The sequence below is a fragment of the Lonchura striata genome, chromosome 13, assembly GCF_050655825.1.
Source record: "Lonchura striata isolate lonStrDom1 chromosome 13, ASM5065582v1, whole genome shotgun sequence".
NCBI lineage: Eukaryota > Metazoa > Chordata > Aves > Passeriformes > Estrildidae > Lonchura > Lonchura striata.
The window spans coordinates 9562253-9615511 of NC_140715.1; the positions used below are offsets into that span (position 1 = coordinate 9562253).

The window sequence follows — 53259 nt, forward strand, 5'->3', positions numbered from 1 at the left end:
TTGTGACTGCACAGCTTTCCAGCCCTGCTGCTTCCTCCCAGGGCAGGAGAGAGCCTTGTCAGAGCTGCAAAGCCACACTCACACTCACTGGGAAGTGCCATTTCTCTCAGCTGTGCAGACACCAGGATTGCTGAACCCAACAAAAACTCAGCGTTTTCCTGGAAGGAAAAAGAGATGTTAGCCAAAAAGTTGAGCCGCGGTCTGCAAGAGCTGCCTTGTCCTGGAGATCCAAAGAGCAGGTGCAGAGGCATGTCCAGAGCAGTGTGCAGGGCACAGCCACTGCTTGGAGAGCCTGAGAGCATCTGAGAGCCTCCCCCCAGCCTCCTGAGCCTCCCCAGCACCCACCGGGCCAGGGAGAACTGCAGAGGCTGAAGGAGAGGATGATGGCTGGGAGGCAGCAAAAGGGAACAGTGCTCAATGCCACAAGGCACCTTCTCCCCTTACCTGCAAAGTGAAACACAGCAGCACCTGCAGACCAGGGGCTGCTGCAGCTCCTCGCTCTGTGCTGCTTTGCTGCTCCCATTTTGCTTTTGAAGCAGTTCATCAGCCCCTCCAGCACAGGAGGTTTGCTTTTTTCATCACAATCAACCATTATCTTGAAGCAAGGAGAAGAGAATCTTGGGGGATGAGCTAAAAAAAACTGAAGTAAAAATTTTTTAAAAGAGGGAGAGAGATAATACACAACATACAGAGGAGAAAAGTAAAAAAAAAAAAAAGAAAAAACCAACTACAGGAGATATGTCCTGAGAGAGGCAGGGATGGATCAAGGACCAAGAAGTGGGGACAGAATATCAGTCAAGGGAGAGGAAGGCAGCAAACCACACAAGCAGTGTGGTGACACTGAGATACGCTCCTACAAGAAGAAAAAGAAGTATGTAGGTGTTTGTCCTCATTTGTTTGTTGTGAATAGTAAACATAAAACCACAAGTCAAAAGCAAAAAGCATGCAAGAGAATTCAGGGCTTCCCCATCTAAAGTGTTAAGTCTCTCAGTTTGCTCATCTGCAAAATGTAGATGCCCTACTGGTCTGCCAGAGCTGTGCCAGGGAGATTGAGCCCATTGATTTATTCAGAACAGAATAAAGAGAGTGAGATCTGTGAATAAGCACCAGAAGGTGCCATAGATCAGTTTAGGAGAGACATAGAGAGAGTATATGTTTCTAGGAAAACCTTTACTTGTGCCAAAAAGTAGGTTTTAACCTATATCAGCACTAAAAAATTCAGGTGAAGTCACCTGAATTCTTCTGTACTGAAAAATAAAGTGAAAAATCCAAATTTCACTTTGGAATTAAACATTTGGAGCAACAGAGAAAATCCGCAGAAGAGATGCAGTCATCAGAGTTGCAGTGCTTCAACTTCTGGTGGTTGTGCATGGAGCTGGTAGATTCAGTAAAGATTTAGACCCATTAATATACCCTGAGGTGTTGTACATCTGACAGAACCCCAGGGCAGGAGCCACAGAGTCATCTTACCTTCAGCATTGTGAGCCTGCAGCCCTTCATGGGAGGCTGGGGGTGTGAGATGCAGGCTGGGCATCACTCACCTGCTGGAGTGAGGCAGAATAAACAGGTATATTGTGAGGCAGCAGAATGAGACAGAAGTTACACTGCTTTGAAACTGCACACTAAAAATACTTTTTGTTCTGCTGGAAAGGCACAGAAGTGCCAGTAGGACAGCCTGGGGCTTGAAATCCTATCTGGTTTAAATATATCAAGAATAACCCAAAAGAAGATGTTTTGTCATGAAGGGCAAGCAAGCCTCAAAGGTAGCCTGGGCCTGAGCAGGAGCAGGCTGAATGGCTGGGCACTGCAGGGCTGAGAGGCAGCCTTGCATCTGCTTTCAAAACACCTCTGTACCTATTCACTTTATTCTGTTCTCTCACTGAGCAGCAACTGTAGAGCACAGAAATATCCAGGCAGATGTTAGAGGAAAAAGGCTTGAGAATAATGAACTCTGGGACCAGCTTTTTCCTTCACCATTTTCCACATGAAGGCGATGATCAGAACATATCCTTGCTCAGGACACAAATACCATCAATTTTTTCATTACACATGGGCAATGAGGCAGTTTTCCTATGTGAAAGGCCATCATTCATGGACAGCTGCAGCCCAAAGCTGGACAGAAGTTTCCTGACTCTCCCCTGGGCACAGCCAGCTCCATGCACTTGGGAAGGCTCAGCACCACGCAGACGTGGCCACCAGATTTTTGTTAGTGACATCCCATTTGCAGTTTGCCAAAGGCATGGACCTGTGAGTTTTTAGGGGGTGAAGAACCTCTCCCTGGGGGTACACACACCCCTCTGGCCCACCAAGTGAGTAGGATCACAAGCAGCAGCCATCACCAGAGTAACACCAGCCCTGCGTGTGCTCCCTGCCTACATGACAGTGACTCCTTCACCCCCCTGATTTTAACTACTCAAGCTTAGTTTGAGACAACATCAACAGTGCTGTTATTAGTTCAGGACTTACTGTAGGCTTTTGAGAAAAAAAGAGCATTACTTACACCACATTCTTGTTTTGTCACATAGATGGGACTCCAAAGACTTCTGTACTCCTTGATTTCACCCATGGCCTTGCTACCACCATGCACACATCACCTCTGTGCTGCATCACTGCCCAGAGGCTGGGCTGCACAGTGGAGGAGGATGAAGCTCTGCAGCATCTAATATCCACCACACTGCCTGCATCAGACATCCTGTAAATTGTTCCATTGATCTCTCTTCTTTTGAAGATTTTGCCAACTCTGACCTCAAATTTCATTTCCTCTTTCTGACAGGGATGATAAAAGAAAATAAAAAGTAAAAATTTCAATATTGTCCTTTGCTCAGTTTCTCCATCCTGTTTAATGGATATTCCCACAGCAGGAGCTGGTAGAACCAGTGAGCTCTTTCAAGAACTGTAATTTCTAAACTGGTGAGCACAATACATCTCAGCTGCAATTGAAACTCTTCAACCCCTAGGATAAAAATTTATATGAAAAATATATCAGTATGAAGGTACATCTGTGTCCAAAGGCAACAGTGATTAATATCTGGTCTTTTTTTTTTTTGTGTGTGTAAATACATAATCAGAATGAAAGGCACACAGCAGTTTTAAGCTACTTAAGCTACTTTAGCTGAACACGCTCTTCCTACACCTGTGGGATTTCAGCATTTCTATGCTTTTAAGAGCTTTGTAATAGAGGGATAAGATCAGTTATGATCCACTTTACTGAGCTGGAAAAAATGTAATTTAGGTGTTATTATTGCAGGAAAGAGGTGGAAAGCTCGTTGCTAATTGTAACTCTTTACATCCTTAAAGATGACAATTACTTTTCCTGATCCCTGAACGAAAAATTTTAACACAAGTCCTCCAAGAAAAAACATCAACCTGTGACTTGAATGAATTCCCTTATAGAGGGATGTTTGTGCTACCAAGCCTTCAATCAGCACTTACATTGCCACCAGTAATTACACTGGAAACTCCCTAAACCAAGCACTTTGGGAGCACATCACTAACCTCAGGAAGCAAATCTGTGTTTATATAAGTGGACTGGCTGGCTGGTGCAAAAGAATAATCTTTATGGTCACAGCTTCTGTCAAAACTGGGTATTTGGCACAAGACAAACCAAATGAGGCAGTAAGTGCACAGCAGTGGTACCAGGAGAGCAGGGAACAGTGGATTATCAGCTGGCAAATTTAGTGCTCAGCCCAAGGGAGGTCCAGCTTTCCACGGTCTACAGGAGCTCACCACAGCTGTCCTCAGAGAACTGCACCACTCAGCAGGGCTTGGGGACCACCATCCAACCAGCAACATCTCAGGGACTCAGATGTCAGCTTGATAACAACGAGAGGAAAGAATCAAGCTAATCAAACAGTGAGCAGCAACACAGAGCCTATGAGATCAGAAGAGATTCAATCACTGCACAGCAATTTATCCTGAGAGAGCCAGGCCCGTGCAGTGACCCCTCCCTGCTGAAATGATTCACATCAGTTATGCTTCCTCTCCTGCTTGCTGCTATCACCAGAAGAGGCAGAGGATGATCAAGTGCTTCTTTGATCTCCTGTGTATGTGAAGACAGAAATATCCAAGCTGAAGAACTGAGCCCCATGGGTCTGACAGCAGATTCAATTACAACCCATGGAATTCAGTTCTCAAAGCTGAGAATAAATGACATTCATTTTCAGGCTGTCCTGACACACGGCAGTATCTCATGCTCCTGCTGGCTCTCTCCAGGGCCTGGCCTTCTTCCAGGAGCTGTAAAACAAGAGTGAAAACTTCACTGCAGCCAAATCAGCTGTACCCAGACTGTAGGTCAGAAGCAGAGTAATGGCTCCAGGACATATATTTTGAAAAATGAACTATTTTATATATTCCTTTGACACCAGAAGTGGCCACACACACACAGGCACAATGTGCTCTAACATGTTGCAGAATTCCTAGTAACCAAAAAAAAAAAAAAAAAGTACAGCCAAGGAATATAACACTAAAAGATTTTGTACTTTTCTGGAAGCCTTTGAGAATTTCAAAGAGGTGAGCTATCAATTTCTTTTTTTTTTTTTTTCTGCTTTTTTAAAATACAAGAACACAGACACAGAGGTAAAATCTTCCAGAGTCACTCAACAATCTTGTTAACAAAATAATCCAACCAGAAGCTGAAAAGAAGGAAATCTGGTACTGGTGCAGCCCTGCAGAGTCATCAGAGTCTGTGTGGCAAAAAGGGCAAGTAGAAGCTTTCACAAGTAGAAGCCTTCAGCATAACAGCTGCATGGCTGTGTGCTGACACAATTTTTCAAATTGCCAGCCTCATCCCAGGGTGACAATCCCACCCAAAGGTGCTCTGGATCACAGAAAAACACTGCTCAAACATGCTGGAGGTCACAGCTGACATCTCTCACAAGGAAACACAAGAGAGGTCACAAATTTCATTAAACTACATACCCTAAACAGGTAATTTTTGAAGAAAAATATATGTTAGATGCACATAGGACTATATACAAACAGAGGTAAGTTATATAAAAAACTTCAGATTTGGTTCTAACATTTTAAAGATACTTCTTTTTGTTCCAGTGAGATGAGGTCTCAGAAAAAAATCTCTTTCTTTTCAATTAAAATAATATTTGGTCTGAAATAAAATATTTGGATGTCAACAGGATTTTAGATTGGGTCTTTTAGATTCAAAAACTAAATTTAAGGAAATTTACTTAACAGAATGTTCAAATAGAATTATTTTGGTTTAGCATTGATTTTATGAAGTTATAAATAAGTATTTTTTTCAGTGAACAATCCTTGCTAAAACCTCAAGCCACTTTCCCAGTACATCAGCCTCACATGCAGCCCCAGCAGTGCTGGCAGGAAAGGCAGCAGTGTGCCCATGTCTTTACAGCTCTAATTGTCTTCTCAGGCTGCTGAACCAGTCAACCAAACAACAGAAATTAAAAATATACTTCTTTAACTGTTTCTCTTGCTGGGAGGGAAACGTCTGAACAAGCATATTTGCTAAGTAACTGCTGTGTGGTACCCACAGCCCAGCTCGGTCCTACCCATCTGTCACTTGACTCTGTGAGACAGGAAAGAAAAATCAAATTAACAAAAGTAACATCTTGCTAGGGCCCTCAAATAGGACAAAACTTCATCTGCAACTTTAAAATAAGGTACTGTAGCAACAAATTTTGCTTGTCTGATATTTCTAATTTGTCACTGGAATACTGCTTGCTAAGATCACTACTGAGTTAATTAAGCACGACCTTCACTAGCAGTGTAGCCCTTCTGGGGCAATCCCTCATCCAGTCCCAAGCAGGGAAAACATCTCATGATCATCAATAAAACATCCTATCTTAATGCAGAGAAAAGGTCAATAAGAAAGGGTGGAAGTGCCTATCCCTTAGGACAATCTCCCCATCCTATGGAAGGTGCACGGCATTTCCATAGAGGCACAAGGTGTGCTCAGCACCCAGCTGGGCACAGACAGCTTGGGCACTCACCATGGCACAGTCAGGCACACAGTGAAAGGGAGAACATGAGTGCCCCTCCATGAAAGCCAGGAAAAGAGCTGCAGTGGCTATGAGCTCCCCAGGCCAGAGGAGCAGCTGAGCACTGGGTGCTCCCACGGACCCTGAGCTCCCCTGTCCCCTGCCCGGGGGAGATCCTGCCCAGCTGCCCCTCCCCGGGGAGATGGGCTTGGAGAGACAGCCCCAAGGCAGGGAGGCAGGGGAACATGCTCTGAGACTGCTCCCCTCACTCTCAGAGCCCTGGAATGAATCTGTCTGTGAACGTGATCTATGGATCTGTCTGTGAACGTGTTCTATGGATCTGTCTGTGAACGTGTTCTATGGATCTGTCTGTGAACGTGTTCTATGGATCTGTCTGTGAACGTGCTCTGAGATTGCTCCCCTCACTCTCAGAACCCTGGGCTGGATCTGTCTGTGAACGTGTTCTATGGATCTGTCTGTGAACGTGTTCTATGGATCTGTCTGTGAACGTGCTCTGAGATTGCTCCCCTCACTCTCAGAACCCTGGGCTGGATCTGTCTGTGAACGTGTTCTATGGATCTGTCTGTGAACATGTTCTATGGGTCTGTCTGTGAACGTGCTCTGAGACTGCTCCCCTCACTCTCAGAACCCTGGGCTGGATCTGTCCCCCAGGTGTCCCTAGGGAGGACAGAACAGCCCAGCTCTCCAGCAGCACACCTGGTGGTTTAGTGAAATCCCTAAGGAAAGGCATGGAAGGGCACATCCTCATAATTCCACTGCCATTTTCCAAGTAAGTTAGCTTTACAGGGTTTTTTAATTAAGTGGCACGAAAGGTCACATTCTCTCTTTCAATTTGCCTGCAGAGTTTAGTATCATTGCAGTGTATTAGTTATCTCTCATCTAAAAAAACATGATGCCAGTTTCAGCCACGTTCTCCTTTGACCCTTTATGAACTTCATATGTGAAATTCTCTATCCTTTCACTGTCATTCTAGGAATAACTCCCTCCCTCTGAGAACCCCTTTACCCAAGGATTAAATTAATGCATTTGCAAACAAGAAGACAGCCCATAAAATTATATTGTTCTTCCTTTGCAAGAGCAGTGAGGAGGTGAGTCTTTCCAACAGGCCATAAATCTGCTTCTTAGAAAAACACTATTTTGTTCTATTCCAGCAAGGTCCCTTAGTACCTCACAGCTTGGAGATCTTACTACACCAGATTTAACAATTCCTACAGGACAGACACTTAATAGACAATCATCCTATAAAGTTTTACTGCTACACCAAAAGGCAAACTGTTTTAGAGTGATTGAATCATATTAACTGCCTGAAGACTATTCTTCCATAAGCTTTCTTTTTAATTAAATATATTTTAACAGGAAAAGAACATAAAGATCCTAAAGCCATCAAGTTACTGCAATGTGTAAATTCTCTGCATTTTCCTTACCATTCCTCACTTTTATTCTCTATGCTGCCATTACAACCTTTCTTTTTAGTAAAACATCTACATTTGTCCAAATATAACCAAAGAGTGAGATTTTAATGCTTTTTAACCAGTCAATTATCTACTGCAGCTTCACATGAAATCCAGATACTACCCAAATGAGCTCATCGTGGGTGGTAATTAATTAACACAGATAGGGAACTCAAAATAAAATATTAATATGGTCCCATTTCATTAGGAGCATAAAGCATCTTTTTCACCCTTATTTTGTTAAATATATTTTCCCCACAGCTACAAGAAAAATACATATCTCACAGCTACACTGACAGCTGGGTAGTTGAAACAAGAGGGTGAAATTGAAGATGAAGTTCTTCTAGAAATTTTGCATTTTTTAAAAAAAGAGGAAAACTCACAGCCAGAAAGGAGCACGGTGGCACCAGAGGCAGGCAAACACTGGAGCCCAGCAGAATCTCTCAGGTTCAGCCGTGCTGGCAGGGAGATTTCAGTGCAGACCATGGCCGTGTGCTCTGCAAAGCCAGAGTGTTCTGCAGGGGAGTTCTGCTTGCTGGGCAGACCTCGAGCATCCCCTGCAGCAGCTCCAGATCAGCCTCACGCTGTGAAAACTCTGCCTGGTGTCACAAACCCAGAGTTCAACCTTTAAAACCCAAACGCTTGGTCCTCTCCATTTCAAAATTACCCATTTCTTTGATTTCAGCCTTTCCCACTCAGGCAGGACAGCCTCATTTGCTCTCCACAGCAATTCCAGTTCCCGTAGGAGCTGCCTGGGGTGCTGGGCTGTGGGGAGCTCTCACCTAGGGTTACCTCACACCAAAAACCATCCCACCTTCTGCACTGAGCACATCTCCTTCCATCATTCCCATTCTCAGCAGAGAAGCTCTGCCACAGATTAGGGATCCAGAAGAAAGTTTTTACTCTGGTGCTTAGGTACCAGGCAAACACTGCCCATTATCCTAACTTTAAATATTGTTAATCCCTCCCAGTACAGCTCATGTGCAAATTTACAGGCAGAGTGCTCACACACAGATGATCTTTCTCTGCTCTATAAAGATCATGTTCACCCAAGAAAAACCCAAGGCCAAAGTTTCCGCTCAGGCTTAAAGAAAAGTCCCAGCTAAGCTTTGCTCTGGAGCTCTGCCAGCATCAAGCAGCTCCCATCAGCACAAATATGCTGGTGTCAGGCTCCCCCCACATCAGTGAAGACCACAGGCAATGCCAGATGAGGAACTGTAGATATTCTTTCCCCTGAATCCTTCAGGATGAAAAATTGAACAAGTCCATAACACCTTTGGCCCAGCAACTACACGGACACTTTCATTATTCCCACTCCTCAGATAAAAAAAGTAATAATAATCTGGACTGGTTAATTCTTATATGAAAAAAATTTCCCATCTCATGATGCATCAGATTAGCCCAAACACTTATTTTGGGTTGTTCAGAAACAAATGCATTTGTTCCCAAAATGATTTCTGGAACTTCCAGTTATTTTCTGGCTGCATTTTTAATTTTAAGAGATAGTTACATTTCTATTGCCAACATTTATTCCACAAATAACAAACATTCAATTTCTTCTGCTGTAGAATTATCTCACTCTGCTTATCTTGAGGTTCAATTCTGTTGTTTCCATTTTAATAATATTTTCCAACACAGTACGTTGTGCAACAAACCATTTTCCTTCATGGAAGATAAAAACGATTGCATATTCCTTTTCATTTTTAAAATTAAATTAATGTCATTTTTTGACCTAGAACTTACTGATTTTTTCTACATTTTTCCACTAAATTGGAGAAAGAATACATGGCAAAATACACACTAGGTATAAACCACTAAGAAAAACAACATTTATACTATCAGCCATCTATGTACATTACAGCTAGTAAAACACTCGTATCAAAAGTGCATAATGAAAAGTTATTTCCTATTTTTAAAAAGTTATGGCTAACAGCAATAACAACGACTTCTAATACTAAGTATTATTTTTAGTAATCACTAGTCCACTTACTTACAGTGTAGTTACAGTATAGTTTCATTTATACTCAGCCACAATAAGTCACGGACGGCCCTGGAGACAATTTCAGCAAGCTTTATGTATTGAAAAATAGAAACTTTTGTGGGCTCCATGTTCTGGCTTTTTTATATATGCTTTCAGATGACAGGGTGAAACTTAGTGTGGAAGAATGAAGCAGTCTAAAGCTCGTACTCTGCACGTTGACACAACTGCAGTAACAGCTGTACTAACAGTGCCCAGATGGAGGAGATTGGAAAGACAATTTTCAGTGTGCTGACAAGGGCAATGAGAACTGAGATGTTAAAAGCCCTTGCAACTGCTCAACCTCTGGCTATTCTAATTTCAGCAATAAAATGTTATTGTAAATAAACAAGAAGTTTCACATCAGCTGACAGAGGACAAAGGAAAAGTCCTAACTCTTTGAATACAGAGCTGTCCCAAAGCCAGTGACTCTTCTTTCCTTGGTCAGGATATCTGATAACAGTGCCCAGGGCAGATGCTGGAGGTGACAGATGTGCTGTCTCCAGCAGGGTGTAACTGCTCAGCTGAACTAATTCCTGATAAATGGAGTGGAACAGAGTGAGCTCGATATCACTGGACAATCAGTATGTTTCAGAAATAATCTAAACACTCAAAACAGGAAGATATAAAAAACAACATACAGGAGAGAGCAGATGACCATTTCTTATTTCTTCTCAATTTACACATTTTTAATAATTCAAGAGTACTGGCAATGTTTCTTCTGCTGAAAGTACACAGGTACTTACAGTATTTGTCACTACATAACTACTAGACTATATTACTAATAGAGAAATTGTTACATTCTGTATAAACAGTTAAAAAACAAACAGGTAAACATCAATTAATCACGTTTTTGTAACCCTCCCATTATTTAAAAAAAATAATGTCATCATCACCTAGCAAGGTATTTACTTGGAGAAGCACTGTGTCTTAAACAACTGTAAAGTTGGTAATCCATTAGAAGCCAGAGATTTCTTTTTTTTTTATATATAAACACTTAAAATACAATAAGTTGCTGTATTTATATGGTAACTATACTGTAGTTATTGAAAATAAAGTATTCCACAAAGAGCAAACAAACTTCCAATACATGCATGGTTTGTTTCAATTCTGATTGACTGAAATAAATCAGTGTAATACCATTATTCTGATATTGTTCTGTGAGCAGAGCTCACAGCCCTGCTGCCAGACCCCAAAACCAGGCCATGTCCATCATGTTTAGAAGATGAAAAACTGGGAGTCAGTTTCTGGAAGCTTCCAGGGACTGACTGCAGGTGCAGATGGCTGCTTTTGGGGCATTTGAAATGGCCCAGGATTTTTCTTTCATTTGCATCCATTAGCAAAGGCTGAGGAATGCTCCCCTACAGTCAGCCTGTGGGCACCTGGTGTCTTCCTCTGGGACACGCTCACCTCCTATTCAAAATTTTACATCTTGCCCTCCTTAAACTCATTGGATCTCATTTTAAAGAAAATAATTTAGATATTATTTAGATTCAACATGATCATATCCAGAACATTTAGGCAAGTATGTTGTCTACAACTAATGATTCCATGAATAACTTAAGATCACTAGAGTTGCCAGTAAGGACTTGGATACCCAGCATATATTAGAGGTTTAAATCAATATTTTCAGGCTTCTCCTTGATGAATCCCCCAAGACCATCCCAGATAGTCACTGATATATTTGAAACCTCTGTCTTGCAAAAGTCCCCCCTGGAACCCTGGGTCCTTGTCCTGCTGTGCTGGCAATCCTCAAACTCCCTCTCCCAAAGAACTCCAGGCCCTGCTTGCCCAGCAACTATTTTAAAAATTTTGAAACTGTCCCCAAAACACATTTAGATGGAGTCCAGGAATTTCAAAAACTGTAGAAGAGAGAGCTGCTGGATTTGCTCATGCAATTAGCGAAAAGATTCAACAATGATAAAGAAAATCTATTTCAAGCATGAAAACTGACGTTCATCCTCTCTTTTCGGAAAAGATGGGTAATGTGTTCATTCTGACTGATAAAAAGACATTTTAAAAAGACAAGAAATTTTTATCATCAAAATAATTCACATTTTCATCAACATTTTCCACAGAAAAATATTCATTTCAACATTCTCCCAGGTGAAGATGAAATGCAAACAAAGCTACAGCAATTAGTATTTTTTTAATCCACTAGCTAAAAGAAAGAAAAAGAAATCACAAGAAAAATGTCATTTGGCTAAATCTGGATTAATTTTTTTAAATTATTTTCTGAAAATAAAATACATACATTTCAAGTACATTACATAATATATTTCGGCCTAAAAAAAAAAAAAGCTACTTTTTGTCATTATTATTTTTGTATTTTTGCAAAATTATTTATTTTTGTCATTATTATTTGAGCAATTAAAAAATCCAAACAGGTGTTTTTTTAAAGAAAAAATGAAAGTTTAATTGTCAAAATGTTAACATAGATTTACTTTTTGATTATTTCCCCAAGACTATTTGCTGCACTCAGGTGAGTTTTGTAAATAATTTCAGTTCAGTCAAAACTGCATTTTTCAGTAAGCAAAGTAATGAGAAAAATGAAAGAGCAACTGCCTGTCTTTAATCATGCTAGTGAAGGGAGGGGAGCTGCCTTATCCTGCAAACTCCAGAAACCCTTTCCTGCACCAACCCAACAGGGAATTTGTTGGAAATTCCAGCACAGAACAGCAGAGATTTCTCTATCCCTTTTCTCTATGCTGCAAAGCAAATTTGGATGCTTAGATAAGCTAGAAGCACATACAAGAAATAAAAATAATTTCAAAAAAGTAAAGAATTGATCATGGAAAACAGGAGACAGCCAGTCAAACTCATCTGTTAAAATCAAACGTAATTTCTAAATTCGTAGCATTTAATGAAAAGAAAAAAAATACATACATCAATTAACTCACTCCCTCTCCCTGTTTAAATAGTTATTTAAGTGGGTTAAGACATAGATCTAAAACAAAAAGGTTAACATATATGAATCATAACTCAAGGAAAATATTAATGCACATAATAATTCCACCACCCCTTATTTCTAAATTCCATTTGATTTGGAATAAAGGCACAACAGCATAAGAAGGACAAGAGGAAAAAATTCCTGCATGGTGAAGAGAAGCGCTAGAAAATGTGCAGATTCCCTGACACAACAGTATTTAAAAGTCATTTGAAATTTCTCATTGCTTTAGCATAAATATAACTCAAAATTACTTCAAAGACCTGATATTCATTATGTTGCATTTACAGAATGTAAGCCCATCAAAGCTGACAGAACTATCCTGGTTCAAAACTGGAGGAACTGAGGAAGAAGTTGACATTTTGATTCAATCTTTAATGTGCAAATTACCTTTCACGTATACAAAGTGTACTGGCACAGGTAGAAGACAAACATGTAATAAATCAGCTTACATTTTTTTTCGGCTCTTACTCACAGTGGAATCCCCAAAATTCATTTTATTTTTATCTTTTTCCCCACTCTTCAGCTTTTTCTCTTCCATTTTCCTTCCTCCTCTTCAATCAGCACAGGTTAGCATTTCTTGTTTTCTATTCTACATCACTCCACTCTTGTCTGCAATGGAAAGGCAGCAGGGACAGAGACACTGCTGGCCCAAGGCAACCTCCTCAGACTCCCACACTCTGCAGGGTCTGATTCTCTCTCAAAACCATTTTAACTTTATAAAGGGAAAGGAATCAAAACTCATTTGCATATGGGCTCATTCCATCTCTTCAGCTCACATGTTTATAGCTCTGGAAAGTCCCTCTCTGATTCCCTGGCTGATAAGGAGTCAGGAAGGTAACACAGCACAGGAGAGGGGGGATCTGTTTTGCTGACCTTGCAAGAGGGGTACACTGAAGGCTCCATTCACCTGGCTCAGAGGGCTCACCTGGGAGGTTTGGGTGCTGCTTATCCTTTAGCTTTCAAGGCTCAGACCATGCATGCAGAGTGAAAAACTCAAGGCAGAGAAACCCCCACTCTTGCGCAGGAGGAAGCTCTGGTCAGGCGCTCGAAACTTCAGCTTCCTGTCTGTACACTACGCGGTCTCATCTGGGAAAATCCTGAAAACATTATCTGATGCCTGATAAGCTCTTTAGCTTTCAAGTACCTAGTGATTCAGTTTCGGTCAAAACCTCATTTGAATACAGTTTAAAAGTCTAAATAAAAAGCGAGACCCTAAAGGAGAAGACATACATTTGCAGCCTAACATCTGTGCATGCAAAACAATGTGGCTGAAGTTTGATATCAGCATAAACAAATCTACTTCTCCATATCTGCACCAAGATGGTCAGAGCATGTGTTCAGCTTATTAAAAAGGAGGGGAATTAGACGTCTGGTTAATTAACACTTTTATTTATCCACAAACACAGCAGAAGCAGCAGCACGGATTGCTTATTCCATTCCAACGTTGTTCACCATTGACATGAAACAGATTGTTTCTGAGAGAAAAAGGCTGCTTAAAACTCCAATGCCCACTCCTCCCATGGGCTTTTCTGGCAAAGCTGGCAAGTGACAAGACTTGTTGTGTTCCATGTAGACTCCTATTTACCAGGCATTAGACAGATTTTTCCAAACCGCATTCACAGACTCAGAACAAGTTGACAGTATTTAACCCGGTGGTTTTAGTCCTGGAAGAGTAAACCTCCACCACCTCCAACATTTTCCAGTTCAGATGGGTATTTTCTGAGGATTCACTCACAGGAAATCACAACCTCTTCACTGGTTGTCTTCATCCCAGTCAGGCCAGGGGACTTATCTAGGATGCATTCTAGGAGGTTCTCCTTCACACAGAATTTCTGAAGACAAAGAAATGCACTCCATCTATGAGCCTGGAAGCAACTAGGAGCATTTTCCCATGTATGCATGTCTGCAAGCAGAGAGAGCACACTCCCAGCACAGAAAACCTGTATCAAACACTCTCCATGATATTTGCTGCTGCACTCACCCCAAGGGTTACCACAAAAGCATGCACATGTATGTACCAGCTACCTTGGAGAAAAAGAAAATTTGAAAGATATTAATTGTTAATAACCACCTTCCTCTGAGTGAGTACAGAAGTTCAGGCTGTCCATCCTCAGGGCAGAAATATGTACCATCTTTTGTTTCATCCCAAGATCTGGTTTACAGATCTTCAACTAGGCTAATACACAATTACATGTTACAATTCACTAGAGCAGAGGTTTCAGACACAAAGCTACTCACCATTTTAATACCCACATCAAAATATATAACAACAAAGATCCCAAATGCATGTGAAACTGGGATTTTGCTTTTCAGAAGCATGAGAGATCTGATGGGCTAAAAAAATACCATTGTCTGAGCTCTGAGATGCTGCCCTGGGTCACATCTGTGCACAGAGAAGCCAAGGCTCTAATAAGACTTACCAATAAGGATGCGTAAATGGATTTGATGAGTCATTGCACAGGAAGAGAGCAACAGTGAAATCTCAGGCTGGGATTCATCTGTTTGCAGTGCTCACTTGTACAATTTTCAAAATGCCTCCTCACTCCAGTCTCAGATTTAAAAACTTCTTTGTAAAAGACACTGAACTAAATTAATATATTCCCTACTGAGCAGTACATCCTTGCTGGTTCTTTAAGTACAGACAATTCAGGTTTCCTGTGCTCCAGAAGGTAGGTGTCATTGTGTGCATGTGTCACAGCTGGATAACCTCAAGCAGAGAGCAGCTGATCAGAACCCAAGTCCCTTGGTGAGAGCAGCACTTTCTCAGCCCTTGGCACATCTTCCAAGCAAAAGCAGGAAAGTGAACACTAAAGCCAAAACATTTACAGAGTCCTTTAGAGGGCAAGGATGACACAACAGGTTCTTCACTTTGCTTTTGAAACAAATGCACGGAGCAACACAGGGGCAAAGAAAAGAAAGTTAGTACAGAGTGGAAGAGACTGGCAGCATGTTGTGCACTGCTCCTGACAGCTGACATCAGTCAGGACGTCTATTATTATCTTAGCATCTCATCTGGAAAGTTTTGAAATTAATTTCTTTTTTGACAGGAAGTCTAGATCTCAGCCTCATTGAATGGCTGGAATCTCTTGAGGCAATATTGTGTTAAGTCAAACAAGACAGCACTACAGCCCTGAGTGCAGCACTCTCAGAAGCACACACGTGGTGATGCAGTGCATTTTACAGGCACTAAATCACAGCCCAGGTGCAAGAGATAGTTCCAGTTCCTCTGCTCTCTTTACTGCTGTTCACTGTACTCCTTATCAACAGAAGAAGCAGCCTTCCTTCTTCCCCGAGGGAGAAGGTCCTCCCAGAAGGGAGGATCTCTCCCAAGGTAGCTAAAACTTTACAGAAGAATAAAACATGCAGGCATCAGAGATAAATCATGTCCTGTATATAAAATATCTTCCACAAAAATACAGCCTTCAGAAAGCAGAGTAGACATACAGTCATTTCATGCATGATTTCATAAATCTTTCATCCCTGCTTAAAGTATTTCTTTGTGACAGGCAGTGAGGTATAGGTTATGAATTCCAACAGGAGCTGAAGCTTAGTCCCATTGAAAACTACAGCAAAATCCTCATTACTTTTAAAGAAACTGGAATTTCTTCTTCAATACTCTTAAAAGCAAACTTTCACTTTGTTTCCCATGAAAGGTTAGTTCTGTGGATCTTTTGCTACACAGAGCCTTATACACATACATATATTATTCTTTATTCCTGTGCATCTACTTCTCTGGTTTCTTTAAGCTGAATTGACTTACAAATTTTAGGAGCTCTCCCTCTGATTTCTGTCTCATTGCTTTAATACCCAATACATTGAAGAGAGCTTGAGCTGACAGAGAAACTGAGGAAATGCTTTGTAAATCATGCACCTTTCACAGAGCACTTGGCACATTTACAAAGGCTATGGTCATATCACAAGCCAGGTAGGATTTGATTAGCCATTTCACCACCCACTGGGACAGGCATATAAATAGGACACCGTGCTCCTACCTCTTATGCAAGCACTGATGAGCTGTCAGGCATGCCTGGGTAGCAGAGAGGACAGGGGATGGTAGAAATAACTCTTCTGAGTGCTTCTGATGACCTGTGCAGCCTCCAAAAGCCAGAGCTCTGCTCATGGATAGGGGTCACAAAAGAGGGAGGAACATGCCAAGACAGGAGAGCTGCAGCACCCTCCATGACACGTTTTTCTAAACTGGGAAACATTCCCAGTAGGAAATGCCTGCAGAGATTCATACAGAGACATTAACCTTCCCCCTAGAGCCTGTTTGTGTACATGAGTGCATGTACATGCAGATATTTCTTATCCTAAAAGGAGATTTTTGCTCCACAGTTGCACAGAGGGCTGGGGTGTTGCCAGAACAGCCCCCAGGCCCTGCAGCTTTGCTCTGTGTCCCTCATGACAGCCAGATTGCTTGCCCCAGTCCCTTAAAAATCTGCCAGAGTTTTTCTACTCAGGTTTGTCATTCTCCTTATTATTTTCCTGTGACTGGCTTTAACATCTGTGAAAACAAGTCTGAGAGGCAGTGCAACACAGTCAGACCCCACACAAACCACAGAGCACCAGAGATCTGCTCCCACACCTGCATCCTGGCCCCCATCTCCTCTCATGCTCCCCCTCCTGGGACAAGCCTCTTGAGACAAACAGCGCTGAGATGAATGCAGCATTTCAACAGGTACAAATACCTCCCTGTCAGCCAGCTCGAGCAAAAAGAAAGTGATGCAAAGCAGCACCAGGCAGGCCAGCACAGTTTCTCTCACATGCTTCACAAACGGCTTCACTTTGCAGTCAGAAGTTAGAAAAAAGTTAGAAAAAAGTTAGAAAAAAGGAAGGTTTCAAATGAGTTACTAAGGCAGGAAGTGAGTCAGCCCTGAGCAAGAGGGGCAGCAAACAGCAGCCCCTCCCAGCACAGCCAGCACCCAGAGCCAGCTGAGAGCAGAACACAGCAGCAGGGCAGGAGCAGCGAGGAAGAGACTCCTCCAACCACAGCCCAATGCCAGGAAGATTATATCCATCCAGAGGAGTGTCTGCTAACCAGCCTTCCTTCTCCTTGCAGCCCTAACCACCAAGCTGCCAGCCATCCCCTCCAGCCCTGCCCAGGCACACCGAGTGCTCCTGTGCAGCTCTGCCCAGGAGCAGCTGAAAGGAGTCCTCCAGGACAGCTCAGCTGAGAGGACTGCAAGTCCCCTCGAACATTAGAAATCTGAATCCTGGCCTCTCACACACTCATTTAGGTACTTTCTGTTGGAAATAGAAACACCAGCACTTCCCCCTCAGCTGCCATCCCACTCTGCCCACGTTTCACATGAGACAGAATTGCTCTGGAAAGGGTCCCATCAGCCTCCACAGGATAAGGAGGCCAAGGAGCATCTTAGCTGAGGTGTAGAGAGGACTTTAGCTACTTGCCTAGAATCAGATGTTCATCAGAGAATTCATCTGCAGCAAACAGAAGAGCCATAAACCACCAGTGCCACCCCAGCTCAGCAGCACATTATGGCAGGAGTTCTGAGGATCTGCGTTTTGTGGATAGCTACAAAAGAGGCCCCAGTCCTTTTTTAGGTGTACCTCCAGGCACAAAAATTACATCTAAAAATAGACCCTAGGTAGAGAAGTCACACAGGCAGAGTTAAAAATTAAATTCTGTATACTGGACAGCATTCCCCATCACGTAAAAATGCTGCACTCCTGGATGCAATGCCAAGAACAACATTTGGGCTTTAAGCCTGGACAGTCACACAAGCACTGAAGCCCTACATGGATAACAAATCCCCACCAAGTTTTGCAGATGCCTAAACTGGGTAGAATACTTAAAGAATTAGCTGTTCCACAGGTGATGCATCTGGTTCCTATGTGTCGTCCTCTGTTTCAAACTTGTTGGTGAAGGTATTAGGAGGACAAATGATGTTTTGTTCTCTGTATTAATCAGAAAACTAGGATGTTAATTCCAACTGAAAAAAAAATCTTGAGGACAGAATTGGCTGGGTTCCAGCACTAGAGAATGCCCTTGCCTCCTGAAGATAATAATCTTCTGTAAAGCATCAAATCACTGCAGCAAAAGACTTAAGAATCACAGCATGATCACACACATCATGTGGGGAAACCAAGACACAACTGAAGAATACCGTGATCCTCAAAGCAACTTCCTCAAAGCAACTAGATCTCAATGCAAAGCATTTCCAGATCCTTCCTAGTTTCAGAAGAAACTGAGTCTAAGGCATGGGAAGCTCTGCACAGAAGAAAGCACTTCAGAAGAAAGTTTTTAATGTTTGAAAGAAGCTGTTGAGAACTTGTTATTTGGGGAAAAAAAAAAAAAAAAAAAAGCTGGAGCAACACCAGTAGAAGGTAAAAAGCAAAATCCAGCACCTAGTTGCAACTTGCAAGTTTTGAGTATCTTCCAGTGCAATAAACATTCTTAGAAAAGTGCTGTGCTGTTGGAATAAATTTTTCCACAGGAATGTTCCCATTCTCATTTTCATTTTGGCTTTTTTCTCTCACACATGCTTTGACAGACCAGCACACTCCTGGAACCAGGAAGCATTGCATTTACAAAATGAAGTTTTGTAAACTACTTTACCAAGGGTTTTTTTAAGTCAGCTTTGGAATTAGAAGTCTTTGTTTCATAAGAAGGGGCGTCTTTAACTGACAGTTTTAAATAACCTAAAAAACTGTATAAGCTCCTTCACAAAATCCAGGAGAAGAAACACAGTAAGCTATACTCCCAGCAAAGGAGCACACAGCTGCTAAAAACAGCTCTCAAAGGTTGTGTATTATTTAAGAAGGAATTATTTAAGACAAGGATAATACAACACCTAAGCAGCCTCAGGAAGAAAAGCTAAGGAGAAGTTCAGAGAAAAGAGGTGTTTGCTACTGGTGTGTTTAGGTGAACAGAATTTGATACATTCCCTGAAAATAAGCAGAATCCATCAGAGAGAATCACAACTTATTTCTGCTGCCTGGACTTTTCATAAGGTACAGAAACCCAATTGTGGTTAATTGTATTTTTAAAAGGAGGTTGCTATCATGCTGAACGAAGTGCAAAATCCTCTGAACTAATAAATCCAGCAGCACCTTATATTTGACTAAGAACAAGATGATAGGTTAGTTAAACATGCTAATTTATTGACTCTTGAAGCTGGAATTATATTCGTCACCTGGCTTACAGAAAACTGAAGCCAAATAATAGCTGATTCACGCTTGGTTTTCTCTGGTTTGTGTTCTCATTCCAAACTGAGTCATAGAAGAAGAGCCAGCACTGGAACAGGAGCCAAAGAAAACACCCCTGTTTCAGACCGAGATGTTCCCAGTCAGGAACATTCCAGCACAGAGGGTGCCCGTGCCTGCTGGGACCTGCCCTGTGCACAGCTGTCCTCTCAAACACGGTGGCTCGGCAGCACAGGAGCCAGCCCCGTGTCCCTGCCCAGCACAGGCTCAGCCCCGCCGGCACGTCCCGGCGCTCTGGGAAGGGAGACAGGCCACGGCACCCCTCAGGCTGGAGAGATGCAGCTCTGCAGCTGGGATTTCCCTGAACAGCCCTTGCTGCAGGGCAGCCACACATCTGGGCCGTGTCTCTCTGTGTACCAGAGAGGAAAGAAGGGGAAGATTTGCACTGCAGACCCCCAGCTGCACCGAGGGACGGCTCATCTCCTCTCCACCTTCCCAGCACACATCCACACCGCAGCTGGGGAAAACACTCCGGGCAAAGTGAATATTTCCAGGGATTTTTCCTAAAACCCACTCACATCCAGCAGATGGCTATTTACAGAAGACTAATACAGCATCTCGCTTAGACATCAGAAGAAATCCGAGCAGCAGTGAAAAGTAACAAAGGCGAAAAGACCCCCTCTGTGGCTGGCAGCCATCGCCCTGGCCCCGCTCACAGGGAAAGGCTGCGTTCTGAAGAACGGCTCAGGCTCTGCCCTGCGGGAAGACAAGGCTGTGCATCGAGGTCTCGCTGGGATCCGTGTCACACAGGTTGCTGTGGCCCGCAAAGGGCGACCTGATGCTCGGTACAAGCCGCTCCCTCCTAAGAGTGGGGAAAGGCTCCAGGAAAGCAGCAGCAATACTGCTTAGCTACACTCGCCCTGCAGAGACCTTGTGCATCAATAAACCAGAAATAGTGTGCTCTGGGGCATATTATCCATTTTAAGAGCTGTGAAGTTTTGTGTGGATGAAGCCATGGCTTTGCTAACCCTAGAGAGACCAATTGCCTCCTGGCTTCTCATTTCTGTTCTTTTTAAATAACAGAAGATAAAAAGTGCTTGGCTGACAGACTGCTCCCTGTAGCCATGGGGTAAAGGCACTCTGAATTCCTCAGTGCCCACTCGTGTCCTCCATTTCCCATTAATGAGGCAATGAAGCCATCACAGCCACCTACACCGTGTGCAAGGTACCAAAGGCATGCAGCACCACAGCAGCGATTTCAGGCTGCAGGAGAAGCTCTAACAAGGCTGTTACCATGGTGCCACCCACTGCCAGAACTCTGCACACAGGATGGATTATCTGCACTGAAATAACTTTACTCAGCCTGCTAAGAGATTGTTGTCATGTGCATCTCCAAATTCTTCTTACAAAAGTTCAGAAAAGGGCTCAAAGCGACTCTCACAGACAGAAGAGCTTCTTTGCAGAGTGATAACCCAATGAACAGGTCCCTACTCTGTGCATTTTATTACAATCCTGAGCTCCCAACCATGTACCCATGAGGTCTATTAAAGGCTGCCACCACACAAGCATTCATTTTCATTACAGCCATGCATTTACAATCCCAAATATCTCAGATCTTTGCAGGAAACATAAACTGATCAAGGAAGTAAACCCAAACATTAGAAGCAGTTTTTAGTAAGATCGCTGTTGTGGAGGAAAGTGCTAAAACAGCATTTTGAACTCAAGTTGCTCAAGTCAGTATTCTTTGCAATACCCCAAGAGAAAATAGAACTTAATAAGTATAAAGAGTTGTCTGTGTTATAGCAACATTAAAGCAGCTAAGGATGTTGATTTTTTAGCCACCAGAAGTTAGTGCTAACACCTACCTGAAGCAATACAAAATTCCCAGTGCTCCTTCATGGTCAGCACTTCATGGGCTGACACCCACCAGCTTTGAGGACACAAGTTTACATTTTCCAGAGAGAAGACAGTACCTTGTGAGTGGGAACTCTTGGGAGTCATCAAGAGCAAGAAACTCCACCCACAGATGGAGTCTCACCACAGCTTTGTCCCAGAAAGTCTCAGGAATGTGCATTTCCCTTAAATCTGAGTGAAAAAGTAAATGAGGAAAATAAAAGCCAGCTGAAACAAGTGGAACTTTCTAATGAATGTTTATAAAATTAAGCTTTGTAAAAGCAAAAGCGTTGACCTACATTAGCCAGAAATCCTAATGAGAGCAAAAAGCCTGAGATGAGGCTCACTGTAGCAATTTAATCCTACCACTACCTTCTTGTTTTCTACATCACAGCAGCACTGATCCCTGTGCAGACAGACCACCAATATTCCCAAGCCATACTCACCCCATCTTTCTGCACACCCATTCCACCAGCCCCACAAATAACAAGTACTTAAGCTCCAAGATTAAAGTCTATGAGTACCAAGAGGCCTGTGAATCTGAAATGATTTATCACCTTTCTAAACATTACACACATGTGGACATGGCACAAAAGTCTCATTTGATTGTACAAAGAGATCTAGGTTCTTGATCATAGTGAACATTTCAAAGTAACAAAAAAGAGATCTCATTTCACCCTGGTAAACTTCCATAATACATATGGAGTACTAGTGTCTCTCTCCCAGTGAGGTGTCTGTATGAATAAAAAGCTACTACCTATATTTATGTTGTCATATCCATACTGTGTCTCACACCACTGCTCTGGGGCCTCACATACCAATGTGTTTTTACCTGTGTGGCTGCCCACCAAGAGGCCATGTGATGGCACTGTGTAACCACATGCAGTGCCTCAGTTATAATTTCTGTAGTAAGTACTCTACAACTGCCTAAGGACCCAACATACACCACCTTAGCCACAGTGAAGAGCAAACAAGTTCAAAGGGAAAATGCCAGAAGAATACCAGCTCTAGTGCTTACTTTACACTAGATACACAAACTGGCTCAAACCCTTGCATGTTTAATGGATGAAGTTAGGCAGTGAGGTCAGAAGGATTTCAACCTGTCACACAATCCAACCAGCAGGTACCAACTCCTAGATATGGGTGACAACAGCGCATCATAGCCTTGCTTAAGAGCTTATCCAGGCCCTGCTTTAGCTGCTTCTCAGGTAACCTCCTCCTCAAAGCTGTTTTGCTACCTACATCCTGGGCTTACTGAAAAAGTACAATAGCACATAGGTTAAACTAGCCTTTATTGAAATACAGAATTATATTAAATTGGACCTCAAAAAAAAGCTTCAGCGCACACATTAAACATCATAATTTGGAGGTGGCATGTCAATGATCTCATCCAGGGTAGCAAGGAAGTCAGCAGTTGATTGTAGCAAGTCTGAAAGTTAGAAATAAATCCAATCAGTTCCTCAAACCCAGAATGCACACAAACATAAGCTAGCTCCCAGCAGCTCAGCATAAATCTCTTGAAAAAGCAAGGGAAATATTGCTTAATTGTATAAGCCAATGCCACCTAAGTGATCAGTTTGCAAAGCACCACCAGAGACTGTTCAGTGTATTGTTTTTCACTAGGTAATTTTCTTCACAGTGGCTGGTATGGACTGTGTTTTGCATTGTGCTGGAAGCAGTGTTGGCAACTCAGGGATGGTTTAGCTGTGTGAGCACTGCTCAGCAATAGAGTCAAGGCCTTTTCTGCTCCTCACCCCACCAGTGAGGAGGAGGCTGTGAGTGCTCAAGCATCTGGAAGGGAGCACAGCCAGAACAGCTGACCCCAAGGGGCCCAGGGGATATCCCAGACCATATGGTGTCATGCTCAGCAGACAAAGCTGGGAGGAGAAGAGAGACAATTGGAGTTATAGTACTTGTCTTCCCAAGCTTCATCACATGATAAAGCCCTGCTGTTGTGAGCATGCTGAACTCCTGCTTGCTGATGGGAACTGAATTAATTCCTTGTCTTGCTTTTCTTAAATGCATGGCTTTTACCTCAGTTACCAAAACTACTTTTATTTCAAAGCATGAGTTTTTTCATACTTTCTGTTCCGATTTCTTCCCCATCCCACAGCAGGAGAGCAAGCTGTGTGGTGCTTGGTTGTAGCTGGGTTAAGCCATAAGTCAGTGGCACCACTCTGAGACAATTACCTCAGCTGGCAGCGTGGGCCAGGGACATTGAGCTTGGCCACACAGCAGAAGCTGCTGGATACTGGTGCACTGCTCTGGTTGTTCAGACAGCAGCAGCAATTCACTGCTGTGGCCAACTGGCTTTTTCCCCCCAATCATTGATGAGCATTGTGTGTACTGAAAATTATGCAGAGTTTCCACTTACTGGATTCCCATGAAATATCTTCAATCTTCGCTGGTGAAGAAGCCATGTTCACACATCTGTCATATGTCCTTTCAAACACCATGAGGGGGACACCACACAGGTTGATATTGCTTAGTTTGTGCTCTTCAGGAAGATCAAAACTCTCAAAGTCTGTTTAAGAAAGACTGTTAAGTGTGCTGTAGCCTGGGAACTGCAAACTCTTCTAGACTAAATTAAATAGGAGCCAATCTAAAACAACACAGTCTCCTCTTATGGGATATTTACTTGCAGCTACACCTTTCAGTTGTCCATGAAATCCCATACACCAACCCTGATAAAAACACTAGACTGCCTAATAGACTTGCCACTGTAAAGCAGTAACTTCAGCAAACAAAGCATGTACATTTCATCTTTGGCACAGTGGTTTTCACACACATCCACATTAAGAGGAAAGCTTTAAGGACACTTTGAAGGACTGAGAAATCTGAAATGGGATGACTTAAGAACAGCTTTAGAAGTTTAATCTTCAACTATTATATCCTAGAGCAGTAGGAATCTCTTCAATTACAAATCTTGGTAGACTTTTCTGTATCTTGTCACCACAATAAGAGACTCAGAGTAACACATCTGAGGCACAGCCATTACAGTTAGAAATACCAGCTCATTCCTGTTAAAGCATTTCAGAAGCAACAAGCACCCTCATGTTTCAGAAAGGACTCAGAAGAAATGCAATGCTGGCTTGTGTGCCACAGTAGCTTGGACAAATTCTTACAATGCCACAACTCATTAAAGCCTTCTTGCTAATTTTAATTACATCAATAGTTCTTACCTTGAGGATCCAAAGGAAACATATTTTCTATTTCTGGCCAATCTTCTTCAACCACTGTATGGCAGCTTTCAAATCCAGTCTTTTTGTTTGTCATAAAAAGAGAGGAAGTAACATAATTTGAGCTACTGTAAAATATTTGTAGTGGCTTTCTTATGCTATTCAGGTCTACAGACAATATACCTGCCATACTTTTCTCAGTCAGGCCTAAATTCTAATGCCTTCAACACAAATAAGATGGGCAAACATTTCAGCTGAGTTTATGCAGTGCAGTACTATATATGGTGGCAAGAGATGACTGCCCTAGAACAGCTGACTCTTAAGATGTTGATAAGACATTAGCTCAGACTATTTTCTCTATAAGCCTCTACACAGATGCCCTGCTTCTAAGTCGGAGAGAGTTATTTTTCCTCCTAGCAATTTTTATGAACCATGTTTTGGATTCATGATGAAAACTGCTCTTTCAGCTATTGCCAGGCAGTGTTTGCACAGTCCAGGCCTTCTCTGCTTCTCACAACCCCAGCAGTGAGGAGGCTGGGGGTACACAGCCAGGAGAGCTGACCCCAGCTGCCCAGAGGGATGCCCCATACTGCATAGCATCTCAGCAAGGAAAAGTGGTGGGAGAGCAGGGCTGACACTGCTCTGGGACTGGCAAGGCATTAGTCAGCTGGTGGCAAGGAATTGGTTTTGTTTTTCAAGATTTTTATTTATTAAATTGACTTAACTTTAGCCTATTATTTTTCTCACATTAACCCTTCCAAGTCTCACCCCCTATCCCATCAAAGAGGGACTAAGGGAACATCTGTGTGGTGCTTAATTATGTTAGAGTTAAGCCTCAACAGCAAGTAAATTATGGACTTCCCCTCCTTCCCAGCATAAGTGTGTTGTACTCACTTTGTTCACAGTGCAAGGCTGATTTTTCTGTTTTAACTTATCTGTCTTGCTTGTGACGACTTCAGTTTTATTCACATTTCCAAGAGCCTTTCTGACAGAGCGAGATGTGACTGGAGAAGTACTGATTGCTTTTTTAGGAAGTGGAGTGTTAACTTGTGTTCTTTCAGCTAAGGCTTTTGCTGGAATGGGGGAGAAAGGAAAAAAGCAAACATCATCAACCCTAAAGCTTGGCAAAGTAAGTGCACATGCTGGCAAAGTAGCTGTCATAGAAAGCACTGTTCACCATCTATAACTCATAAGCCACACTTATGACAAAAGCACAGAGTTATCGTCAATTTTATACCAACTGATGACCTCAGAAGAATTGGTCAGGTAAGTGGATTTATGAATAGGAAACTATTACCATTAAAAGCAGTGACTAAAACTGATTTATGCCCTTCACTTGATCCCTACTGGCTCAGGGCAGCAAATACGCACAAGATCCTGAAGGGAGCTTCAGCTGACTCTTGGGAGCATGAAGTTCACTATTCTCCTGGTCAACAAAGATCAGAGTTGCCATCTTCAGATTGATGTGATTACTCTGCAGAGGAAAAAGGGAAAGCACTTTTGTCATTTGTCTCATCGCACCACATTTTTAAGCAAGCCCCATTAAAAATAACAGCTATCACATACTAATCTCTAGACAAGGGGAACAAACCCCTACTTCCCACCGTTATAGAGCAGTTCAGCTAAAGACTCTCAGGTTTGAAGGCACTGTTAGGGCTCATCACTACCATTACCCAGGTGAACAAGCAATTCCTCATTAAAGACATCTGCAAGAAAACTCAGTCACAGTTAGTGAGGCTGGAAAGGATCTCTGAATAATCGAGTCCAACCTAAATACAGCCACGCAACTGGGTGCCACATCCAGCTTTTCCTTAAACACCTCTACAATGACTGCACCACCTCTCCTGGCAGCCCTTTCTAATGTCTAACCACCCTTTCTGTCAGGAATTCTTCCTCATGGCCAGCTCAAATCCCCCACAGACACTTTGATGCCATTTCTTTTTGTCCTGTTGCTGGTTGCCTAAGAGAACACACCGATCTCCATCCACCTGGCTACAACCTGCTTTCAGGTGATTGTAGCGAGCAACAAAGCCTCGCCTAAGCTTCCTCTCCTTCAGCTGAGCACGCTCCCAGCAACTCCAAAATCACACCTGCGCTCCAAACCCTTCCCCAGCTTCCCTGCCTTTTTCTGTGCGGAACTCTTTCCCTTTGTACAGCCTGAAGCGGAAGGCAAGATTCACGGTGCCGAAGCCCGAGCTCACCTCAGCAAGCAGCACCACCGGCAAAGCTCAGTCAGGGCGCTCCTACACCCAACGGCGCCGTCTTTTAAACCGGCCCGCAGCCGCCCATTGGCCGCTTCGACCCACGCGCGGCAGCCGATTGGCTGCGCGCGCCGCTCGCGCGCCGCTGCACGCGAGTTCCGGGAGGTGGGTCCGCCCCGGAAGTGAGCGGGGCCGCGGGGCATTGTGGGACGGCGCAGCGGCCTGGCAGGTAAACAGGGCTGGGGGGACGGACCGGGACCGGGAACCGAGACCGGGAACCGAGATTGGGATCGGGAACCGAGACTGGGAAAGGGACCGGGACCTGGACCCTGAGAGCGCGGCTCGGGGCTCCGAGCGAGCGCTGCCGGCCCGGGCCTGGCGCCGCTGCCCCCGGTCGCTCTCTCGCCTCCCTGCCGGGCTAGGGCAGGTCCGGGTCCGGGTTAGCAGTGAGGTAATTCTGTGTTTCTGCAGTGGGGCTCGTTTTCCAGCACAGAGGTATGTCAGAAATGCATAATTCGGGTTAGCTCATTTCCGTGACACAAAATCGCGTTGAAGAGCTGTGATGTCAGAGGGTATTGATGAGTAACGCTTTTCTTTTGTCTTCTATTTTTATTTTTTCCTAAGGAAAAAAGCCAGAATGGCCTCAGGTGCGGTAGCAAACGCCCCTCCTGCAGGGGGGGCAACTGATGTGAGCCTGGAGGAGCCAAAGAAGATGACAAGGGAAGATTGGAGGAAAAAGAAAGAATTAGAAGAACAGAGAAAACTGGGGAATGCACCTGCTGAAGTGGATGAAGAAGGAAAGTATGTTTTGCTAAAGCTGTGCTTATTGTAAAGTGGCTGAGGAAAAATCTCTTTTCTTGTTGTGGTTAAAGAACAATTGTGAGGGTGACACATGATTTCAGTGTGAGGTCCTGTAGAAGTAAATAGTTGAACTTTGTATTTTAATGTTCCAGTCATACGATTTTTTATAGAAAAATGTAGGTTCAATGTTTATTTTCTGTCAGCTGCTGACAGTTCTACTAAAAAGTCCCATCCATGAAGGTAATAGCACGGGGTATTTCAAAAGTGAGCAAGACATAGCACAGGAGTCTTTTACACTGTAGCTCATCTGTTGCCTCTCCCTTGTTTTTGCAGGGCTTGTTGCTTCTGAGCAGTGTTGCTTTTTTTTTTTGCTCAGTAACACTACACAGAATAAGCCATTTGATTTGGAGTCAGGAGTTTAGGTGAATTCGGTGGCAACAAAGCCTCAAAGTCTGTGTTTATTAAACTGAGAATTTATTTTGTGGTGCTTTGTACCAGCTTCATTATTTATTATCACTTGTGCTTTAACGTGAATGTTGTTCATTAGAATGAGTTATTTTGGGCTTTTTCCCCATGCCGTGTGTTGACTGCGCAACATCTTTTGCAGAGATATCAACCCTCATATTCCTCAGTACATCTCCTCAGTGCCATGGTACATAGATCCTTCCAAGAGACCCACACTAAAGCATCAGAGACCTCAGCCAGAGAAGCAGAAGCAGTATAACTCCTCTGGAGATTGGTACAAACGAGGCGTTCAGGAGGTACATATTGTAAATGTAGCCAAACTTAATGGGAAGAAATGACAATGTTTGACTTAATTTAGAAGGCTGAATTATTTCTGTATTATAACTATGCTAAAATACATTAATATACTGTATAAAGGAGGATATTAAAACTACATACTATTTTTTCTGACTTTATTTATAACTCTTACACACCTTGTGATGAGAGAGAGTTTAGACACAGGTGGATTGGATTGGCCATCAGGCTCAAACAAGCCTCACTAGAATTTAATTAAGCACTCACTCTAGGTAAGTAATTCTCTAAACACATTCTGTATAGGAAAAATAAGAAGCAGAAATAGAAATTATTTTCTCTTTCATTTCTCTCTGTACACCTCTATAAAAAACCCTAAGAGGGAGAGAAATGTACTTACACACGTGTGCAAAGCGCTTCTCTCATGAAATACGGATTTGGGTCTATTACACGAGGAGATTCCTGGTTATGTGTTTCTGAGGGGGGCAGGAGTTTTTATTCAGCAGGCAGAACAGCTGTTTGGGCTTTGGGGAGGGCACTCACTCCTGGAGGTGTTTTTGGGATCCCTTGTGAGCTGTCCCAGGGCTGACGCTGTGCTTGCCCCCAGCACGCCGTGGCCACGAGGTACCGCAAAGGAGCCTGCGAGAACTGCGGCGCCCTGACACACAAGAAGAAGGACTGCATGGAGGTAAAGCCACTCCTAGCCCTGTCTTATGGCTGTGAATGCCACGGGAATTTAATCTTTGTGAAGTCAGCTGGCTGCAGATGAAATACTGGGTTTGGAAAAGCTGTTTTGAAAAATGTTACAAGTAGTGAGAGATGGCCTAGAAATTTCTAAAGAAATTATTAATGAAAAGTAGAATTCTGTCATCCATCAATTCCATTTGTAATAGGATCTGAAATAATAGATGAAAATGTTATTTTCTTGTTAATTGCATTAACTCGTGCTGTTGTGTCTGTCTTCCTGCTTCATCTCCGGTAGAAGCCACTCCCAGAAACTGTTTTAATTACTTCCTTAATTGTAGAAAATAGAAATAAGAATTTATGGAGTTTGAAGTCAGCTGTGCTACATAAACATGCAGAACTACTTGCATTAATTTACAGTCCACAGCCTTACAGTGCTGAATTTAGTTTGCTTTAGAGGATCTTGATTGATAATATTTTTAAAAGGATATGTGAGTGAGTAACCTAACAGACTGATATATCTTTTTTTTTTTCTTTCAGAGGCCCAGGAAAGTTGGAGCAAAATACACAGGCATGAATATTGCCCCAGATGAACACGTGCAGCCTCAGCTGATGTTTGATTACGATGGGAAGCGAGACCGGTGGAATGGTTATAACCCAGAGGAGCACATGAAGATCGTAGAGGAGTACTCCAAGGTTGATCTGGTACGTAGGGGCTGTGATTTACTGGGGAGAGAGTTAGTGTTTGGTGTGGCTGGGCTGGGAGGAGGGACACTTGTAATGTGTTCTGCTGATATTAGAGTGGTGCTAGGGAGAAATATTTAAATAAATGCATTCTTTTGCTGCACAGGCCAAACGCACACTGAAAGCCCAGAAGCTTCAGGAGGAGTTGGCATCAGGGAAGCTGGAGCAAGTGGTAAGTCAACTTAGGTAATATGTTTTTCCTTAGGCTGAATAAATATAAAACAGATTACTGATGCTTTCTGACTCTTTAACTCTCTATACAGGGTCTGTTGTTGGGTGTTATACCCTCCCGTAATTTAAAGGTTTTCCTAACACACCAGCACGTTCTGTGTCACACTCAAAAACTTGAAGCATCTTTTTGAAGTGAGAATTGCTTTGTGTTCCAATTACAGACTGAAATTCTGTGTGATTATTATTGTTGCTGAAATTATTGACATGGAATTTTGGGTCAGAAGAGCTTGTTTTCCATGTAGTAATTTTTTTCATATACCAAAATGCTCTTCTCCTATTTAAAGATAAAGTCTGACTAGTACTGAGGTGATGACTGTGCATTGGTTTAGTAATGTTTAATATAATTTGGAACAGAAGATGTTTCCTTAAGAAGAAGCAAATTAGTTTAAGATAAAATCACTGCTCAGTGACTTACGAAATGGGGAAAAAAACAGAGACTTCTACTGGTCAGAAATAGGTTTTTTAAAGCCTCCTTGCAGAGGCTGTGCTGTCCCCTCGTGGGTTGTCACTAGATGGCACAGCGAGCTCGATCTGCCACCCAGCCCAGACTACAGTGCTTTTTACAGACCTCCCCAGCAGAAGATTCTTCCTCTTTTCTTGCCCATTCTATGAAGCAAACACTGTTGGCTTCTGTATACTTATTGCTTATAAAATGGAACTGAAAGAAGAAAAGTGTGTTTGAAATTTAAGAACTGCCTCTGAGAGAGAGGACTGAGAGATTTGCATAGTCAGTGCTGGCCAGTTGCTGGTCTGTGTTCCAGGGCTCACAGTTATTCCCATCTTTACTGCTGCAAGTATTTTTCAGTTAAAGACTAAGCAGGTTAAAAAAATCTGGCTGTGTTTGTCAAACTTGAATTCTGCCTTTTGTGCTTAGTGTTCCTGTAAATCCTAACTAAATTCCTGAATAAATATCTCCTTAATTCTTTTTTAAGCTTTTAGAGTTGCAACTTGGTTATATTTACATTATATGAGATGTTGCAGTCTAAATCTTCAGTGTTCAAAGGCATGGCAAGCTCTAAATAACAGCAACAGTTTTAGAATTTGCTGTTCTTTCAAAGAATTGGAAATTTTGTTGGGGATACAGTGAGCAGTTCTCCAATGTGTGTCTGTCACAGAGAAAGCTAAGAGCATTCTTCTAGAATATTATGTAGCAGTGTTTCTGCATTTGGGGCCAATGGTAAATTGTGTTTTGTATCCTGCATGAAGCTCTGCTTTGATTGCCCTTTGTGTCCCTGCCATCTTGCTTTTTTTTCCACTATCTTGTCTTCTCTGCTGATGTGCTCTTTGTTTGCTGCAGAACTCCCCAAGACACCAGTGGGGAGAAGAGGAATCAAATTCACAGACAGTAAGATGATTACCCACTGCATCACACCATGGGCAAAGAAAGAACCTGTAGTTAGTGGAACAGTAAAACAAGGGTGGCACAAGGGTTTGAATGTTGTGTCCATGCCACTGCCCACCTCTTGTTTTGGGCAGAGGTTGCTGGATTTCAGAAAGAGACTTTTTAATTTCTTTGTGTTGTCAAGCCTTAGACATGAGTTTTTATGTGTGGTATATTTTGACTAAAATAACTGTTTTCTTAACATCACCATGGTTATGTTTTGATAAGTATTTCCATAGAAGGAAGTGAAAATTCTTTAACAAAAGTGCTTCTGAAGTGTTGAATGTTAGATTAGCCTGAGAGCACACTTAAGCCCAGGTAAACTATGCCACCTTGTAACTACAGGGATTGCAGAATTTTAAGGAAACCACTGAAGTCAGGTTGTTGTATATGTCTCCAGAGAGAAGGAACACTTTTAATTAGAAATTTTCCATTTCTCATCAGGAAAGAGATCATAACAGTGAAGATGAAGATGAAGACAAGTATGCAGATGACATTGATATGCCTGGGCAGAACTTTGACTCAAAAAGACGCATCACAGTCCGAAATTTACGTATTCGGGAAGACATTGCCAAAGTGAGTAAAGAGTTCTGTACAGATCTTCTGTATTCCTGAGAGTTAATTTCAACAAATTACACGTTCAGTTATTAATTACTTTGTTTGTGGGTTTAGAGGTTTGGAAGTTAGTCTGTTTTCAGTTCTGCTCCTGCCCGTGTTACGACTTCATCAAGGTAATCCTTTTGCATAGATAGAACTTCTTAAAAGATCTAAACTGGAGGATGCAAGAGTAACCTCAGTTCTTTCAAAATCATAAATATTAAGTATCTTTTATGTTGTTTTTTTTTTTCTCTAGTACTTGAGGAATCTAGATCCAAACTCTGCTTATTATGATCCCAAAACAAGAGCAATGAGGGAGAACCCTTATGCCAACACAGGCAAGAATCCAGATGAGTAAGTTAAAATGAGGTCATGCTTGTATATCCAACAAAACTCTTAAAAATGTTGTTAATAATTTTATATTTTCTTTTGCCTGTATGTCCTTTAGCTAATGATTTTCTAGTCAGTTACATATATACATATTACTAAGCCTAAAAAGAAACTCTTTTATTTAGGAACACATTTTGGTTTAGTGTATAAAAGTGGTATTTTTGTAATACCAACTGATCCTTAATCTTCAGAGACATGTGGACCATGGTTTAGTGTAATTTTCTGTACAAGGGCTAGGGCACTGCTGCATGTAGAGGTGATGCTTGTAAACAATAATTATATTTATGTGAAATATTTCAGTAACCAAATCTTAAACTTTATCCTTTGTTTCTTGGTTCTGGAGACTAGCATGATGTGTTTGTGGTACCTAACAAAATATTTTAATTAGGAATAAGATCTCCTCTTGTATTACTGGATTCTCTATAGAAAAGGTGTGAAAGCTTTCCATTGTCTAGATAGCTTAATGAAAGCTGCCATAGGCTGGCTTTTGGCTGCACACTTGGCTGTCTCCTGTAAACCCCAGGTCAGACACTTGACCTGTGTTGTGCTGGGAACATACAGAGCAAACAGACTGTGAGTAAAACATGTTCAGAGAGCAGTAATTGGATTAGCTGGCTGCCTAAAATAGAACGGCAGTTCCTAAATGATAGCAAATATTGCTCTTTCCATCTCTCCTTGCTCCCAGCTAAAGTAATGCCAGTCAATTGGGTTTTTTAGAGGTGGATGCTTTTGCTTTTCTATCAAGTCATAATTTGACCTTTGTTGAATCTAAATTTCTGCCACAGCTTTGCAGACTGTAAACTTTTCAGAGTGGCTTTGGGAAGATGAAAGAGTGGGGGATTGGGTTGCTAGCATTTTTGATCCTCAGTGTGTGTTTCACATGCTGACTGTGCATCTCTTCAAGGGCTGTGCACAAGTGTCTCACTTTCCTGAGAGCACTAAAGGATTCCCAGGCTTTCTTTAACTCAGCCAAATATGCTGGGTCTGGACTGAAGAGTCAGAAATCCAGAAGCGAGATCACTGTGCTGGAATATCATAGACAGTTTGTGCATATTTATTAGGTAGCTAGGTCCAAGTTTAACTTTTAGTGCTTGGCATCTCAGAGCTTCAGGGCTGTGTCATGTGTCCCTTGAACACAGACATCACAGTTTTTGAGTGGCTGCCTAATGTTTTCATGTCTTTACAGGGAGCACAGGTTTTTGTTTCATATATAGAGTTGAATGCACCTTCTCCTTCTGTTCTTAACTCCTCGTGCACAAGAGAATTTTTACTTGCCTGTTTCACTTGTATGTATTTGAGAGGAAATGACATTACAAATGCTAAGAATTGTGTTCTTTTCTGCAGAGTTGGTTATGCAGGTGACAACTTCGTTCGCTACACAGGCGATACCATTTCAATGGCACAGACTCAGCGTAAGTGGGGTTTGGCTTTGGGGTTTTTTGAAGGAAATTGACTTAAAATACTTAACAAAGCTGCTTTCTTGCAAAAGAGAAACTAATCAATCTTTGTAGATGGAGGCTTTCTTTCAATTTGCTTCAGAATTAAAGAATGTAATTTGAATGTGTATGCCAGTTCTAGAGTAAGTATTGAATGGAACCTCTTGTGTCCACAGTGTTTGCTTGGGAGGCTTATGACAAAGGCTCTGAAGTTCATCTTCAAGCGGACCCTACAAAATTAGAACTCCTTTATAAATCTTTCAAAGTGAAAAAGGAAGATTTCAAGGCACAGCAGAAAGAAAGCATCCTAGAGAAGGTAACAGCCATTTGGGTTTATTTAATAGGAATTCTGTTGAGTTTGAAGTCTGGGTCTTGGGGAATAAGTAAGATTACTAATTCTATATGAGAGGGCACCAGCTCTTCTCAGCAGCTTAGACTTAAAATGTTCTTATATTTATACACACTATCTTATCAATTGATGTATTTATTTATTTTATTGGTATAGGGACCTTTGCAGGTCTGCTGGTATTTATATTCTTAGGAGCTCTTCCCTAAACTGTTAGAATTTCTCCACTGAAGAAATCTGAATTTCTTACCGACTCAAATTTTGGGTACAGTCTTTTAGATAAATACTTACTTTATATTTTGCAGCTTGTTTCTTAGACAACTGAAAAAGAACTAAATAATTCATTTTGATTCTGTGTCAACATTCAAGTTTGGAAGGGGACAGGAAGTATTGCTGTGATTCTACTCAAGCTGGTCTTTGGCTTGATCTCTAAAGATTTTCTGCTTTGAGTGAGGAGTATCACTGTTGTCATTCTCCAAGCATAAAGCAAAACAAAAACAGACAAAAAACACAACAAAAAAACATATGCACACCAAACCCCCACAAAACTGCACCAAAAGACACCACAGTGGCCATAGGAGATTATGTATTTCTGTCCTAACTGTTCACTAAAGATTAAACTGTCTCTGTAACACTCTGTGACTTCTTGACAAGGTACCAAATGTGTTGGTTTTGAAATTTTGCTTAACTATATGAAAGGTGGTTTTTTTCCAAAACTACTATTTGTCATTTCTATTTGCATTTAGTATGGAGGACAAGAACATTTAGATGCCCCCCCAGCTGAACTGCTGTTAGCTCAAACAGAAGATTATGTGGAGTATTCTAGGCATGGAACAGTCATCAAAGGACAGGAGAAAGCTATTGCTTGTTCTAAGTATGAAGAGGATGTGAAGATCAACAATCATACAGTAAGTCCTAGGTTGAGTTTAAAGTTTTAAAAATTAAATACCATCCCATTGGATGTCTATTAGGATGCAGCACAATATAATTAATACACCAAATACATTCCTCCTGTCTCAATATAACACTCTCCCTTTTCTGTTAAGGAGAAACTTCAGATTTTCATAGTTGTGATGTGAATTTGAGGAGTTGCCATGGCAGTCTTAAACTAAAGGAGAAGTTACTCTGTTTGCCTTCCACTTTAAGTTGACCACATCCTGTTGTGATTCTCTTTTTTGACAGTGTACCTGTAAGGTTCACGTAAAATAGCAAAAATATTTTTTTAGCTTCCTTTTGGAATATTTGAATAATTTACTTACCAGGATTCCAGAAGGAAATTTTAGCCTGCCTCTTACAGGAGTAACTGTATGGTGTGTTCTCTTGCAGTGCATTTGGGGCTCATACTGGAAAGAAGGAAAGTGGGGTTACAAGTGCTGTCACTCCTTTGTCAAGTACTCCTACTGTACAGGAGAAGCTGGGAAAGAAATTGCTGTAAGTATTCTCTTTTTATTCATGTGGAAAGAAATAAAAAGCATTCATATTCTTACTGAAGGTTTAGATTCTTTAGCTTTTTGAGGGAGGTTGGTTTTTTTAGTGATTTGTGGGATTTTTTTTGTGTCCTTCCCCTTTCAGATGTGGTCAGTAACAGGGTACACTTGTTCTTGTCTGTTGTATAGAACACAGAGGCAAGTTTAATGGAGGGACAGCCTGAGGATGAAGAACATATGACAAAACCCAAAACACTGATGGAGGTAGGATGTTTCCCTTTCTCAGGAAGACTGATACTTCTCAACATTTTATCTACAAAATTCTGTAGAGTCTTAATCAGCCTGAAAATTACAAGACTGCACTATTAGAGCATTAACATCTCCATTGTAAACTGAGCTCTCAAATAGCATTAATAGAGGTTTGCATTTAGTGTTTTGGGCACGATTAATGTTGGCTAGTTGAATCTGAAGAGTACCTTGTTTCCCACCTTACAGATCCACCAAGAGAAACAGAAAGAGAAGAAAAAGAAGAAGCACAAGAAAAGCTCAAATTCCGACAGCGAGGGTGAAGAGAAAAAGAAGCAAGAAAAGCTAAAAAAGGTGCACTATAATCTTCAGTGGCTTTGTGGCAAGAGGAGCGTGACAGATTTTACAGCATCAGTTTTATGAAGTTGTAGTTCTTGGTGATACACCATGGGGTGGTTTGATGCTCATTTTGAGCTAACTAAATAGGCTACAAATGCAACTTCTTTTTCAGTAGCAACAGTAGTAGTTTGAGGAATGAGACAGTACATAGCATTTAAAAACTGAAACCCCAAACATGTAACAAAAAATAAAAAACAATTCATTTGCACTTGCTAGGTTACGATCATATTTTAGGTAAATCCTGCGAGTTTCTTACTTGATTTTGATATTTGGAAAGAGATTATAGTGTCTTGTTTGCTAAACAGCATTTTACCATCATTTTATGTTAAACACTAAAAAGTGAGCATTAAGTGAAATGTACTGAGGGTGGGCCAGACAGATGTGCATTGCTTATTCCACCCTTGTGCTTGCTCCTTGTCCATCATACAAGAATCTAAAACAAACCTTCATTGTTGGGAGTTTTTTGTCTAAGTTTCACTGCAGAATTTTTGATTGCCTTTGCTTTCATTTCAGGCTCTAAATGCTGAAGAGGCTCGACTTCTCCACATCAAAGAAATCATGCAGTTAGATGAGAGGAAGAGACCATACAACAGCCAGTATGAAACCAGGGAGCCAACAGAAGAGGAGATGGAGGCCTACAGAATGAAAAGACAGAGGCCTGATGACCCCATGGCCTCTTTCCTTGGGCAGTAGTCACAGGAGGCATCATTCCAGGGCACAGGGCTTTTTCCACAGTTGTTTACAGCTCTCTAGACATTTGATTCTCTTGCACATGTCTAAAATGGCAGATTTTGCATTCTTTGCAAAATGCAAAAATGTGCTTTCAGAATAAATTTGTGAAAGCTTTCAGCAGACATGAGCAGTCTAGTACCTACTGGAGTTTTGTAAATGTGTGTGTATGTATACAAATACAGGAACATATATACACACACATATATGTAATATATGTATAGATAAAATGCATACATCTGCTCTGTAAGTTCTTAAAAGAGATCTGACTGAAATCCTAGGTTTATTTGCCCAACTAGTATGTGTATATATATATATATATATATATATATTTGACCAACTAATGCATAAATTTGTGATGCAGTAAAACTGACTAGTCAGAAGAAATAGTCAGCAGGTGTCAATATAGAACAAAAACTATTGACAAAAAATTGGCACAAGTACTACCAGAGCTTCTTACTTGTAAAGCCTGTAAAAAATCCATAGCTTCCTTATCATTTTGCAGTTAGTACTTTGGAAATGTGTAAGTTAATTGATAAAGATCTTAAGTGCTGTCTAGCCTTTTAAAAGATTAGGAGAAGCTGACTGTAGAGTTTTTAAATTCCAATTGTTTCTTCAGACGTATTTCCACAGAAATTTCAATTGCAAAGATCTGAGTTCTTTGGTTTCATTTTGATAACAGTATCCTGTTACATGGTGTGACACCAAGTGTCAGGCTCTAATCCTGTGTGAGAACGTGAAGCAGCATCTGCTTTAGTTTGGCAATGTTAGTCCTTAAATTGAGAGTTTTCCCCTTTTAACTAATTAAAAGCTGAACTGGGTGAAAAATTGCACAGCATGACTTTAGAGTTGGAAGATTTGGGAATTACTTCTATTGAGACTTAAAACTGTCTTTCCAAGGAAAAACTGCTCTTTTTCACAAATAATTACATACAGAAAACATACTGTGAGTGTCCTGTGTGTGATTTCAGAGACTCTGAGGACTGAACGTTTTCATTTGGCACATGTAGCTAATGATGGCAATTCTGCACTGGTCTGCAATGTAGTTCTGTATTAATATGATATGTGATATTCTGTTTGGTGTTCAAAATTTTAAGTATTTACTGTGTGTCAGGTCCTCTGCCACACAGTAAAAGCAAACTGAGTTGGCTGATTTGAGCTGGGATGCTCTTCTCAGGGCTGTAACACCTGAGGTTGTGCCAGCATGTCCTGCAACTCCTGTTGGCTTGGTCAGTGCCATATTGTCTGAGGGAAGAGGAGCTGACCAGGAGGGTTCCTTGAGCTGTTTACGTACCTTTCTCAAAGCTGCAGTTTAGTCTAAAAAAAAATTAAATCTGAAAGACTTAATTCTTTATAAAGGAGGTAATTCAGAAATCACACAGGAAATAACACAAAGGAAATTTCAAGACTAACTTTGTAAGCTGTGGATTGACTGCCTGCAAACTTAAATACCTCAAGTCTCTACTGAATTTATGTTAAGTGATTGTTCTGGGATTAAAATTCAGTCCTAAATTTAGGATACTTAGATTTAACCAATTAGTCAATCCCAAGCACTTGGGGCAATAGATGATCCTTGATGGACTGTAAAGGAAGTGAGCTCTTTTAAAGGGTTGTCAGGTTATTTCTTTTAACCTTGAAAGGACAGTGTATTATCCTGAGACTTGTTCTTAAACAGCTGCAACACTTACCTGATGATTTAAAAAAAACTCATGCATACATTTCCAGTCAGATGGATAAACATTTGTCAGGATAAATGGCAGGAAATGTGAAGCAATGCTGATACACTCAGAATCTTACAGGAATAAACAGACCTGTCTGGTTTTCATCACAAATATGAAATAGCATTTCTCCTCTTTAAGAGTTTATTCTGGGTGCAGCATTTCATGCATAGAACTGTGTAAGATTATTTCTTACATGAGCTTTTTTGCACTTGCCCCAGGTTTCTCCAAGAACAGGAAAAGAATATAGTCAGAATTTAAAAATACCATTTTGTTCTTCACCTGCCCAGAAGTAATTATCCATTGGGCTGTCCACTGAACCTAATATCAGTCCTGCCTAAAAGCAAATGTTTCATGCTAATAATTTTTATGATAATCAATATAAATCAGCAAGGGGTTTTTATATGGAAAAAAGTTACTAATATAAAACGATAAATACTTACTTTTAGATTGTCAACAACCTTTGCATGGGTTGTGAAATAAATAGTTTAGATAGTAAAATATTTTTTTAAGGTGAGATTTGTGATGATCTGAGAACCTGTAAAACATAAAGACTTCACCCAAGGTTTTGTCAGACTTCTGTGAGTAATCCCCATGAAGTTAATTGCTGGGATCTGCTCTTCTGCCTTTGTAATGGTCACACCAAGCTCTGTATTTATTGCTACAGTTGAATTTTCTGGTGTCTAAAAATATAACAAAGCCATTTTTACAGGCCCATGTGTAGAAGACTCAAGAATTACTTTTCACCATATGTTGCAGTAACCCAAGCATTTCCAATGTTACGTTACTGACACTGTCAAGAGCGTCCTGAGGAATGCCCAGTGTGTTCTGCAAGCTGCCCTGTTGAGCTCTGCAGCCCAGGACAGCCCAGAATCTCAGGATTTCTGATAGGATTCCTTGGCTGTGCCAGGAATGCTCACTCACCCATGCTGGGCTTACTCCCCGTGATGGCACATGGCCAGGGATTCACACACTCAAGGGTCCTTCCAGCCTAGGATCAGACACACAATTCCTATTTCTGTCTAGTCCAGGCACAGTGTGGCTGCTCTTGTGGCAGGTGTGCAGTTTGCTCCTCTCTCTGCCTCCCTCTCCCTGTTCCTTCACCTGTCTCTGCTGATGGAGACCATTTGTAGGTGGTCCAAGACAATTTAATTGTAAGATCAGAGGGGTAAGAGTTCTGTGCTCGTGGTGTTTGCTGCTTTAGCTGCCTCCAGTGCTGCTGGGAGGCCTCAGCAGGAGTTAACCACCTAAAAAAAGTGTCCCACTTTCAGCAGCGTTTAGCAGCCCTTGCCAAGTTACTGCTGTTGGTTACACTGCCCCCATGGACACTCTGGTAATTCTTTGATGGTTTTGAATACCTTGAGGGGGAAGAAGGGGTTAATCTGGGGGGGAATTGGCACAAAAACAAAATCCTATACTTTCAAGGGTTTTTTTTAAATAAGCTGAAACTGATTTCTGATATGAAGCAATTCTTGCTTAACTGATTCATTTGTCAAACCAAAGATGTGTGAAATGCAACAATGCCAAAAAGCAGTTCCAGGCAGATCTTGGCTGGCAGGTTCACGTCTCTCATGCTCCTACTTGTGCAAAATTCTGAGTTTCCAGTTCCAATCTTATGAGAATTCCCTGCAAACCCTTGACTGAAATAAGTTGATTAACTGGAGACTCTGCCTTTCTCTGTAAGCAGCATCTGTTCCTCGGGAAGCTCAGTTAATATTTGCCATGTGGCATTTCCCAGCAAGGGCTGAACAGCCCCACAGATCCAGCAGATGCAGAAACAGAGGCTCAGCAGTGCAGGGATGTGGGTGACTCTGGGATGGCTCAGTCCCTCCCTGCCCTTCCTTTGGCACCAGCTGCTCTCCTTTCCCCAGGCAGATCCCAGCACAGAGGAGACACCTCCATCCCTGCATGGTCTGTGGAACTGCTCTGAAGCATTTCAGAGCTGCCTCAGGGGGGTTGGGGGCTCAGCAGAACCTCTTCTGCCACACCAGTGGGATTTGAGCTTATTCCTGCTCTGCTCAGGTCTCCTGGCCTTAAGAATCTGCAACCATAACCTGAAGTGACCCTGCCAATGCCCACAAAGCTGGCCTGGGGCACAGTTATCTGACACTGGAAATCTGCTCTGGTCAATAGAGCAGGGAACTGGAAATAAACAACTTGCTCCCTTTTGCCCTTAACTTACTGCATGAAAGTGGGTAAACAGCTGTGTAGCCCCAAATATGTCCATTGAGGAGCTTTTCTCAGCTCTGTCTGAGAAGCATTGAGTTCAAAGCACCTTTATATATATATAAATACATATATATTGTGGGTAATTTTGCCTAAATCATATAAAGCAATGGTAAAACAAAAGGAATTTGCACATACTAAATAAAAAGGAAACCTTTTCCAGGTTTGTAAGTCAATTGTCATCATTAGATTAAACTAATAGAATTTCATATGGTTCATCTAGGAAAATTGCTTCTTTTAGTGTATCTAAAATCAAATTTCAAAAGCAGAGATCAATTGTAGCATCTTGTATATCCCCTCACAGGAGTTTCAGAACTGACACCTTGTGTGCTTCCAGTTTTCTGTTAATAACTTCTTGCAACTTTACCACATGAAAAGTCTCTTGAAATTTGTTCCCAAGTTTTTTGCTATAGTGAAAACCCTTTCAGAAGTTGTTTGGAAATTTCCATTGTGCATGGCTTGCAGGATAAGGTTCTTATTAGCAGGAATGTTTCATAGAAAAGAAAATATGTGCTTCCTAAAATAGTAAGTGCAAAATGGCTTTCATAGCATTTTGTCATCCCAATGCCTTCTGAAGTTCAGGGAAACTCCAGAATTTAAATGATTAACTGGCATTTCCAGACTCTTGGCCAAAGTAACTCTTATCACATCTGAATGTTCTGTTATTAATGAGCCAGGTTTGCTTGGAGCCCTCTGAGACCCTTTTTACTGTTTGATTACTAGAATAATATTGCTTTTCCTTGTAAAAATATGTGCTCAAGTTGCACTGGGAGACAGCCTGATTTATTTTTTCAAAAGCTACCTTGATAGAATCACAGGATGGTTTGGGTTGGAAGGGACCTTAAAGATCCTTACTTCAGCCAGCCTGCCTTGAGCAGGGACACCTCCCACTAGACCAGGTTGCTCCAAGCCTGGAACACTTGGAAGGAGGAGTCCCTGCCCAGAGTCCACATTGCAGAGACATCCATCAGATCCTGCTGGGTCTACACATTGAAAAGCTCCACTGCAGAAAACAAAAGCACACGAGAAAGAAATACATGTTGTCAGTTATAATTCCAAATTAGTGTGTCCTCAAAAGCCAGACCTTCATGTTCTGTATCTCTGTTGTCCCCTGGCAATTTTTGCTTTAAGCCCTCCCCCACTGCTGAGCTGCAGCTTCATTGCTGTACCTTGGTTTATCTGGGACCACGGCAGAGCTGCCCTGCTCTGGATCTGGAACTTCACCATGTAATGCTCCTTTTTCTTTCACATCTAATGACCACAGGATTTATTTAGCCTCCTGTAACAAAGCTCCATTGTGCTGGAGTGTTGTGAGGGAAAGCAAAGAATCAGCTGCTGCCTTGCTCTGTAACTGCAGTGCCAGCCTGCCAGGAGTCTTCCTTGGAATTTATTTCTCCAAGTGCAGAGGATGTGGGTGATGACAAAAGCAGGCAGCAGCTGCCATTGCTGCTCTTCAGCTGGACTCTTGTCCCAGGGGAACCATCATGTCCCTCTGTTCTTACTTCTCTGGCATTTTACACTATTTAAAGAAACAAACAGGTCACCCTTCTTGTGGGAGCTGTTTATTTGCACATTGTGCTACTCTTTTAACACCTGTCTGCAAGTGAAGTTCCTGAACACAATTTTTTAAATATAGTGATAAGTGGTGTTTAAATTCTGGTTTTATAAATACCTGGAAAACTAGCCCAGCTTCTGATGAATGACACATTCCCTGAGCAAAATGCCCTGATTATTCTTCAAGGCTCTCTCTTTTACAGAGAAGAGTATTGCCATTAATTTGTGTGGAATCATTATCAGACTGAGTTCACATTTCTGGGAAATCTCTGTTTGATGGTAGAGCTCTGGATACACATCCATGTTCCAGGCACACACCTCTGCAATGAGCTCAGGGATCCCAGGTTGGAGGGACGGGCCCTGATGCTTGTTTCAAGCTCACACTCCTTTTCATACTGAAGGAAGCTCAGCAGCATTCTCCTCTCTCTTCTCTCTCCTTTTACCTGACATCGACTCAAAATTCACCCAATTCTTCTGATAACTCTTCCAGCTCAATAAACCATTAAATAAGTTTTAAAAAGCTCAATAAACCAGGAAATAAATAAAAACCCTGATCAGCTTCTGCCAGATCAGCAAACTGAACCAGCTCAGAGAGCTCAAGTTCTAGAGCTGAGCAGGGCTGGTGTGGAGGAAGGGGAGAGAAGGGGTGAAGGCAATCTCTCTCCTTCCAGCAGCAGCTTGGACTCACTTCCATTTCAATGGCTTGAGCAGATTCTGCTCTGAGGCCCAGAGATCACTGGTGATCTGTGAGCCACACTTAATGAAGTTCAGCTGCTTTGAGAAAAAAATATAAAGCTGTGCAATTAATTAAAACCACTTATCCAGGCTGGTACAGCCCCTTGAATCGGAAAGGGAAAACAGTGCTGTGTGATAGGATGCTCTCTGAAGATATTTCCAGTGGGTTCAAAGAGCCCACATGCTGCTGGTGTAGCACTTAAATGTGCTCACAACATGGTTTCACATGGAAAAACAAAATTTGCTTGGCTAAATATTTGTTTTCTTTTCTAACGAGGCTTCCAGATATGATTTGATGGCTCCCCCCTAAAAACCTACCCTTACATATTTTAACAGGGACAAATCATGTAACCTTACTCAGTCAAAACTCTCAGTGAAGATTTACATGACCAAAAGAAGCCATATCCATTTATGGCAGTTTTTTGCAAGTGTGCTTTCCCCAGCACATAACTGCTTCCTTCTGCTCCACACTGCCAAAACCCTGTCCCTTGCAGCTGCTTATGGTGCTGAGAATTGGGAAACCAGCCTTGGAAGAAGCATGAGGAGAGGAAACTCCCCTAAACTGCTCTGGCTGCAGAACATTTTGTATTAAACCAGGGACTGAAGGAACACGGGGACCTGTCTTTGATCCATGGAACATCAGGATGCCTTAGAACAATAGTAGTGACTTTGTTAACCTTTCTTCTATAAACTATTACAAATTAACTAGATAATAGGCAGTGTTAAAAAAAAAAGAAGTTGATTATGTACTGTTATAAGGTCATGCAAAAGGATTAACTCCTGTAGGAATTATTGGATTCTAGTGAAAAAATAACGAATATGTGTCAGTAATGACACTGCCTTAGTCTTCTGTCCTGGTGTGGTTACTAGGTAGGGCAGCCACATCTGTGAAGAGTGGGGTTGATGAGATCTCTCAGGGATATTACTTTGTCCATTAGGCTGCTGTTACTTGGATAGTTTTGGTGGCTAAACCCCAGGATTGTTATTTTTCCTTGATATCAGTGCTGACCTAGTTCTGCAGCGAGTAACTGCACAGCCATCTGTATCCCAGCTGATGCCAAGGCATGAAAATACCCTGCAAGGGACAGCCCTCGGGCTGGAGGGAGATTTAGGGCAGCACTTGCTATTTGTGTTACTTCCCCTTTGGACTGCACTTTCCCCACCTGGGACAAAAGGCTGGGCAGGCAGAAGTGCTGGAACAGCCCTGCAGGGCTCAGGGGTTTGGCCAACCCTGCCCACAGCTCCTCACTGGGGCTTACTTCATCCTGCCTTGTGGGGTTCAGCCAGCAGTGTTTTTGTGGTTTTGGGACTCTGAGAGAAGTCAGTCACAGCCATGAGAAATTATTTTGATGTTGAGTTTCTCTGCTGTCCCTGCTGCCTGTACATATTCCTGTGGTGTGGCACTGTCCCCTGGCAGTACAGGGGCAGTGGCAGAACGTGGGGTGCCAGTGAAGGGAAGCAGACATCAGCCCTGCTTGTGTTGAGCACTGATGGCTGCAGGTTTTATCCAGAATTGTAAATTCCTGCTTTCAGGAGCTGCACATGAGTGCATCCCAGCACAGTGCAGATTAGGCAGCAAACCTGTAAAGTAGCATTAAGATGCAAACTTTGGCCTATAATCCTAATTATTGCTTTTCTACTCTCAAGCAGTTTTGTGCAGTGACCGTGGCAGCGCTCAGAAATGAAAGTTGTGCTGATGGCAACCCCTGACATGGTTATCAGGGGTGTCATGAGGTTTTATGGATCTCTGAAAGCACCAGCTGTAAAAATTCAAGGTTTTCCTGAAAGTCACAGCTTTCAGTTAAGAAATCCACCATGTATATCAATATTTTGGGGTGTGAAGAAAAGTTTGAAAACACATCGATGTATTCCAAAAGTTTAGGTACCAAAGGACAAAGAAAATAAGTGTCAGTTCTGTTGCTTTTATAAAATCCCTTGTTTATTTTGTTCATTATGGGTACCATAAGTTTGTCAATTGCAAACCTAAGCAAACTGTGATTTATAAATATCCTGAGAATACTTTGGTTATTTCCTAGTGATGATGAATGGATGGTGGAGCACTCGTGGCTGGTGCAGGGCTGAGGTTTTTGCCTTGTTTCTGTCATGTTCTCTGACACTAATGTGTTCTAGTGTTTTTAATTGCCAAGAGCAGCTGTAAATCCTCCCTTTGGGGATGTTCCCATCACATCTCATTCAGTCATTATTAGTCATTAAACATCTTACCCTGTGACTGAATCCAAGGCTAGAGCAAAGGGCAATTATTCAGGCCAAATCAACAGTACTTCATGTGAAGGCAGTGGGAAGGTTTTATTGCTAATACTTGTGACACGTGGATTTACTGTGGCAGGTGGGGCCCTAAAGGAGCTCCCACCTGCTCCCTGTTAGCTCTGCTCAGTGTTCCACGTGTGAGGGTCACTGCTGAGCCCTCCTGGAACCCAGCCTTGGAACCATTTGCCACTGTGAGACTCACCCCACCAGAGCTGCAGACCAGATGAAACATTCAATAACTTCTTTACAAGGCAACCAGTTTATAAGTGAGGAGGAGCATTTGGAACATGTGATTTAGAGTTGGGGATATTTTATAATTGCTGAATGCTATTATCACACTCAAAGTGCTGTGCATTAGTGTGAGTTACTGGTGAAATTTCCCCTGGTTTAGAGCTCAGGTTGGGTGACACTGTGGTGACAGGGCTGTTTTCCCAAGGCTTGGCAGTTTTGCAGAGTTTCAGGTGATCTGCTGACATTCTGCACCTTGCAGAGGCTTTCAGCACCCTCAGGTTATGCAGGGATTGTGTTTGTTTTAAAGAGTGGCACAGTTTTTAATGGATTTATCCTGACAGCAGTGTGGTAAGAAGAGTGTTGTTCATCCCCAATTAACATACAAGAGAACTTCATTAGAGGACCCTTGAACTCAATGTCTGCATATTTGTCTCACAGAGACAGAAATCAGGCACTGTGCTGCATCTGGAAAAGTCTGGGCTGTTCTGATGTGTTGAAATGTCTTTTAAAATCTCCTTATCCGTATAAGGGCTAAACCTTTCAAGGATGTGTGACGAATCCCAGAGCCAAACCAAACTCCCCAGAGTGAGTAACTGCTGCAGGGTCCAACTGCTGGAGTCCTGGAGAGGCAGGAGCTGCTGAATTAACTCTCTGAGGTGCAGGGTGGAATGATGGCTTTGACTTCCCCTATTTTCTCATGTGGCATGCTGGAACCTGGATTATTCCTGTAGGACTGAGGCCAGGCTTGTCTGCAGCACTGTCCCAAACCTGTCTTCCTTCTCTGAAAGACCTGCACAAGTGTTTCACGGGCAAAAGGAATGTACAAAAGGCACCACTGGAGTTGGCAGCTCTGCCCCCAGACCAGAGTTCTGCTCATCACTGGGCAGGAGAGTTGCTCAGGTTTGCCTTTTTCCCCCAGTGCAGGATTTTCTTCCTTCTCATTTGACTGCTGGAAATGTCCCCTTACCTCCTACTGCAGAACACATGATCAGATACCAAGTCCCTGCCGTGTGAAAATATGATTAAGTGCAATGACTAAACACCGAGTTAGTTACTGAGTAACTTCTCAGGAGCCCTTCTCCACACTTGGGGAGTTACTGAATACAGGTTCTGGTGAAAAAGAACTGAGCTGTGGGATGGCCTATTTGTATACTGGGCTTTGAAGGGGAGCCTGGGTGGTTGCTCACAGAAAAACCTGAACTATTAATTAAATGAATAATCAATGAATTGTATTCCAGAGGCTCTTCATGCTCAGGACAAGTGGATTGAGACTACCCACAAAAGGATCCCTGTCCTGCCCAGCTGCTCTGCAGCAAAGCCATTCCAAGCTCTCTATGATGGCACAGCCGTGCTGGAGAGCAGGGTGGGCACAACCCAAAGGCTCAGCCTGTGGCCCACTGGAGAACACTTTTGTCCTTCCCAACACATAAAACACAGCCACAGGTCAGAAGATTATTTTTGTGGGAAGTGTGGAAGTGTTCCCTGGAGAGACAGTTCATAACAAATCATAGAGCTCTAGCCTGCATGGCATTATCCAGCTTAGTTTGAGGGAAAAAATAGTGCCACAAAATCAGCTTATTTTTTAAGCCCATCTGGAAACTAGTGGGAATTCATTTCACTGAATAAGGCCATTATAAATTATATCAGGCTTCATGACATATATTTGGAGGCAGAAAAAACTTATTGCAGAAGCTTGAGTTGATTCAGAGTCACACAATATACATGAAAGCCTACTGTGTGCCTTCTGTGCACTTTTATGAACAAAATATTTAGAATTATTTAAAAAGCCACACAAAAAAACTGTGGCATACAAAACAGAGCTTCAGCTGTTGCCTTGAGCTGCTTTAACTTTTACTGTACACGCCTTTCTCTCTCCCCCTTAAGAAAACAGTACATAATCTTTTAAGAAAATCGAATCTAACTCCTTTGTTGGATTAAAACTAACTACTTTCAGTTGGATTTAATTAGTTGTTGTCTAGCAGTGCTTCTCAAGTGCCCCAGGGCAAGGGCTGGGGACAGCAGGGGATGCTCCTGGAGCGGGGACATCCTGGAGGGATGCTCGGGGCGGCAGGGCAGCGGCCTCGCCCGCTCTCCCGTGCCCTTGGAGCGTGTTGATGGAATTTTTCAGCGGTGCCCACGTGGGAGCGGCGGCAGGCGCGGCGCGGCTGTGAATGATTGACCGGGAGATAACGCGGGGCCCGGCCCACTGCGGCTCGTCGCCTTGTGCCGGAGCTCCGCCGCTGTCCGGAGCGCCCGGCGGAGCCGGCCGGGCTGTGCCCGGTGTGTCCCGGTGCTGCGGGAATGGCCGCTGGCCCCGGGAGCCCCGGGGCCCCGCTCGGGCTGGGCTGCACGAGTTCTGCCCGCCGCTGTGAGATCTCCTCAGCCGGAGTGTGGGGCCAGAGCACTGCTGCTCTTTTAGAAAGAGAGTATTGGCGGCAGAGAATGTGCGCTGGCTGTACTCGCTGGGAACATTCATTTCTTCAATTGCTGGAGCTCGCAGGTAACTGTGTGCAAGGTGTCCTGCCGTGGCAGCGAGCGGGGAACTGGGTGAGCTTAAGGTTCCTTCTAACCCAGAGCACTCTGTAGTTCTGTGATTCTAACAAAGCCAAACAACACCTCAGAGTGTGTGTGTGTGTGTGTGTGTGTGTGTGTGTGTGTGTATTTTAGATGCCTGTACCTGGTACATACTGTCTGCAGCAGTTGCTGTGCTGTCTGTATATTTGCTTTATGCAAGAAAAGAATGAAAAGAACATTCTGCTTACTCTGTTGTTTGTGTTGTGTTTGCTGTAAGTCTGGAGAACGTGATTCTGCTCACCCATGCTCTCACTGCTCCTCAGCTGTGGATAAGTGGCTGTGCGTGGGGTGGGATGCAGTGAGATCCCGGCTGCAGACCTTTGAGTGCGTGTGGATGAGCTCACTCGTCTGGGCTGTCAAGCAGATTTTCCTTCCCCTCAGCAGCGTCTCTTGAGCGCTGGGGCACACCCCACACGTGCCTGGCCTCAGCGGGTGTGTGCAGTGTGTGAGTGGGTGGGTTTGGGTGCTGGAGGCACAGCCAGGTGCCAGGTGCGTGTGCCCTGTGCCCATGGCATCGTGCAGGGAGGCTCAGCACACGGTGCCATCCCAGCTGGGCAGCGAGGGGCAGGCAGGGCCAATGGTCCTGCTGGGCAGGGATGACCGGAACGTGGGGCATCAGCCCATCCAGGCCGGACACGAGCTGCTGCGTGGTGCTGGGAGAAGAAATGTCGGACACACAGGAGTGCGGCTGCTGCGTTTTCTATCAACCCTTTCCCCCACCAGGGCTGACTCAGCTCTCGGGTGCATCTGCTGCCAAAGTCCATGTGCTCCCATCTGAGGCACCCTCTGTAAGAGCCAGCCTGGAAACAGAGGAAGGGGCAGCATGTGTGTTGGAAAATGTTAAAACCGCATTTTGAAATGTTTAACTTGGGGCTGGAAGCTGTCTCAGGCCACCTGAACTTCAGGGCTTGTCCTCGGGATCTCTGATGGCATTTTCATAGGGAAATGTGGGAATGAAACCAAATAATTGAGGACAGAATTGAAGTTGTAACAGAAAAATTATCTTTAAAATCCTAAAATTATCAGTGTGCTGTAGTGTGTAAGGGATCAATCGTATCCCTGCTGTGGACGTGGACAGTCTGGAGTGTCACCTGAGTCTAATGCAGTCACAGGAGCTCTGCTCTATCCTTGAGTGCACAAATTATGTGGGTTTTTTTAGAATAAATAAAATCTAGGTCTGTGGTAAATGGATCAGTTAAAGGGTCTGGCAGGTATATATATTTTTTTAATGCATAAAATAGCTACTTTGGCACAAAATGTACTTAATGATTCTTCAGCGCAGGCAATGTTTGAGGCTAATGGTGAAATGCAGATTATAGAGGACTGATTTGGGAACTCAGAGAGGAATTTCTGTAGAATGGGTTAAATATAGAAAGGTGGATCTGCAAAACTTTCTGTTTGGATGGGAACTAGCTGGTATGAAGTGCTCCAGACAGGAAATCTCTTGGTCCCTTGCTTTTATGTACCCAGTAGAGCCTATCACTGAAACTGCCACTGCTCTCTGAATTACTCACCTGTTACCAGAGGTGAACCTGTCCTGCAGTCACCTGCTTAGGGAAGGTCTCTCACAAAAGCTCTGAGTGCTGCCTTGTCCCAGAACTGAATTAATTTGTACTTCCCCAGCTTTTTTCCTCTGCCATCTCCTGCCAGTCTTGCAGCATGTCTGGAGGGAGGCTGAAGGAGGGTGGGTTTAGTTTAGATACTGAGAGGAAATTCTTCCTTGTGAGGGTGCTGAGGCCCTGGCACAACTGTAGCTGCTCCATCCCTGGAAGTGTCCAAGACCAGGTGGGATGGGGCTTGGAGCAACCTGGTTTGGTGAAAGATGTCCCTGCCATGGCAGGGGGTGGGACTGGGTGATTCTTAAGGACCCTTCCAACCCAACCACTCTGTGGTTCTGTGATGCTCTTTGTGGACCAAGGGCTTGATTTCTACCCCCAATTCTGAGCAGCCCCCCACCACCACCATTAAACCTGTTCTAATGGATATTTCCAGATTATTTTAAACTACTAATCCAGGTTTTCATTTTTTGTTCTGGAGACCAGAGATATGTGTAGTGAGGTTAAGCATAAACATTTTGAATTCTGCCCAAACAAAAGCTATGGGAAAATACTGGAATGCAATATTTGCCAAAGGAACAGAGCAGTCTAATATATTATTTCTTGTGTATATTTGGTGGTTTCCTCTTGTTCCAGTGGAATGTTCTGTAGTAAATGGATATTGCATTACTGTCCACTCCAGCCCAAAGGCAGGCGTAATTATATTTAACATCTGTGTGGATTAGGCTGAAAACAGACATCCTGTGGAAAGGAAAAGTTTCCATCTCCTATGTCAAAATAAGAAAGAGCTAATGGCTTTTTTAAAATACCACATTAATTGATATTACTTCATAATCCTTGATTTATAAATGGAAGTGCTAATATCGATTGCCAGTTATATTTTAGACTGCTGCTATGAAAGACTGGAAAAGTTACATGATTTCCTGAGGGTAGTAAGGTATTAAAAAAATGAATTTGTAGTTAGGAGGAGTGCTGAGAAGGCAGAGGCCTGGGTTCTGCTCCTGCTGTGGGACTCAAATGATTTCATGGCAAGGCAGAGTCCTACTGGTGTGGCAGAACAGAATTTAAGTTTGTGAGATACACTCTGAGGTCCAGGGAGATTATTTTGTTAGGTGGAGCTCCACTTCCACATCTGTGCTTGCTTTCTCTCTGTTTCTCTCATGTCCTCAGTCTCCTCCTCACTTGTGTTCAGTGTTGGGAAGTTTTCCAGGTACCACAAGCTGATTCCTGTGCTCTCTTGTTCTCAGGGATAATCTAGGTGAGCCAGCTTGACCATGTCACCCTATCCCATATTTTAGCTGTCGGTATTCCCTAGATGGAAATTACTTTGGGAATGTAGTGGAGAGACGTATTTCTTTCTATATCTTCATGAAGTTCATAGCACACAGTCTAAAGCTTGCAAAGTTCAGCAAAAAGCTTCTTTGTACATTAAGGGACCAGAGAATGAACTTTTTGATCCATCTGAAGCCATAATTTAAATGATATAAACACATACATGATAGATAAAGAGTATATATCTACAATCCCACTTCATTGAGGTGAACTGGATGCTGCTCCTTCCCCAGTCAGTGCCTCTGGATCCATCCTTGTCTAAAACTGGAGCTGCAGCAGGAATGTTTGTTCTCATTGCAGGTTTGTCTGAGGTAAACATAACCACAGCGTGTAGAAATTGGAATCTGCAGTGTTGTTCTGGCAAGGGCTCTTGGACTGCAACTACAGAGCCATCCATAAAGTTTCTGAGAATAGTTTTACATTAGAATAAAGCATATGTAGGTGCCAGAAAACCACAATTCTTCAAAGATAAGATGTCTCCAGGACATTTCCCAGCCTGCCAACCCTCACTAGTAAGTTTGAGTGAGCCTCAGCTCTCCCAGAGCTCTGATAAATTTGCAAAAGGCAAATTCTGATCCAGGCAGTGCTGGGAATACATTGGGTTTGGGATGTGTGGGAGCTGGTGAAGCTGCCTGTAATAAGCACTTGATTTTTTCTAATTACAGGCAATTAATAATGAACATGTTTTTAAAACTGCTTGCATAGATTGCTAACTAACTACCAACTCACAGGATTCTGGACTAAAACCATGCCAGTGGAAGGGGATGTTGAACTGGATTACCCCTGTTTTAAGGCCAGTTTCTTCTCTTGTGAGCTTGACTTGCTGCCTAAGCTGTGGGAAGCTCAGTGCAGCCAGGAGCAGGTCAGGGGGTCCGTGAGAATTTTATTTTTCCCTAATGTTTTTTGGATTGCCTTGCTGGGAAGCAGTCAACATGATAAAAACAAGAAAACATGTTTATTATAGATATTAATTACATTCTATTAATTAGTTAATTTAATAATATATATAGTCATTCTAAAGACATATGTTTAAGAATCAACAGTGTCATTCGTTTTTTTTTTTTCTTTTTGATTTTTAGTACTTTAAAGTCCGTAATTTTTTAATGTTTTTGTGGTGTTTTTGTAGCCTGTTAAAACACTTTGGGGCTAAGATTATGGCATCAAATGAACTTGATTAGATTTTAAAAAGAAATAAGGAAAATATTATGACATTAGAAGGGATGAAATGGAAATGGTTGAGAAGAAATGCATACATTTGAGATTAAACTGATTTCTGGCAAAATCATTTTCTGAGAAGCACTTAGAGGTAGAAGAAACAGTAAGTGTTTGGTGTTTAATAGAATAGAGACTGATGCTGGTGGAAACCAGAAGAAATTTTTAAGGCTGCATAAGGAAAGTCAGGGAATTCGAGGACAATGGAGAGGTATGTAGTGGGTGACTGCTCTAATTAAAAGGTCAGACTCTGTTGGGTGCTCAGTGCTCAGAAAAGGTCTCTCATGGGGCTGTGAAGAATTGCCAAACCTCATCTTCCTCATTAATTCCTTGGCCAGAGATTGGGCCATAGCTCCCTTCCAAAAGCAGTTTATTTGGGCCATAGCTTTTCATCACCCAGGAGGCATGTTAGAAAAATGCCGAATGTTCCTGTCCATCAGTGGGATGTCATCCCTTTGGGAAGTGGTGCCAGGAAGGTGTAGGATGGACCCATTCTGGTAGTGTGGCTCCAGCAAAGCTCCCTTGCTGGTCACTAGGGATCTCTTCTTCCTTAGAGAGCCTGGCATAGAAGGGTGGGGAAGTTTTGGAAGGTTTGTCTATGCCCCTACACAAAAAAAAGGGGATACTGATAGGCATTGTTGTTGTTGTTAATTTTAATATTATTAATGTTATTGTTGTTATTGTTACTTTCATCCGTCTCTAAATTTCTCATGACCCTTTGATAGCTCCAGAAAGCCTCAAGTGTGTATCCATGGGTTTTACTGGAAATATTTACATTCCTCAAACTGTGGTGAAATTTATTTCTGTGCACACAAGGCATAAACCTCCTCTAAATCCCACTTAGGCTCTGTTTTGGGACTGT

General features: G+C 42.5%; 2 protein-coding genes across 4 annotated transcripts; one reads left to right on the forward strand and one right to left on the reverse strand.

Moving 5' to 3' along the window:
- Positions 1-22719: 22719 nt before the first annotated feature.
- Positions 22720-26864, reverse strand: PTTG1 (PTTG1 regulator of sister chromatid separation, securin). The gene is made up of 6 exons (XM_021549552.4): positions 26825-26864; positions 25995-26097; positions 25518-25696; positions 24627-24705; positions 23819-23968; positions 22720-22873 (listed from the first exon to the last, which is right to left on the reverse strand). Exons 2-6 carry the CDS (start codon positions 26074-26076, stop codon positions 22794-22796), a joined length of 570 nt encoding a protein of 189 aa, XP_021405227.2. The 5' UTR covers positions 26077-26097; positions 26825-26864; the 3' UTR covers positions 22720-22793.
- Positions 26865-27020: 156 nt separating this feature from the next.
- SLU7 (spliceosome associated SLU7) lies at positions 27021-37935 on the forward strand. 3 transcript variants are annotated; one of them, XM_077786704.2, is made up of 16 exons: positions 27021-27319; positions 27449-27625; positions 28233-28386; positions 28989-29069; positions 29606-29770; positions 29916-29981; positions 31338-31385; positions 31866-31997; positions 32275-32372; positions 33753-33820; positions 34021-34160; positions 34937-35098; positions 35517-35621; positions 35807-35881; positions 36113-36217; positions 36776-37935. In XM_077786704.2, exons 2-16 carry the CDS (start codon positions 27462-27464, stop codon positions 36953-36955), a joined length of 1743 nt encoding a protein of 580 aa, XP_077642830.1. In that variant the 5' UTR covers positions 27021-27319; positions 27449-27461; the 3' UTR covers positions 36956-37935. The 3 variants fall into 3 exon arrangements, with proteins under 3 accessions (XP_077642830.1, XP_021405225.1, XP_021405226.1); XM_021549550.4 differs by having other exon boundaries at positions 27021-27053; XM_021549551.4 differs by lacking the exon at positions 31338-31385 and having other exon boundaries at positions 27021-27053.
- The last annotated feature ends 15324 nt before the right edge of the window (positions 37936-53259 follow it).

What these genes read in the sequence shown, in the direction of transcription:
- PTTG1 (XM_021549552.4), bottom strand. Translation starts at nt 26,076, where the DNA reads ATGGCAACTCTGATCTTTGTTGACCAGGAGAATAGTGAACTTCATGCT. An exon ending in AGCCTTGCACTGTGAACAAA is followed by an intron (nt 24,706 to 25,517) that starts GTGAGTACAACA and finishes ACAAACAAAAAG; the next exon opens with ACTGGATTTGAAAGCTGCCA. An exon ending in AGATATTTCATGGGAATCCA is followed by an intron (nt 22,874 to 23,818) that starts GTAAGTGGAAAC and finishes TCTAACTTTCAG; the next exon opens with ACTTGCTACAATCAACTGCT.
- SLU7 (XM_077786704.2), top strand. Translation starts at nt 27,462, where the DNA reads ATGGCCTCAGGTGCGGTAGCAAACGCCCCTCCTGCAGGGGGGGCAACT. An exon ending in CAGGGAAGCTGGAGCAAGTG is followed by an intron (nt 29,982 to 31,337) that starts GTAAGTCAACTT and finishes TGTTTGCTGCAG; the next exon opens with AACTCCCCAAGACACCAGTG. An exon ending in TTCAATGGCACAGACTCAGC is followed by an intron (nt 33,821 to 34,020) that starts GTAAGTGGGGTT and finishes TTGTGTCCACAG; the next exon opens with TGTTTGCTTGGGAGGCTTAT.